We start from the raw sequence: 70028 nt of genomic DNA on the forward strand, positions 1-70028 counted from the left end.
TTTGCCAGCTGAGCTGCGAGATTCGTGCCTGATCAGCTCCTTGATCTTTGCCTGCTGAGCTGTGTGATTCCTGCCTGCTCAGCTCCATGAGTATTGCCTGCTGAGCTGCATGATTGGTGGCTGCTGAGCTGCATCATTGGTGTCTGCTGAGCTGCCCAAATTGTGTCTGCTCAGTCACGGGTGTAGAGCCTGCTGCGTCACGTGTTTAGAGTCTGCTTAACCACTTCATTACAGTTTGCTCAGCTCCTTGACGATTTCCTGCTCCTCTCCGTGATTAGTGCCCTCTTAGCCAAGTGATTATTGCCTGCTCAGCTCTTTGATTATTGCCTCCTGAAGCACGTGATCAGTGCATGATAGCCACGTGATCAGCGCCTCTCAGTCACGTGATCAGCGCCTCTCAGTCACGTGATCAGTGCCTCTCAGTCACGTGATCAGTGCATGCTCAGTCACGTGATTAGTGCCTCTCAGTCACGTGATCAGTGCCTCTCAGTCACCTGATCAGTGCATGCTCAGTCACCTGATCAGTGCATGCTCAGCCACGTGATCAGGGCCTGCTCTGTCACGTGATCAGGGTCTGCTGAATCAAGGGATTAGCGCTTGCTCAGCTGCATGCTTATTCCCTGTCAGCTGCCTGACTCGTGCCTGATCAGCTGTGTGATTAGTCCCTGCTCAGCTGCGTGATTAGTGCCTGCTCAAGACCGGGTTAGGAGCCGGCTGAGTGACGTGATTAGAATCTGCTTAGCCACTTCATTACAGTCTGCTCAGCTCCATGATTATTGCCTGCTAAGCTGCGTGATTCCTGCCTGCTCAGCTTCTTGATTATTGCCTGCTGAGCTGCGTGATTCCTGCTTGCTCAGCTCCATATTTATTGCCTGCTGAGCTGCGTGATTCCTGCCTGCTCAGCTTCTTGATTATTGCATGCTGAGCTGCGTGATTCCTGTTTGCTCAGCTCCATGATTATTGCCTGCTGAGCTGCGTGATTCCTGCTTGCTCAGCTCCATGATTTTTGCTTGCTGAGCTGCATAATAAGTGCCTGCTCAGTCCCCAGAGAGGAGCCGGCTGAATCACGTGATTAGAGTCTGCTTATCCAGTTCATTACAGCCTTCAGCTCCAATTATTGCCTGCTAAGTTGCGTGATTCCTGCCTGCTCAGGTCCGTGGGTATTGCCTGCTGAGTTGCGTGATTCCTGCCAGCTCAGCTCCATGATTGTTGCCTGCTGAGCTGCGCGATTCCTGACTGCTAGCTTCTTGCTTATTGGCTGCTGAGCTGCCTGATTCCTGCCTGCTCTGCTTCTTGATTATTGCCTGCTGAGCTGCGTGATTCCTGCTTGCTCAGCTCCAGGATTATTGCCTGCTGAGCTGCGTGATTCGTGCCTGTTCAGCTCCTTGATTACTGTCTGCTGAGCTGCGTGATTCCTGCCTGCTCAGCTCCAGGAGTATTGTCTGCTGGGCTGCAAGATTCGTGTCTGCTCAGTCACGGGTGTCAAGCCTGCTGAGTCACGTGTTTAGAGTCTGCTTAGCCACTTAATGGCAGTCTGCTCAGCTCCTTGATTTTTGCCAGCTGAGCTGCGAGATTCGTGCCTGCTCAGCTCCTTGATCTTTGCCTGCTGAGCTGTGTGATTCCTGCCTGCTCAGCTTCATGAGTATTGCCTGCTGAGCTGCATGATTGGTGGCTGCTGAGCTGCATCATTGGTGTCTGCTGAGCTGCCTAAATTGTGTCTGCTCAGTCACGGGTGTAGAGCCTGCTGCGTCACGTGTTTAGAGTCTGCTTAACCACTTCATTACAGTTTGCTCAGCTCCTTGACGATTTCCTGCTCCTCTCCGTGATTAGTGCCCTCTTAGCCAAGTGATTAGTGCCTGCTCAGCTCTTTGATTATTGCCTCCTGAAGCACGTGATCAGTGCATGATAGCCACCTGATCAGTACCTCTCAGACACGTGATCAGCGCCTCTCAGTCACGTGATCAGTGCCTCTCAGTCACGTGATCAGTGCATACTCAGTCACGTGATCAGTGCCTCTCAGTCACGTGATCAGTGCCTCTCAGTCACGTGATCAGTGCATGCTCAGTCACGTGATCAGTGCCTGCTCAGCCACGTGATCAGGGCCTGCTCAGTCACGTGATCAGGGTCTGCTGAATCAAGGGATTAGCGCTTGCTCAGCTGCATGCTTATTCCCTGCTCAGCTGCCTGACTCGTGCCTGATCAGCTGTGTGATTAGTCCCTGCTCAGCTGCGTGATTAGTGCCTGCTCAAGACCGGGTTAGGAGCCGGCTGAGTGACGTGATTAGAGTCTGCTTAGCCACTTCATTACAGTCTGCTCAGCTCCATGATTATTGCCTGCTAAGCTGCGTGATTCCTGCCTGCTCAGCTTCTTGATTATTGCCTGCTGAGCTGCGTGATTCCTGCTTGCTCAGCTCCATATTTATTGCCTGCTGAGCTGCGTGATTCCTGCCTGCTCAGCTTCTTGATAATTGCATGCTGAGCTGCGTGATTCCTGCTTGCTCAGCTCCATATTTATTGCCTGCTGAGCTGCGTGATTCCTGCCTGCTCAGCTTCTTGATTATTGCATGCTGAGCTGAGTGATTCCTGCTTGCTCAGCTCCAGGATTATTGCCTGCTGAGCTGCGTGATTCCTGCCTGCTCAGCTCCAGGAGTATTGTCTGCTGGGCTGCAAGATTCGTGTGTGCTCAGTCACGGGTGTCAAGCCTGCTGAGTCACGTGTTTAGAGTCTGCTTAGCCACTTAATGGCAGTCTGCTCAGCTCCTTGATTTTTGCCAGCTGAGCTGCGAGATTCGTGCCTGCTCAGCTCCTTGATCTTTGCCTGCTGAGCTGAGTGATTCCTGCCTGCTCAGCTCCATGAGTATTGCCTGCTGAGCTGCATGATTGGTGTCTGCTGAGCTGCACCATTTGTGTCTGCTGAGCTGCACCATTGGTGTCTGCTGAGCTGCCCAAATTGTGTCTGCTCAGTCACGTGTGTAGAGCCTGCTGCGTCACGTGTTTAGAGTCTGCTTAACCACTTCATTACAGTTTGCTCAGCTCCTTGACGATTTCCTGCTCCTCTCCGTGATTAGTGCCCTCTTAGCCAAGTGATTAGTGCCTGCTCAGCTCTTTGATTATTGCCTCCTGAAGCACGTGATCAGTGCATGATAGCCACGTGATCAGCGCCTCTCAGTCACGTGATCAGCGCCCCTCAGTCACGTGATCAGCGCCCCTCAGTCACGTGATCAGCGCCTCTCAGTCACGTGATCAGTGCCTCTCAGTCACGTGATCAGTGCATGCTCAGTCACGTGATCAGTGCCTCTCAGTCACGTGATCAGTGCCTCTCAGTCACGTGATCAGTGCATGCTCAGTCACGTGATCAGTGCATGCTCAGCCACGTGATCAGGGCCTGCTCAGTCACGTGATCAGGGTCTGCTGAATCAAGGGATTAGCGCTTGCTCAGCTGCATGCTTAATCCCTGCTCAGCTGCCTGACTCGTGCCTGATCAGCTGTGTGATTAGTCCCTGCTCAGCTGCGTGATTAGTGCCTGCTCAAGACCGGGTTAGGAGCCGGCTGAGTGACGTGATTAGAGTCTGCTTAGCAACTTCATTACAGTCTGCTCAGCTCCATGATTATTGCCTGCTAAGCTGCGTGATTCCTGCCTGCTCAGCTTCTTGATTATTGCCTGCTGAGCTGCGTGATTCCTGCTTGCTCAGCTCCATATTTATTGCCTGCTGAGCTGCGTGATTCCTGCCTGCTCAGCTTCTTGATTATTGCATGCTGAGCTGCGTGATTCCTGTTTGCTCAGCTCCATGATTATTGCCTGCTGAGCTGCGTGATTCCTGCTTGCTCAGCTCCATGATTTTTGCTTGCTGAGCTGCATAATAAGTGCCTGCTCAGTCCCCAGAGAGGAGCCGGCTGAATCACGTGATTAGAGTCTGCTTATCCAGTTCATTACAGCCTTCAGCTCCAATTATTATTGCCTGCTAAGTTGCGTGATTCCTGCCTGCTCAGGTCCGTGAGTATTGCCTGCTGAGTTGCGTGATTCCTGCCAGCTCAGCTCCATGATTATTGCCTGCTGAGCTGCGTGATTCCTGACTGCTAGCTTCTTGCTTATTGGCTGCTGAGCTGCCTGATTCCTGCCTGCTCTGCTTCTTGATTATTGCCTGCTGAGCTGCGTGATTCCTGCTTGCTCAGCTCCAGGATTATTGCCTGCTGAGCTGCGTGATTCGTGCCTGCTCAGCTCCTTGATTACTGTCTGCTGAGCTGCGTGATTCCTGCCTGCTCAGCTCCAGGAGTATTGTCTGCTGGGCTGCAAGATTCGTGTGTGCTCAGTCACGGGTGTCAAGCCTGCTGAGTCACGTGTTTAGAGTCTGCTTAGCCACTTAATGGCAGTCTGCTCAGCTCCTTGATTTTGCCAGCTGAGCTGCGAGATTCGTGCCTGCTCAGCTCCTTGATCTTTGCCTGCTGAGCTGAGTGATTCCTGCCTGCTCAGCTCCATGAGTATTGCCTGCTGAGCTGCATGATTGGTGTCTGCTGAGCTGCACCATTTTTGTCTGCTGAGCTGCACCATTGGTGTCTGCTGAGCTGCCCAAATTGTGTCTGCTCAGTCACGGGTGTAGAGCCTGCTGCGTCACGTGTTTAGAGTCTGCTTAACCACTTCATTACAGTTTGCTCAGCTCCTTGACGATTTCCTGCTCCTCTCCGTGATTAGTGCCCTCTTAGCCAAGTGATTAGTGCCTGCTCAGCTCTTTGATTATTGCCTCCTGAAGCACGTGATCAGTGCATGATAGCCACGTGATCAGCGCCTCTCAGTCACGTGATCAGCGCCCCTCAGTCACGTGATCAGCGCCTCTCAGTCACGTGGTCAGTGCCTCTCAGTCACGTGATCAGTGCATGCTCAGTCACGTGATCAGTGCCTCTCAGTCACGTGATCAGTGCCTCTCAGTCACGTGATCAGTGCATGCTCAGTCACGTGATCAGTGCATGCTCAGCCACGTGATCAGGGCCTGCTCAGTCACGTGATCAGGGTCTGCTGAATCAAGGGATTAGCGCTTGCTCAGCTGCATGCTTAATCCCTGCTCAGCTGCCTGACTCGTGCCTGATCAGCTGTGTGATTAGTCCCTGCTCAGCTGCGTGATTAGTGCCTGCTCAAGACCGGGTTAGGAGCCGGCTGAGTGACGTGATTAGAGTCTGCTTAGCCACTTCATTACAGTCTGCTCAGCTCCATGATTATTGCCTGCTAAGCTGCGTGATTCCTGCCTGCTCAGCTTCTTGATTATTGCCTGCTGAGCTGCGTGATTCCTGCTTGCTCAGCTCCATATTTATTGCCTGCTGAGCTGCGTGATTCCTGCCTGCTCAGCTACTTGATTATTGCCTGCTGAGCTGCGTGATTCCTGCTTGCTCAGCTCCATGATTATTGCCTGCTGAGCTGCGTGATTCCTGCTTGCTCAGCTCCATGATTTTTGCTTGCTGAGCTGCATAATAAGTGCCTGCTCAGTCCCCAGAGAGGAGCCGGCTGAATCACGTGATTAGAGTCTGCTTATCAAGTTCATTACAGCCTTCAGCTCCAATTATTATTGCCTGCTTAGTTGCGTGATTCCTGCCTGCTCAGGTCCGTGAGTATTGCCTGCTGAGTTGCGTGATTCCTGCCAGCTCAGCTCCATGATTATTGCCTGCTGAGCTGCGCGATTCCTGACTGCTAGCTTCTTGATTATTGGCTGCTGAGCTGCCTGATTCCTGCCTGCTCTGCTTCTTGATTATTTCCTGCTGAGCTGCGTGATTCCTGCTTGCTCAGCTCCAGGATTATTGCCTGCTGAGCTGCGTGATTCGTGCCTGTTCAGCTCCTTGATTACTGTCTGCTGAGCTGCGTGATTCCTGCCTGCTCAGCTCCAGGAGTATTGTCTGCTGGGCTGCAAGATTCGTGTCTGCTCAGTCACGGGTGTCAAGCCTGCTGAGTCACGTGTTTAGAGTCTGCTTAGCCACTTAATGGCAGTCTGCTCAGCTCCTTGATCTTTGCCTGCTGAGCTGTGTGATTCCTGCCTGCTCAGCTTCATGAGTATTGCCTGCTGAGCTGCATGATTGGTGGCTGCTGAGCTGCATCATTGGTGTCTGCTGAGCTGCCTAAATTGTGTCTGCTCAGTCACGGGTGTAGAGCCTGCTGTGTCACGTGTTTAGAGTCTGCTTAACCACTTCATTACAGTTTGCTCAGCTCCTTGACGATTTCCTGCTCCTCTCCGTGATTAGTGCCCTCTTAGCCAAGTGATTAGTGCCTGCTCAGCTCTTTGATTATTGCCTCCTGAAGCACGTGATCAGTGCATGATAGCCACCTGATCAGTACCTCTCAGACACGTGATCAGCGCCTCTCAGTCACGTGATCAGTGCCTCTCAGTCACGTGATCAGTGCATACTCAGTCACGTGATCAGTGCCTCTCAGTCACGTGATCAGTGCCTCTCAGTCACGTGATCAGTGCATGCTCAGTCACGTGATCAGTGCCTGCTCAGCCACGTGATCAGGGCCTGCTCAGTCACGTGATCAGGGTCTGCTGAATCAAGGGATTAGCGCTTGCTCAGCTGCATGCTTATTCCCTGCTCAGCTGCCTGACTCGTGCCTGATCAGCTGTGTGATTAGTCCCTGCTCAGCTGCGTGATTAGTGCCTGCTCAAGACCGGGTTAGGAGCCGGCTGAGTGACGTGATTAGAGTCTGCTTAGCCACTTCATTACAGTCTGCTCAGCTCCATGATTATTGCCTGCTAAGCTGCGTGATTCCTGCCTGCTCAGCTTCTTGATTATTGCCTGCTGAGCTGCGTGATTCCTGCTTGCTCAGCTCCATATTTATTGCCTGCTGAGCTGCGTGATTCCTGCCTGCTCAGCTTCTTGATTATTGCATGCTGAGCTGCGTGATTCCTGCTTGCTCAGCTCCATATTTATTGCCTGCTGAGCTGCGTGATTCCTGCCTGCTCAGCTTCTTGATTATTGCATGCTGAGCTGAGTGATTCCTGCTTGCTCAGCTCCAGGATTATTGCCTGCTGAGCTGCGTGATTCCTGCCTGCTCAGCTCCAGGAGTATTGTCTGCTGGGCTGCAAGATTCGTGTGTGCTCAGTCACGGGTGTCAAGCCTGCTGAGTCACGTGTTTAGAGTCTGCTTAGCCACTTAATGGCAGTCTGCTCAGCTCCTTGATTTTTGCCAGCTGAGCTGCGAGATTCGTGCCTGCTCAGCTCCTTGATCTTTGCCTGCTGAGCTGAGTGATTCCTGCCTGCTCAGCTCCATGAGTATTGCCTGCTGAGCTGCATGATTGGTGTCTGCTGAGCTGCACCATTTGTGTCTGCTGAGCTGCACCATTGGTGTCTGCTGAGCTGCCCAAATTGTGTCTGCTCAGTCACGTGTGTAGAGCCTGCTGCGTCACGTGTTTAGAGTCTGCTTAACCACTTCATTACAGTTTGCTCAGCTCCTTGACGATTTCCTGCTCCTCTCCGTGATTAGTGCCCTCTTAGCCAAGTGATTAGTGCCTGCTCAGCTCTTTGATTATTGCCTCCTGAAGCACGTGATCAGTGCATGATAGCCACGTGATCAGCGCCTCTCAGTCACGTGATCAGCGCCCCTCAGTCACGTGATCAGCGCCTCTCAGTCACGTGGTCAGTGCCTCTCAGTCACGTGATCAGTGCATGCTCAGTCACGTGATCAGTGCCTCTCAGTCACGTGATCAGTGCCTCTCAGTCACGTGATCAGTGCATGCTCAGTCACGTGATCAGTGCATGCTCAGCCACGTGATCAGGGCCTGCTCAGTCACGTGATCAGGGTCTGCTGAATCAAGGGATTAGCGCTTGCTCAGCTGCATGCTTAATCCCTGCTCAGCTGCCTGACTCGTGCCTGATCAGCTGTGTGATTAGTCCCTGCTCAGCTGCGTGATTAGTGCCTGCTCAAGACCGGGTTAGGAGCCGGCTGAGTGACGTGATTAGAGTCTGCTTAGCCACTTCATTACAGTCTGCTCAGCTCCATGATTATTGCCTGCTAAGCTGCGTGATTCCTGCCTGCTCAGCTTCTTGATTATTGCCTGCTGAGCTGCGTGATTCCTGCTTGCTCAGCTCCATATTTATTGCCTGCTGAGCTGCGTGATTCCTGCCTGCTCAGCTTCTTGATTATTGCATGCTGAGCTGCGTGATTCCTGTTTGCTCAGCTCCATGATTATTGCCTGCTGAGCTGCGTGATTCCTGCTTGCTCAGCTCCATGATTTTTGCTTGCTGAGCTGCATAATAAGTGCCTGCTCAGTCCCCAGAGAGGAGCCGGCTGAATCACGTGATTAGAGTCTGCTTATCCAGTTCATTACAGCCTTCAGCTCCAATTATTATTGCCTGCTAAGTTGCGTGATTCCTGCCTGCTCAGGTCCGTGAGTATTGCCTGCTGAGTTGCGTGATTCCTGCCAGCTCAGCTCCATGATTATTGCCTGCTGAGCTGCGCGATTCCTGACTGCTAGCTTCTTGCTTATTGGCTGCTGAGCTGCCTGATTCCTGCCTGCTCTGCTTCTTGATTATTGCCTGCTGAGCTGCGTGATTCCTGCTTGCTCAGCTCCAGGATTATTGCCTGCTGAGCTGCGTGATTCGTGCCTGCTCAGCTCCTTGATTACTGTCTGCTGAGCTGCGTGATTCCTGCCTGCTCAGCTCCAGGAGTATTGTCTGCTGGGCTGCAAGATTCGTGTGTGCTCAGTCACGGGTGTCAAGCCTGCTGAGTCACGTGTTTAGAGTCTGCTTAGCCACTTAATGGCAGTCTGCTCAGCTCCTTGATTTTTGCCAGCTGAGCTGCGAGATTCGTGCCTGCTCAGCTCCTTGATCTTTGCCTGCTGAGCTGAGTGATTCCTGCCTGCTCAGCTCCATGAGTATTGCCTGCTGAGCTGCATGATTGGTGTCTGCTGAGCTGCACCATTTTTGTCTGCTGAGCTGCACCATTGGTGTCTGCTGAGCTGCCCAAATTGTGTCTGCTCAGTCACGGGTGTAGAGCCTGCTGCGTCACGTGTTTAGAGTCTGCTTAACCACTTCATTACAGTTTGCTCAGCTCCTTGACGATTTCCTGCTCCTCTCCGTGATTAGTGCCCTCTTAGCCAAGTGATTAGTGCCTGCTCAGCTCTTTGATTATTGCCTCCTGAAGCACGTGATCAGTGCATGATAGCCACGTGATCAGCGCCTCTCAGTCACGTGATCAGCGCCCCTCAGTCACGTGATCAGCGCCTCTCAGTCACGTGGTCAGTGCCTCTCAGTCACGTGATCAGTGCATGCTCAGTCACGTGATCAGTGCCTCTCAGTCACGTGATCAGTGCCTCTCAGTCACGTGATCAGTGCATGCTCAGTCACGTGATCAGTGCATGCTCAGCCACGTGATCAGGGCCTGCTCAGTCACGTGATCAGGGTCTGCTGAATCAAGGGATTAGCGCTTGCTCAGCTGCATGCTTAATCCCTGCTCAGCTGCCTGACTCGTGCCTGATCAGCTGTGTGATTAGTCCCTGCTCAGCTGCGTGATTAGTGCCTGCTCAAGACCGGGTTAGGAGCCGGCTGAGTGACGTGATTAGAGTCTGCTTAGCCACTTCATTACAGTCTGCTCAGCTCCATGATTATTGCCTGCTAAGCTGCGTGATTCCTGCCTGCTCAGCTTCTTGATTATTGCCTGCTGAGCTGCGTGATTCCTGCTTGCTCAGCTCCATATTTATTGCCTGCTGAGCTGCGTGATTCCTGCCTGCTCAGCTTCTTGATTATTGCCTGCTGAGCTGCGTGATTCCTGCTTGCTCAGCTCCATGATTATTGCCTGCTGAGCTGCGTGATTCCTGCTTGCTCAGCTCCATGATTTTTGCTTGCTGAGCTGCATAATAAGTGCCTGCTCAGTCCCCAGAGAGGAGCCGGCTGAATCACGTGATTAGAGTCTGCTTATCAAGTTCATTACAGCCTTCAGCTCCAATTATTATTGCCTGCTAAGTTGCGTGATTCCTGCCTGCTCAGGTCCGTGAGTATTGCCTGCTGAGTTGCGTGATTCCTGCCAGCTCAGCTCCATGATTATTGCCTGCTGAGCTGCGCGATTCCTGACTGCTAGCTTCTTGATTATTGGCTGCTGAGCTGCCTGATTCCTGCCTGCTCTGCTTCTTGATTATTTCCTGCTGAGCTGCGTGATTCCTGCTTGCTCAGCTCCAGGATTATTGCCTGCTGAGCTGCGTGATTCGTGCCTGTTCAGCTCCTTGATTACTGTCTGCTGAGCTGCGTGATTCCTGCCTGCTCAGCTCCAGGAGTATTGTCTGCTGGGCTGCAAGATTCGTGTCTGCTCAGTCACGGGTGTCAAGCCTGCTGAGTCACGTGTTTAGAGTCTGCTTAGCCACTTAATGGCAGTCTGCTCAGCTCCTTGATTTTTGCCAGCTGAGCTGCGAGATTCGTGCCTGCTCAGCTCCTTGATCTTTGCCTGCTGAGCTGTGTGATTCCTGCCTGCTCAGCTTCATGAGTATTGCCTGCTGAGCTGCATGATTGGTGGCTGCTGAGCTGCATCATTGGTGTCTGCTGAGCTGCCTAAATTGTGTCTGCTCAGTCACGGGTGTAGAGCCTGCTGCGTCACGTGTTTAGAGTCTGCTTAACCACTTCATTACAGTTTGCTCAGCTCCTTGACGATTTCCTGCTCCTCTCCGTGATTAGTGCCCTCTTAGCCAAGTGATTAGTGCCTGCTCAGCTCTTTGATTATTGCCTCCTGAAGCACGTGATCAGTGCATGATAGCCACCTGATCAGTACCTCTCAGACACGTGATCAGCGCCTCTCAGTCACGTGATCAGTGCCTCTCAGTCACGTGATCAGTGCATACTCAGTCACGTGATCAGTGCCTCTCAGTCACGTGATCAGTGCCTCTCAGTCACGTGATCAGTGCATGCTCAGTCACGTGATCAGTGCCTGCTCAGCCACGTGATCAGGGCCTGCTCAGTCACGTGATCAGGGTCTGCTGAATCAAGGGATTAGCGCTTGCTCAGCTGCATGCTTATTCCCTGCTCAGCTGCCTGACTCGTGCCTGATCAGCTGTATGATTAGTCCCTGCTCAGCTGCGTGATTAGTGCCTGCTCAAGACCGGGTTAGGAGCCGGCTGAGTGACGTGATTAGAGTCTGCTTAGCCACTTCATTACAGTCTGCTCAGCTCCATGATTATTGCCTGCTAAGCTGCGTGATTCCTGCCTGCTCAGCTTCTTGATTATTGCCTGCTGAGCTGCGTGATTCCTGCTTGCTCAGCTCCATATTTATTGCCTGCTGAGCTGCGTGATTCCTGCCTGCTCAGCTTCTTGATTATTGCATGCTGAGCTGCGTGATTCCTGTTTGCTCAGCTCCATGATTATTGCCTGCTGAGCTGCGTGATTCCTGCTTGCTCAGCTCCATGATTTTTGCTTGCTGAGCTGCATAATAAGTGCCTGCTCAGTCCCCAGAGAGGAGCCGGCTGAATCACGTGATTAGAGTCTGCTTATCCAGTTCATTACAGCCTTCAGCTCCAATTATTATTGCCTGCTAAGTTGCGTGATTCCTGCCTGCTCAGGTCCGTGAGTATTGCCTGCTGAGTTGCGTGATTCCTGCCAGCTCAGCTCCATGATTATTGCCTGCTGAGCTGCGCGATTCCTGACTACTAGCTTCTTCCTTATTGGCTGCTGAGCTGCCTGATTCCTGCCTGCTCTGCTTCTTTATTATTGCCTGCTGAGCTGCGTGATTCCTGCTTGCTCAGCTCCAGGATTATTGCCTGCTGAGCTGCGTGATTCGTGCCTGCTCAGCTCCTTGATTACTGTCTGCTGAGCTGCGTGATTCCTGCCTGCTCAGCTCCAGGAGTATTGTCTGCTGGGCTGCAAGATTCGTGTGTGCTCAGTCACGGGTGTCAAGCCTGCTGAGTCACGTGTTTAGAGTCTGCTTAGCCACTTAATGGCAGTCTGCTCAGCTCCTTGATCTTTGCCTGCTGAGCTGTGTGATTCCTGCCTGCTCAGCTCCATGAGTATTGCCTGCTGAGCTGCATGATTGGTGTCTGCTGAGCTGCACCATTTGTGTCTGCTGAGCTGCACCATTGGTGTCTGCTGAGCTGCCCAAATTGTGTCTGCTCAGTCACGGGTGTAGAGCCTGCTGCGTCACGTGTTTAGAGTCTGTTTAACCACTTCATTACAGTTTGCTCAGCTCCTTGAGGATTTCATGCTCCTCTCCGTGATTAGTGCCCTCTTAGCCAAGTGATTAGTGCCTGCTCAGCTCTTTGATTATTGCCTCCTGAAGCACGTGATCAGTGCATGATAGCCACGTGATCAGCGCCTCTCAGTCACGTGATCAGCGCCCCTCAATCACGTGATCAGCGCCTCTCAGTCACGTGATCAGTGCCTCTCAGTCACGTGATCAGTGCATGCTCAGTCACGTGATCAGTGCCTCTCAGTCACGTGATCAGTGCCTCTCAGTCACGTGATCAGTGCATGCTCAGTCACGTGATCAGTGCATGCTCAGCCACGTGATCAGGGCCTGCTCAGTCACGTGATCAGGGTCTGCTGAATCAAGGGATTAGCGCTTGCTCAGCTGCATGCTTAATCCCTGCTCAGCTGCCTGACTCGTGCCTGATCAGCTGTGTGATTAGTCCCTGCTCAGCTGCGTGATTAGTGCCTGCTCAAGACCGGGTTAGGAGCCGGCTGAGTGACGTGATTAGAGTCTGCTTAGCCACTTCATTACAGTCTGCTCAGCTCCATGATTATTGCCTGCTAAGCTGCGTGATTCCTGCCTGCTCAGCTTCTTGATTATTGCCTGCTGAGCTGCGTGATTCCTGCTTGCTCAGCTCCATATTTATTGCCTGCTGAGCTGCGTGATTCCTGCCTGCTCAGCTTCTTGATTATTGCATGCTGAGCTGCGTGATTCCTGTTTGCTCAGCTCCATGATTATTGCCTGCTGAGCTGCGTGATTCCTGCTTGCTCAGCTCCATGATTTTTGCTTGCTGAGCTGCATAATAAGTGCCTGCTCAGTCCCCAGAGAGGAGCCGGCTGAATCACGTGATTAGAGTCTGCTTATCCAGTTCATTACAGCCTTCAGCTCCAATTATTATTGCCTGCTAAGTTGCGTGATTCCTGCCTGCTCAGGTCCGTGAGTATTGCCTGCTGAGTTGCGTGATTCCTGCCAGCTCAGCTCCATGATTATTGCCTGCTGAGCTGGGCGATTCCTGACTGCTAGCTTCTTCCTTATTGGCTGCTGAGCTGCCTGATTCCTGCCTGCTCTGCTTCTTTATTATTGCCTGCTGAGCTGCGTGATTCCTGCTTGCTCAGCTCCAGGATTATTGCCTGCTGAGCTGCGTGATTCGTGCCTGCTCAGCTCCTTGATTACTGTCTGCTGAGCTGCGTGATTCCTGCCTGCTCAGCTCCAGGAGTATTGTCTGCTGGGCTGCAAGATTCGTGTGTGCTCAGTCACGGGTGTCAAGCCTGCTGAGTCACGTGTTTAGAGTCTGCTTAGCCACTTAATGGCAGTCTGCTCAGCTCCTTGATCTTTGCCTGCTGAGCTGTGTGATTCCTGCCTGCTCAGCTCCATGAGTATTGCCTGCTGAGCTGCATGATTGGTGTCTGCTGAGCTGCACCATTTGTGTCTGCTGAACTGCACCATTGGTGTCTGCTGAGCTGCCCAAATTGTGTCTGCTCAGTCACGAGTGTAGAGCCTGCTGCGTCACGTGTTTAGAGTCTGTTTAACCACTTCATTACAGTTTGCTCAGCTCCTTGAGGATTTCATGCTCCTCTCCGTGATTAGTGCCCTCTTAGCCAAGTGATTAGTGCCTGCTAAGCTCTTTGATTATTGCCTCCTGAAGCACGTGATCAGGGCATGATAGCCACGTGATCAGGGCCTCTCAGTCACGTGATCAGCGCCCTCAGTCACGTGATCAGCGCCTCTCAGTCACGTGATCAGTGCCTCTCAGTCACGTGATCAGTGCATGCTCAGTCACGTGATCAGTGCCTCTCAGTCACGTGATCAGTGCCTCTCAGTCACGTGATCAGTGCATGCTCAGTCACTTGATCAGTGCATGCTCAGCCACGTGATCAGGGCCTGCTCAGTCACGTGATCAGGGTCTGCTGAATCAAGGGATTAGCGCTTGCTCAGCTGCATGCTTAATCCCTGCTCAGCTGCCTGACTCGTGCCTGATCAGCTGTGTGATTAGTCCCTGCTCAGCTGTGTGATTAGTGCCTGCTCAAGACCGGGTTAGGAGCCGGCTGAGTGACGTGATTAGAGTCTGCTTAGCCACTTCATTACAGTCTGCTCAGCTCCATGATTATTGCCTGCTAAGCTGCGTGATTCCTGCCTGCTCAGCTTCTTGATTATTGCCTGCTGAGCTGCGTGATTCCTGCTTGCTCAGCTCCATATTTATTGCCTGCTGAGCTGCGTGATTCCTGCCTGCTCAGCTTCTTGATTATTGCATGCTGAGCTGCGTGATTCCTGTTTGCTCAGCTCCATGATTATTGCCTGCTGAGCTGCGTGATTCCTGCTTGCTCAGCTCCATGATTTTTGCTTGCTGAGCTGCATAATAAGTGCCTGCTCAGTCCCCAGAGAGGAGCCGGCTGAATCACGTGATTAGAGTCTGCTTATCCAGTTCATTACAGCCTTCAGCTCCAATTATTATTGCCTGCTAAGTTGCGTGATTTCTGCCTGCTCAGGTCCGTGAGTATTGCCTGCTGAGTTGCGTGATTCCTGCCAGCTCAGCTCCATGATTATTGCCTGCTGAGCTGCGCGATTCCTGACTGCTAGCTTCTTGCTTATTGGCTGCTGAGCTGCCTGATTCCTGCCTGCTCTGCTTCTTTATTGCCTGCTGAGCTGCGTGATTCCTGCTTGCTCAGCTCCAGGATTATTGCCTGCTGAGCTGCGTGATTGGTGCCTGCTCAGCTCCTTGAGTACTGTCTGCTGAGCTGCGTGATTCCTGCCTGCTCAGCTCCAGGAGTATTGTCTGCTGGGCTGCAAGATTCGTGTCTGCTCAGTCACGGGTGTCAAGCCTGCTGAGTCACGTGTTTAGAGTCTGCTTAGCCACTTAATGGCAGTCTGCTCAGCTCCTTGATTTTGCCAGCTGAGCTGCGAGATTCGTGCCTGCTCAGCTCCTTGATCTTTGCCTGCTGAGCTGTGTGATTCCTGCCTGCTCAGCTTCATGAGTATTGCCTGCTGAGCTGCATGATTGGTGGCTGCTGAGCTGCATCATTGGTGTCTGCTGAGCTGCCTAAATTGTGTCTGCTCAGTCACGGGTGTAGAGCCTGCTGCGTCACGTGTTTAGAGTCTGCTTAACCACTTCATTACAGTTTGCTCAGCTCCTTGACGATTTCCTGCTCCTCTCCGTGATTAGTGCCCTCTTAGCCAAGTGATTAGTGCCTGCTCAGCTCTTTGATTATTGCCTCCTGAAGCACGTGATCAGTGCATGATAGCCACCTGATCAGTACCTCTCAGACACGTGATCAGCGCCTCTCAGTCACGTGATCAGTGCCTCTCAGTCACGTGATCAGTGCATACTCAGTCACGTGATCAGTGCCTCTCAGTCACGTGATCAGTGCCTCTCAGTCACGTGATCAGTGCATGGTCAGTCACGTGATCAGTGCCTGCTCAGCCACGTGATCAGGGCCGGCTCAGTCACGTGATCAGGGTCTGCTGAATCAAGGGATTAGCGCTTGCTCAGCTGCATGCTTATTCCCTGCTCAGCTGCCTGACTCTTGCCTGATCAGCTGTGTGATTAGTCCCTGCTCAGCTGCGTGATTAGTGCCTGCTCAAGACCGGGTTAGGAGCCGGCTGAGTGACGTGATTAGAGTCTGCTTAGCCACTTCATTACAGTCTGCTCAGCTCCATGATTATTGCCTGCTAAGCTGCGTGATTCCTGCCTGCTCAGCTTCTTGATTATTGCCTGCTGAGCTGCGTGATTCCTGCTTGCTCAGCTCCATATTTATTGCCTGCTGAGCTGCGTGATTCCTGCCTGCTCAGCTTCTTGATTATTGCATGCTGAGCTGCGTGATTCCTGTTTGCTCAGCTCCATGATTATTGCCTGCTGAGCTGCGTGATTCCTGCTTGCTCAGCTCCATGATTTTTGCTTGCTGAGCTGCATAATAAGTGCCTGCTCAGTCCCCAGAGAGGAGCCGGCTGAATCACGTGATTAGAGTCTGCTTATCCAGTTCATTACAGCCTTCAGCTCCAATTATTATTGCCTGCTAAGTTGCGTGATTCCTGCCTGCTCAGGTCCGTGAGTATTGCCTGCTGAGTTGCGTGATTCCTGCCAGCTCAGCTCCATGATTATTGCCTGCTGAGCTGCGCGATTCCTGACTACTAGCTTCTTCCTTATTGGCTGCTGAGCTGCCTGATTCCTGCCTGCTCTGCTTCTTTATTATTGCCTGCTGAGCTGCGTGATTCCTGCTTGCTCAGCTCCAGGATTATTGCCTGCTGAGCTGCGTGATTCGTGCCTGCTCAGCTCCTTGATTACTGTCTGCTGAGCTGCGTGATTCCTGCCTGCTCAGCTCCAGGAGTATTGTCTGCTGGGCTGCAAGATTCGTGTGTGCTCAGTCACGGGTGTCAAGCCTGCTGAGTCACGTGTTTAGAGTCTGCTTAGCCACTTAATGGCAGTCTGCTCAGCTCCTTGATTTTTGCCAGCTGAGCTGCGAGATTCGTGCCTGCTCAGCTCCTTGATCTTTGCCTGCTGAGCTGTGTGATTCCTGCCTGCTCAGCTCCATGAGTATTGCCTGCTGAGCTGCATGATTGGTGTCTGCTGAGCTGCACCATTTGTGTCTGCTGAGCTGCACCATTGGTGTCTGCTGAGCTGCCCAAATTGTGTCTGCTCAGTCACGGGTGTAGAGCCTGCTGCGTCACGTGTTTAGAGTCTGTTTAACCACTTCATTACAGTTTGCTCAGCTCCTTGAGGATTTCATGCTCCTCTCCGTGATTAGTGCCCTCTTAGCCAAGTGATTAGTGCCTGCTCAGCTCTTTGATTATTGCCTCCTGAAGCACGTGATCAGTGCATGATAGCCACGTGATCAGCGCCTCTCAGTCACGTGATCAGCGCCCCTCAATCACGTGATCAGCGCCTCTCAGTCACGTGATCAGTGCCTCTCAGTCACGTGATCAGTGCATGCTCAGTCACGTGATCAGTGCCTCTCAGTCACGTGATCAGTGCCTCTCAGTCACGTGATCAGTGCATGCTCAGTCACGTGATCAGTGCATGCTCAGCCACGTGATCAGGGCCTGCTCAGTCACGTGATCAGGGTCTGCTGAATCAAGGGATTAGCGCTTGCTCAGCTGCATGCTTAATCCCTGCTCAGCTGCCTGACTCGTGCCTGATCAGCTGTGTGATTAGTCCCTGCTCAGCTGCGTGATTAGTGCCTGCTCAAGACCGGGTTAGGAGCCGGCTGAGTGACGTGATTAGAGTCTGCTTAGCCACTTCATTACAGTCTGCTCAGCTCCATGATTATTGCCTGCTAAGCTGCGTGATTCCTGCCTGCTCAGCTTCTTGATTATTGCCTGCTGAGCTGCGTGATTCCTGCTTGCTCAGCTCCATATTTATTGCCTGCTGAGCTGCGTGATTCCTGCCTGCTCAGCTTCTTGATTATTGCATGCTGAGCTGCGTGATTCCTGTTTGCTCAGCTCCATGATTATTGCCTGCTGAGCTGCGTGATTCCTGCTTGCTCAGCTCCATGATTTTTGCTTGCTGAGCTGCATAATAAGTGCCTGCTCAGTCCCCAGAGAGGAGCCGGCTGAATCACGTGATTAGAGTCTGCTTATCCAGTTCATTACAGCCTTCAGCTCCAATTATTATTGCCTGCTAAGTTGCGTGATTCCTGCCTGCTCAGGTCCGTGAGTATTGCCTGCTGAGTTGCGTGATTCCTGCCAGCTCAGCTCCATGATTATTGCCTGCTGAGCTGGGCGATTCCTGACTGCTAGCTTCTTCCTTATTGGCTGCTGAGCTGCCTGATTCCTGCCTGCTCTGCTTCTTTATTATTGCCTGCTGAGCTGCGTGATTCCTGCTTGCTCAGCTCCAGGATTATTGCCTGCTGAGCTGCGTGATTCGTGCCTGCTCAGCTCCTTGATTACTGTCTGCTGAGCTGCGTGATTCCTGCCTGCTCAGCTCCAGGAGTATTGTCTGCTGGGCTGCAAGATTCGTGTGTGCTCAGTCACGGGTGTCAAGCCTGCTGAGTCACGTGTTTAGAGTCTGCTTAGCCACTTAATGGCAGTCTGCTCAGCTCCTTGATCTTTGCCTGCTGAGCTGTGTGATTCCTGCCTGCTCAGCTCCATGAGTATTGCCTGCTGAGCTGCATGATTGGTGTCTGCTGAGCTGCACCATTTGTGTCTGCTGAACTGCACCATTGGTGTCTGCTGAGCTGCCCAAATTGTGTCTGCTCAGTCACGAGTGTAGAGCCTGCTGCGTCACGTGTTTAGAGTCTGTTTAACCACTTCATTACAGTTTGCTCAGCTCCTTGAGGATTTCATGCTCCTCTCCGTGATTAGTGCCCTCTTAGCCAAGTGATTAGTGCCTGCTAAGCTCTTTGATTATTGCCTCCTGAAGCACGTGATCAGGGCATGATAGCCACGTGATCAGGGCCTCTCAGTCACGTGATCAGCGCCCCTCAGTCACGTGATCAGCGCCTCTCAGTCACGTGATCAGTGCCTCTCAGTCACGTGATCAGTGCATGCTCAGTCACGTGATCAGTGCCTCTCAGTCACGTGATCAGTGCCTCTCAGTCACGTGATCAGTGCATGCTCAGTCACTTGATCAGTGCATGCTCAGCCACGTGATCAGGGCCTGCTCAGTCACGTGATCAGGGTCTGCTGAATCAAGGGATTAGCGCTTGCTCAGCTGCATGCTTAATCCCTGCTCAGCTGCCTGACTCGTGCCTGATCAGCTGTGTGATTAGTCCCTGCTCAGCTGTGTGATTAGTGCCTGCTCAAGACCGGGTTAGGAGCCGGCTGAGTGACGTGATTAGAGTCTGCTTAGCCACTTCATTACAGTCTGCTCAGCTCCATGATTATTGCCTGCTAAGCTGCGTGATTCCTGCCTGCTCAGCTTCTTGATTATTGCCTGCTGAGCTGCGTGATTCCTGCTTGCTCAGCTCCATATTTATTGCCTGCTGAGCTGCGTGATTCCTGCCTGCTCAGCTTCTTGATTATTGCATGCTGAGCTGCGTGATTCCTGTTTGCTCAGCTCCATGATTATTGCCTGCTGAGCTGCGTGATTCCTGCTTGCTCAGCTCCATGATTTTTGCTTGCTGAGCTGCATAATAAGTGCCTGCTCAGTCCCCAGAGAGGAGCCGGCTGAATCACGTGATTAGAGTCTGCTTATCCAGTTCATTACAGCCTTCAGCTCCAATTATTATTGCCTGCTAAGTTGCGTGATTTCTGCCTGCTCAGGTCCGTGAGTATTGCCTGCTGAGTTGCGTGATTCCTGCCAGCTCAGCTCCATGATTATTGCCTGCTGAGCTGCGCGATTCCTGACTGCTAGCTTCTTGCTTATTGGCTGCTGAGCTGCCTGATTCCTGCCTGCTCTGCTTCTTTATTGCCTGCTGAGCTGCGTGATTCCTGCTTGCTCAGCTCCAGGATTATTGCCTGCTGAGCTGCGTGATTGGTGCCTGCTCAGCTCCTTGAGTACTGTCTGCTGAGCTGCGTGATTCCTGCCTGCTCAGCTCCAGGAGTATTGTCTGCTGGGCTGCAAGATTCGTGTCTGCTCAGTCACGGGTGTCAAGCCTGCTGAGTCACGTGTTTAGAGTCTGCTTAGCCACTTAATGGCAGTCTGCTCAGCTCCTTGATTTTGCCAGCTGAGCTTCGAGATTCGTGCCTGCTCAGCTCCTTGATCTTTGCCTGCTGAGCTGTGTGATTCCTGCCTGCTCAGCTCCATGAGTATTGGCTGTTGAGCTCCATGAGTATTGCCTGCTGAGCTGCATGATTGGTGTCTGCTGAGCTGCACCATTGGTGTCTGCTGAGCTGCCCAAATTGTGTCTGCTCAGTCACGGGTGTAGAGCCTGCTGCGTCACGTGTTTAGAGTCTGCTTAACCACTTCATTACAGTTTGCTCAGCTCCTTGACGATTTCCTGCTCCTCTCCGTGATTAGTGCCCTCTTAGCCAAGTGATTAGTGCCTGCTCAGCTCTTTGATTATTGCCTCCTGAAGCACGTGATCAGTGCATGATAGCCACGTGATCAGCGCCTCTCAGTCACGTGATCAGCGCCCCTCAGTCACGTGATCAGCGCCTCTCAGTCACGTGGTCAGTGCCTCTCAGTCACGTGATCAGTGCATGCTCAGTCACGTGATCAGTGCCTCTCAGTCACGTGATCAGTGCCTCTCAGTCACGTGATCAGTGCATGCTCAGTCACGTGATCAGTGCATGCTCAGCCACGTGATCAGGGCCTGCTCAGTCACGTGATCAGGGTCTGCTGAATCAAGGGATTAGCGCTTGCTCAGCTGCATGCTTAATCCCTGCTCAGCTGCCTGACTCGTGCCTGATCAGCTGTGTGATTAGTCCCTGCTCAGCTGCGTGATTAGTGCCTGCTCAAGACCGGGTTAGGAGCCGGCTGAGTGACGTGATTAGAGTCTGCTTAGCCACTTCATTACAGTCTGCTCAGCTCCATGATTATTGCCTGCTAAGCTGCGTGATTCCTGCCTGCTCAGCTTCTTGATTATTGCCTGCTGAGCTGCGTGATTCCTGCTTGCTCAGCTCCATATTTATTGCCTGCTGAGCTGCGTGATTCCTGCCTGCTCAGCTTCTTGATTATTGCATGCTGAGCTGCGTGATTCCTGTTTGCTCAGCTCCATGATTATTGCCTGCTGAGCTGCGTGATTCCTGCTTGCTCAGCTCCATGATTTTTGCTTGCTGAGCTGCATAATAAGTGCCTGCTCAGTCCCCAGAGAGGAGCCGGCTGAATCACGTGATTAGAGTCTGCTTATCCAGTTCATTACAGCCTTCAGCTCCAATTATTATTGCCTGCTAAGTTGCGTGATTCCTGCCTGCTCAGGTCCGTGAGTATTGCCTGCTGAGTTGCGTGATTCCTGCCAGCTCAGCTCCATGATTATTGCCTGCTGAGCTGCGCGATTCCTGACTGCTAGCTTCTTCCTTATTGGCTGCTGAGCTGCCTGATTCCTGCCTGCTCTGCTTCTTGATTATTGCCTGCTGAGCTGCGTGATTCCTGCTTGCTCAGCTCCAGGATTATTGCCTGCTGAGCTGCGTGATTCGTGCCTGCTCAGCTCCTTGATTACTGTCTGCTGAGCTGCGTGATTCCTGCCTGCTCAGCTCCAGGAGTATTGTCTGCTGGGCTGCAAGATTCGTGTGTGCTCAGTCACGGGTGTCAAGCCTGCTGAGTCACGTGTTTAGAGTCTGCTTAGCCACTTAATGGCAGTCTGCTCAGCTCCTTGATCTTTGCCTGCTGAGCTGTGTGATTCCTGCCTGCTCAGCTCCATGAGTATTGCCTGCTGAGCTGCATGATTGGTGTCTGCTGAGCTGCACCATTTGTGTCTGCTGAGCTGCACCATTGGTGTCTGCTGAGCTGCCCAAATTGTGTCTGCTCAGTCACGGGTGTAGAGCCTGCTGCGTCACGTGTTTAGAGTCTGTTTAACCACTTCATTACAGTTTGCTCAGCTCCTTGAGGATTTCATGCTCCTCTCCGTGATTAGTGCCCTCTTAGCCAAGTGATTAGTGCCTGCTCAGCTCTTTGATTATTGCCTCCTGAAGCACGTGATCAGTGCATGATAGCCACGTGATCAGCGCCTCTCAGTCACGTGATCAGCGCCCTCAGTCACGTGATCAGCGCCTCAGTCACGTGATCAGTGCCTTCAGTCACGTGATCAGTGCATGCTCAGTCACGTGATCAGTGCCTCTCAGTCACGTGATCAGTGCCTCTCAGTCACGTGATCAGTGCATGCTCAGTCACGTGATCAGTGCCTCTCAGTCACGTGATCAGTGCCTCTCAGTCACGTGATCAGTGCATGCTCAGTCACGTGATCAGTGCATGCTCAGCCACGTGATCAGGGCCTGCTCAGTCACGTGATCAGGGTCTGCTGAATCAAGGGATTAGCGCTTGCTCAGCTGCATGCTTAATCCCTGCTCAGCTGCCTGACTCGTGCCTGATCAGCTGTGTGATTAGTCCCTGCTCAGCTGCGTGATTAGTGCCTGCTCAAGACCGGGTTAGGAGCCGGCTGAGTGACGTGATTAGAGTCTGCTTAGCCACTTCATTACAGTCTGCTCAGCTCCATGATTATTGCCTGCTAAGCTGCGTGATTCCTGCCTGCTCAGCTTCTTGATTATTGCCTGCTGAGCTGCGTGATTCCTGCTTGCTCAGCTCCATATTTATTGCCTGCTGAGCTGCGTGATTCCTGCCTGCTCAGCTTCTTGATTATTGCATGCTGAGCTGCGTGATTCCTGTTTGCTCAGCTCCATGATTATTGCCTGCTGAGCTGCGTGATTCCTGCTTGCTCAGCTCCATGATTTTTGCTTGCTGAGCTGCATAATAAGTGCCTGCTCAGTCCCCAGAGAGGAGCCGGCTGAATCACGTGATTAGAGTCTGCTTATCCAGTTCATTACAGCCTTCAGCTCCAATTATTATTGCCTGCTAAGTTGCGTGATTCCTGCCTGCTCAGGTCCGTGAGTATTGCCTGCTGAGTTGCGTGATTCCTGCCAGCTCAGCTCCATGATTATTGCCTGCTGAGCTGCGCGATTCCTGACTGCTAGCTTCTTCCTTATTGGCTGCTGAGCTGCCTGATTCCTGCCTGCTCTGCTTCTTTATTATTGCCTGCTGAGCTGCGTGATTCCTGCTTGCTCAGCTCCAGGATTATTGCCTGCTGAGCTGCGTGATTCGTGCCTGCTCAGCTCCTTGATTACTGTCTGCTGAGCTGCGTGATTCCTGCCTGCTCAGCTCCAGGAGTATTGTCTGCTGGGCTGCAAGATTCGTGTGTGCTCAGTCACGGGTGTCAAGCCTGCTGAGTCACGTGTTTAGAGTCTGCTTAGCCACTTAATGGCAGTCTGCTCAGCTCCTTGATCTTTGCCTGCTGAGCTGTGTGATTCCTGCCTGCTCAGCTCCATGAGTATTGCCTGCTGAGCTGCATGATTGGTGTCTGCTGAGCTGCACCATTTGTGTCTGCTGAGCTGCACCATTGGTGTCTGCTGAGCTGCCCAAATTGTGTCTGCTCAGTCACGGGTGTAGAGCCTGCTGCGTCACGTGTTTAGAGTCTGTTTAACCACTTCATTACAGTTTGCTCAGCTCCTTGAGGATTTCATGCTCCTCTCCGTGATTAGTGCCCTCTTAGCCAAGTGATTAGTGCCTGCTCAGCTCTTTGATTATTGCCTCCTGAAGCACGTGATCAGTGCATGATAGCCACGTGATCAGCGCCTCTCAGTCACGTGATCAGCGCCCCTCAGTCACGTGATCAGCGCCTCTCAGTCACGTGGTCAGTGCCTCTCAGTCACGTGATCAGTGCATGCTCAGTCACGTGATCAGTGCCTCTCAGTCACGTGATCAGTGCCTCTCAGTCACGTGATCAGTGCATGCTCAGTCACGTGATCAGTGCATGCTCAGCCACGTGATCAGGGCCTGCTCAGTCACGTGATCAGGGTCTGCTGAATCAAGGGATTAGCGCTTGCTCAGCTGCATGCTTAATCCCTGCTCAGCTGCCTGACTCGTGCCTGATCAGCTGTGTGATTAGTCCCTGCTCAGCTGCGTGATTAGTGCCTGCTCAAGACCGGGTTAGGAGCCGGCTGAGTGACGTGATTAGAGTCTGCTTAGCCACTTCATTACAGTCTGCTCAGCTCCATGATTATTGCCTGCTAAGCTGCGTGATTCCTGCCTGCTCAGCTTCTTGATTATTGCCTGCTGAGCTGCGTGATTCCTGCTTGCTCAGCTCCATATTCATTGCCTGCTGAGCTGCGTGATTCCTGCCTGCTCAGCTTGTTGATTATTGCCTGCTGAGCTGCGTGATTCCTGCTTGCTCAGCTCCATATTTATTGCCTGCTGAGCTGCGTGATTCCTGCCTGCTCAGCTGCTTGATTATTGCCTGCTGAGCTGCGTGATTCCTGCTTGCTCAGCTCCATATTTATTGCCTGCTGAGCTGCGTGATTCCTGCCTGCTCAGCTTCTTGATTATTGCATGCTGAGCTGCGTGATTCCTGTTTGCTCAGCTCCATGATTATTGCCTGCTGAGCTGCGTGATTCCTGCTTGCTCAGCTCCATGATTTTTGCTTGCTGAGCTGCATAATAAGTGCCTGCTCAGTCCCCAGAGAGGAGCCGGCTGAATCACGTGATTAGAGTCTGCTTATCCAGTTCATTACAGCCTTCAGCTCCAATTATTATTGCCTGCTAAGTTGCGTGATTCCTGCCTGCTCAGGTCCGTGAGTATTGCCTGCTGAGTTGCGTGATTCCTGCCAGCTCAGCTCCATGATTATTGCCTGCTGAGCTGCGCGATTCCTGACTGCTAGCTTCTTGCTTATTGGCTGCTGAGCTGCCTGATTCCTGCCTGCTCTGCTTCTTTATTGCCTGCTGAGCTGCGTGATTCCTGCTTGCTCAGCTCCAGGATTATTGCCTGCTGAGCTGCGTGATTGGTGCCTGCTCAGCTCCTTGAGTACTGTCTGCTGAGCTGCGTGATTCCTGCCTGCTCAGCTCCAGGAGTATTGTCTGCTGCGCTGCAAGATTCGTGTCTGCTCAGTCACAGGTGTCAAGCCTGCTGAGTCACGTGTTTAAAGTCTGCTTAGCCACTTAATGGCAGTCTGCTCAGCTCCTTGATTTTTGCCAGCTGAGCTTCGAGATTCGTGCCTGCTCAGCTCCTTGATCTTTGCCTGCTGAGCTGTGTGATTCCTGCCTGCTCAGCTCCATGAGTATTGCCTGTTGAGCTCCATGAGTATTGCCTGCTGAGCTGCATGATTGGTGTCTGCTGAGCTGCACCATTGGTGTCTGCTGAGCTGCCCAAATTGTGTCTGCTCAGTCACGGGTGTAGAGCCTGCTGCGTCACGTGTTTAGAGTCTGCTTAACCACTTCATTACAGTTTGCTCAGCTCCTTGACGATTTCCTGCTCCTCTCCGTGATTAGTGCCCTCTTAGCCAAGTGATTAGTGCCTGCTCAGCTCTTTGATTATTGCCTCCTGAAGCACGTGATCAGTGCATGATAGCCACGTGATCAGCGCCTCTCAGTCACGTGATCAGCGCCCCTCAGTCACGTGATCAGCGCCTCTCAGTCACGTGGTCAGTGCCTCTCAGTCACGTGATCAGTGCATGCTCAGTCACGTGATCAGTGCCTCTCAGTCACGTGATCAGTGCCTCTCAGTCACGTGATCAGTGCATGCTCAGTCACGTGATCAGTGCATGCTCAGCCACGTGATCAGGGCCTGCTCAGTCACGTGATCAGGGTCTGCTGAATCAAGGGATTAGCGCTTGCTCAGCTGCATGCTTAATCCCTGCTCAGCTGCCTGACTCGTGCCTGATCAGCTGTGTGATTAGTCCCTGCTCAGCTGCGTGATTAGTGCCTGCTCAAGACCGGGTTAGGAGCCGGCTGAGTGACGTGATTAGAGTCTGCTTAGCCACTTCATTACAGTCTGCTCAGCTCCATGATTATTGCCTGCTAAGCTGCGTGATTCCTGCCTGCTCAGCTTCTTGATTATTGCCTGCTGAGCTGCGTGATTCCTGCTTGCTCAGCTCCATATTTATTGCCTGCTGAGCTGCGTGATTCCTGCCTGCTCAGCTTCTTGATTATTGCATGCTGAGCTGCGTGATTCCTGTTTGCTCAGCTCCATGATTATTGCCTGCTGAGCTGCGTGATTCCTGCTTGCTCAGCTCCATGATTTTTGCTTGCTGAGCTGCATAATAAGTGCCTGCTCAGTCCCCAGAGAGGAGCCGGCTGAATCACGTGATTAGAGTCTGCTTATCCAGTTCATTACAGCCTTCAGCTCCAATTATTATTGCCTGCTAAGTTGCGTGATTCCTGCCTGCTCAGGTCCGTGAGTATTGCCTGCTGAGTTGCGTGATTCCTGCCAGCTCAGCTCCATGATTATTGCCTGCTGAGCTGCGCGATTCCTGACTGCTAGCTTCTTCCTTATTGGCTGCTGAGCTGCCTGATTCCTGCCTGCTCTGCTTCTTTATTATTGCCTGCTGAGCTGCGTGATTCCTGCTTGCTCAGCTCCAGGATTATTGCCTGCTGAGCTGCGTGATTCGTGCCTGCTCAGCTCCTTGATTACTGTCTGCTGAGCTGCGTGATTCCTGCCTGCTCAGCTCCAGGAGTATTGTCTGCTGGGCTGCAAGATTCGTGTGTGCTCAGTCACGGGTGTCAAGCCTGCTGAGTCACGTGTTTAGAGTCTGCTTAGCCACTTAATGGCAGTCTGCTCAGCTCCTTGATCTTTGCCTGCTGAGCTGTGTGATTCCTGCCTGCTCAGCTCCATGAGTATTGCCTGCTGAGCTGCATGATTGGTGTCTGCTGAGCTGCACCATTTGTGTCTGCTGAGCTGCACCATTGGTGTCTGCTGAGCTGCCCAAATTGTGTCTGCTCAGTCACGGGTGTAGAGCCTGCTGCGTCACGTGTTTAGAGTCTGTTTAACCACTTCATTACAGTCTGCTCAGCTCCTTGAGGATTTCATGCTCCTCTCCGTGATTAGTGCCCTCTTAGCCAAGTGATTAGTGCCTGCTCAGCTCTTTGATTATTGCCTCCTGAAGCACGTGATCAGTGCATGATAGCCACGTGATCAGCGCCTCTCAGTCAGGTGATCAGCGCCCCTCAGTCACGTGATCAGCGCCTCTCAATCACGTGATCAGTGCCTCTCAGTCACGTGATCAGTGCATGCTCAGTCACGTGATCAGCGCCTCTCAGTCACGTGATCAGTACATGCTCAGTCACGTGATCAGTGCATGCTCAGTCACGTGATCAGTGCATGCTCAGCCACGTGATTAGGGCCTGCTCAGTCACGTGATCAGGGTCTGCTGAATCAAGGGATTAGCGCTTGCTCAGCTGCATGCTTAATCCCTGCTCAGCTGCCTGACTCGTGCCTGATCAGCTGTGTGATTAGTCCCTGCTCAGCTGGGTGATTAGTGCCTGCTCAAGACCGGGTTAGGAGCCGGCTGAGTGACGTGATTAGAGTCTGCTTAGCCACTTCATTACAGTCTGCTCAGCTCCATGATTATTGCCTGCTAAGCTGCGTGATTCCTGCCTGCTCAGCTTCTTGATTATTGCCTGCTGAGCTGCGTGATTCCTGCTTGCTCAGCTCCATATTCATTGCCTGCTGAGCTGCGTGATTCCTGCCTGCTCAGCTTGTTGATTATTGCCTGCTGAGCTGCGTGATTCCTGCTTGCTCAGCTCCATATTTATTGCCTGCTGAGCTGCGTGATTCCTGCCTGCTCAGCTTCTTGATTATTGCCTGCTGAGCTGCGTGATTCCTGCTTGCTCAGCTCCATATTTATTGCCTGCTGAGCTGCGTGATTCCTGCCTGCTCAGCTTCTTGATTATTGCATGCTGAGCTGCGTGATTCCTGTTTGCTCAGCTCCATGATTATTGCCTGCTGAGCTGCGTGATTCCTGCTTGCTCAGCTCCATGATTTTTGCTTGCTGAGCTGCATAATAAGTGCCTGCTCAGTCCCCAGAGAGGAGCCGGCTGAATCACGTGATTAGAGTCTGCTTATCCAGTTCATTACAGCCTTCAGCTCCAATTATTATTTCCTGCTGAGTTGCGTGATTCCTGCCTGCTCAGGTCCGTGAGTATTGCCTGCTGAGTTGCGTGATTCCTGCCAGCTCAGCTCCATGATTATTGCCTGCTGAGCTGCGCGATTCCTGACTGCTAGCTTCTTGATTTTTGGCTGCTGAGCTGCCTGATTCCTGCCTGCTCTGCTTCTTGATTATTGCCTGCTGAGCTGCGTGATTCCTGCTAGCTCAGCTCTAGGATTATTGCCTGCTGAGCTGCGTGATTCGTGCCTGCTCAGCTCCAGGAGTATTGTCTGCTGGGCTGCAAGATTCGTGTCTGCTCAGTCACGGGTGTCAAGCCTGCTGAGTCACGTGTTTAGAGTCTGCTTAGCCACTTAATGGCAGTCTGCTCAGCTCCTTGATTTTTGCCAGCTGAGCTGCGAGATTCGTGCCTGATCAGCTCCTTGATCTTTGCCTGCTGAGCTGTGTGATTCCTGCCTGCTCAGCTCCATGAGTATTGCCTGCTGAGCTGCATGATTGGTGGCTGCTGAGCTGCATCATTGGTGTCTGCTGAGCTGCCCAAATTGTGTCTGCTCAGTCACGGGTGTAGAGCCTGCTGCGTCACGTGTTTAGAGTCTGCTTAACCACTTCATTACAGTTTGCTCAGCTCCTTGACGATTTCCTGCTCCTCTCCGTGATTAGTGCCCTCTTAGCCAAGTGATTATTGCCTGCTCAGCTCTTTGATTATTGCCTCCTGAAGCACGTGATCAGTGCATGATAGCCACGTGATCAGCGCCTCTCAGTCACGTGATCAGCGCCTCTCAGTCACGTGATCAGTGCCTCTCAGTCACGTGATCAGTGCATGCTCAGTCACGTGATCAGTGCCTCTCAGTCACGTGATCAGCGCCTCTCAGTCACCTGATCAGTGCATGCTCAGTCACCTGATCAGTGCATGCTCAGCCACGTGATCAGGGCCTGCTCTGTCACGTGATCAGGGTCTGCTGAATCAAGGGATTAGCGCTTGCTCAGCTGCATGCTTAATCCCTGCTCAGCTGCCTGACTCGTGCCTGATCAGCTGTGTGATTAGTCCCTGCTCAGCTGCGTGATTAGTGCCTGCTCAAGACCGGGTTAGGAGCCGGCTGAGTGACGTGATTAGAGTCTGCTTAGCCACTTCATTACAGTCTGCTCAGCTCCATGATTATTGCCTGCTAAGCTGCGTGATTCCTGCCTGCTCAGCTTCTTGATTATTGCCTGCTGAGCTGCGTGATTCCTGCTTGCTCAGCTCCATATTTATTGCCTGCTGAGCTGCGTGATTCCTGCCTGCTCAGCTTCTTGATTATTGCATGCTGAGCTGCGTGATTCCTGTTTGCTCAGCTCCATGATTATTGCCTGCTGAGCTGCGTGATTCGTGCCTGCTCTGCTTCTTCATTATTGCCTGCTGAGCTGCGTGATTCCTGCTTGCTCAGCTCCAGGATTATTGCCTGCTGAGCTGCGTGATTCCTGCCTGCTCAGCTTCTTGATTATTGCATGCTGAGCTGCGTGATTCCTGTTTGCTCAGCTCCATGATTATTGCCTGCTGAGCTGCGTGATTCCTGCTTGCTCAGCTCCATGATTTTTGCTTGCTGAGCTGCATATAAGTTCTGCTCAGTCCCAGAGAGGAGCCGGCTGAATCACGTGATTAGAGTCTGCTTATCAGTTCATTACAGCCTTCAGCTCCAATTATTATTGCCTGCTAAGTTGCGTGATTCCTGCCTGCTCAGGTCCGTGAGTATTGCCTGCTGAGTTGCGTGATTCCTGCCAGCTCAGCTCCATGATTATTGCCTGCTGAGCTGGGTGATTCCTGACTGCTAGCTTCTTGCTTATTGGCTGCTGAGCTGCGTGATTCCTGCCTGCTCAGCTTCTTGATTATTGCCTGCTGAGCTGCGTGATTCCTGCTTGCTCAGCTCCATATTTATTGCCTGCTGAGCTGCGTGATTCCTGCCTGCTCAGCTTCTTGATTATTGCATGCTGAGCTGCGTGATTCCTGTTTGCTCAGCTCCATGATTATTGCCTGCTGAGCTGCGTGATTCCTGCTTGCTCAGCTCCATGATTTTTGCTTGCTGAGCTGCATAATAAGTGCCTGCTCAGTCCCCAGAGAGGAGCCGGCTGAATCACGTGATTAGAGTCTGCTTATCCAGTTCATTACAGCCTTCAGCTCCAATTATTATTGCCTGCTAAGTTGCGTGATTCCTGCCTGCTCAGGTCCGTGAGTATTGCCTGCTGAGTTGCGTGATTCCTGCCAGCTCAGCTCCATGATTATTGCCTGCTGAGCTGCGCGATTCCTGACTGCTAGCTTCTTCCTTATTGGCTGCTGAGCTGCCTGATTCCTGCCTGCTCTGCTTCTTTATTATTGCCTGCTGAGCTGCGTGATTCCTGCTTGCTCAGCTCCAGGATTATTGCCTGCTGAGCTGCGTGATTCGTGCCTGCTCAGCTCCTTGATTACTGTCTGCTGAGCTGCGTGATTCCTGCCTGCTCAGCTCCAGGAGTATTGTCTGCTGGGCTGCAAGATTCGTGTGTGCTCAGTCACGGGTGTCAAGCCTGCTGAGTCACGTGTTTAGAGTCTGCTTAGCCACTTAATGGCAGTCTGCTCAGCTCCTTGATCTTTGCCTGCTGAGCTGTGTGATTCCTGCCTGCTCAGCTCCATGAGTATTGCCTGCTGAGCTGCATGATTGGTGTCTGCTGAGCTGCACCATTTGTGTCTGCTGAGCTGCACCATTGGTGTCTGCTGAGCTGCCCAAATTGTGTCTGCTCAGTCACGGGTGTAGAGCCTGCTGCGTCACGTGTTTAGAGTCTGTTTAACCACTTCATTACAGTCTGCTCAGCTCCTTGAGGATTTCATGCTCCTCTCCGTGATTAGTGCCCTCTTAGCCAAGTGATTAGTGCCTGCTCAGCTCTTTGATTATTGCCTCCTGAAGCACGTGATCAGTGCATGATAGCCACGTGATCAGCGCCTCTCAGTCAGGTGATCAGCGCCCCTCAGTCACGTGATCAGCGCCTCTCAATCACGTGATCAGTGCCTCTCAGTCACGTGATCAGTGCATGCTCAGTCACGTGATCAGCGCCTCTCAGTCACGTGATCAGTACATGCTCAGTCACGTGATCAGTGCATGCTCAGTCACGTGATCAGTGCATGCTCAGCCACGTGATTAGGGCCTGCTCAGTCACGTGATCAGGGTCTGCTGAATCAAGGGATTAGCGCTTGCTCAGCTGCATGCTTAATCCCTGCTCAGCTGCCTGACTCGTGCCTGATCAGCTGTGTGATTAGTCCCTGCTCAGCTGGGTGATTAGTGCCTGCTCAAGACCGGGTTAGGAGCCGGCTGAGTGACGTGATTAGAGTCTGCTTAGCCACTTCATTACAGTCTGCTCAGCTCCATGATTATTGCCTGCTAAGCTGCGTGATTCCTGCCTGCTCAGCTTCTTGATTATTGCCTGCTGAGCTGCGTGATTCCTGCTTGCTCAGCTCCATATTCATTGCCTGCTGAGCTGCGTGATTCCTGCCTGCTCAGCTTGTTGATTATTGCCTGCTGAGCTGCGTGATTCCTGCTTGCTCAGCTCCATATTTATTGCCTGCTGAGCTGCGTGATTCCTGCCTGCTCAGCTTCTTGATTATTGCCTGCTGAGCTGCGTGATTCCTGCTTGCTCAGCTCCATATTTATTGCCTGCTGAGCTGCGTGATTCCTGCCTGCTCAGCTTCTTGATTATTGCATGCTGAGCTGCGTGATTCCTGTTTGCTCAGCTCCATGATTATTGCCTGCTGAGCTGCGTGATTCCTGCTTGCTCAGCTCCATGATTTTTGCTTGCTGAGCTGCATAATAAGTGCCTGCTCAGTCCCCAGAGAGGAGCCGGCTGAATCACGTGATTAGAGTCTGCTTATCCAGTTCATTACAGCCTTCAGCTCCAATTATTATTTCCTGCTGAGTTGCGTGATTCCTGCCTGCTCAGGTCCGTGAGTATTGCCTGCTGAGTTGCGTGATTCCTGCCAGCTCAGCTCCATGATTATTGCCTGCTGAGCTGCGCGATTCCTGACTGCTAGCTTCTTGATTTTTGGCTGCTGAGCTGCCTGATTCCTGCCTGCTCTGCTTCTTGATTATTGCCTGCTGAGCTGCGTGATTCCTGCTAGCTCAGCTCTAGGATTATTGCCTGCTGAGCTGCGTGATTCGTGCCTGCTCAGCTCCAGGAGTATTGTCTGCTGGGCTGCAAGATTCGTGTCTGCTCAGTCACGGGTGTCAAGCCTGCTGAGTCACGTGTTTAGAGTCTGCTTAGCCACTTAATGGCAGTCTGCTCAGCTCCTTGATTTTTGCCAGCTGAGCTGCGAGATTCGTGCCTGATCAGCTCCTTGATCTTTGCCTGCTGAGCTGTGTGATTCCTGCCTGCTCAGCTCCATGAGTATTGCCTGCTGAGCTGCATGATTGGTGGCTGCTGAGCTGCATCATTGGTGTCTGCTGAGCTGCCCAAATTGTGTCTGCTCAGTCACGGGTGTAGAGCCTGCTGCGTCACGTGTTTAGAGTCTGCTTAACCACTTCATTACAGTTTGCTCAGCTCCTTGACGATTTCCTGCTCCTCTCCGTGATTAGTGCCCTCTTAGCCAAGTGATTATTGCCTGCTCAGCTCTTTGATTATTGCCTCCTGAAGCACGTGATCAGTGCATGATAGCCACGTGATCAGCGCCTCTCAGTCACGTGATCAGCGCCTCTCAGTCACGTGATCAGTGCCTCTCAGTCACGTGATCAGTGCATGCTCAGTCACGTGATCAGTGCCTCTCAGTCACGTGATCAGCGCCTCTCAGTCACCTGATCAGTGCATGCTCAGTCACCTGATCAGTGCATGCTCAGCCACGTGATCAGGGCCTGCTCTGTCACGTGATCAGGGTCTGCTGAATCAAGGGATTAGCGCTTGCTCAGCTGCATGCTTAATCCCTGCTCAGCTGCCTGACTCGTGCCTGATCAGCTGTGTGATTAGTCCCTGCTCAGCTGCGTGATTAGTGCCTGCTCAAGACCGGGTTAGGAGCCGGCTGAGTGACGTGATTAGAGTCTGCTTAGCCACTTCATTACAGTCTGCTCAGCTCCATGATTATTGCCTGCTAAGCTGCGTGATTCCTGCCTGCTCAGCTTCTTGATTATTGCCTGCTGAGCTGCGTGATTCCTGCTTGCTCAGCTCCATATTTATTGCCTGCTGAGCTGCGTGATTCCTGCCTGCTCAGCTTCTTGATTATTGCATGCTGAGCTGCGTGATTCCTGTTTGCTCAGCTCCATGATTATTGCCTGCTGAGCTGCGTGATTCGTGCCTGCTCTGCTTCTTCATTATTGCCTGCTGAGCTGCGTGATTCTGCTTGCTCAGCTCCAGGATTATTGCCTGCTGAGCTGCGTGATTCCTGCCTGCTCAGCTTCTTGATTATTGCATGCTGAGCTGCGTGATTCCTGTTTGCTCAGCTCCATGATTATTGCCTGCTGAGCTGCGTGATTCCTGCTTGCTCAGCTCCATGATTTTTGCTTGCTGAGCTGCATAATAAGTTCCTGCTCAGTCCCCAGAGAGGAGCCGGCTGAATCACGTGATTAGAGTCTGCTTATCCAGTTCATTACAGCCTTCAGCTCCAATTATTATTGCCTGCTAAGTTGCGTGATTCCTGCCTGCTCAGGTCCGTGAGTATTGCCTGCTGAGTTGCGTGATTCCTGCCAGCTCAGCTCCATGATTATTGCCTGCTGAGCTGGGTGATTCCTGACTGCTAGCTTCTTGCTTATTGGCTGCTGAGCTGCCTGATTCCTGCCTGCTCTGCTTCTTTATTGCCTGCTGAGCTGCGTGATTCCTGCTTGCTCAGCTCCAGGATTATTGCCTGCTGAGCTGCGTGATTGGTGCCTGCTCAGCTCCTTGATTACTGTCTGCTGAGCTGCGTGATTCCTCCCTGCTCAGCTCCAGGAATATTGTCTGCTGGGCTGCAAGATTCGTGTGTGCTCAGTCACGGGTGTCAAGCCTGCTGAGTCACGTGTTTAGAGTCTGCTTAGCCACTTAATGGCAGTCTGCTCAGCTCCTTGATTTTTGCCAGCTGAGCTGCGAGATTCGTGCCTGCTCAGCTCCTTGATCTTTGCCTGCTGAGCTGTGTGATTCCTGCCTGCTCAGCTCCATGAGTATTGGCTGTTGAGCTCCATGAGTATTGCCTGCTGAGCTGCATGATTGGTGTCTGCTGAGCTGCACCATTGGTGTCTGCTGAGCTGCCCAAATTGTGTCTGCTCAGTCACGGGTGTAGAGCCTGCTGCGTCACGTGTTTAGAGTCTGCTTAACCACTTCATTACAGTTTGCTCAGCTCCTTGACGATTTCCTGCTCCTCTCCGTGATTAGTGCCCTCTTAGCCAAGTGATTAGTGCCTGCTCAGCTCTTTGATTATTGCCTCCTGAAGCACGTGATCAGTGCATGATAGCCACGTGATCAGCGCCTCTCAGTCACGTGATCAGCGCCCCTCAGTCACGTGATCAGAGCCTCTCAGTCACGTGGTCAGTGCCTCTCAGTCACGTGATCAGTGCATGCTCAGTCACGTGATCAGTGCCTCTCAGTCACGTGATCAGTGCCTCTCAGTCACGTGATCAGTGCATGCTCAGTCACGTGATCAGTGCATGCTCAGCCACGTGATCAGGGCCTGCTCAGTCACGTGATCAGGGTCTGCTGAATCAAGGGATTAGCGCTTGCTCAGCTGCATGCTTAATCCCTGCTCAGCTGCCTGACTCGTGCCTGATCAGCTGTGTGATTAGTCCCTGCTCAGCTGCGTGATTAGTGCCTGCTCAAGACCGGGTTAGGAGCCGGCTGAGTGACGTGATTAGAGTCTGCTTAGCCACTTCATTACAGTCTGCTCAGCTCCATGATTATTGCCTGCTAAGCTGCGTGATTCCTGCCTGCTCAGCTTCTTGATTATTGCCTGCTGAGCTGCGTGATTCCTGCTTGCTCAGCTCCATATTTATTGCCTGCTGAGCTGCGTGATTCCTGCCTGCTCAGCTTCTTGATTATTGCCTGCTGAGCTGCGTGATTCCTGCTTGCTCAGCTCCATATTTATTGCCTGCTGAGCTGCGTGATTCCTGCCTGCTCAGCTTCTTGATTATTGCATGCTGAGCTGCGTGATTCCTGTTTGCTCAGCTCCATGATTATTGCCTGCTGAGCTGCGTGATTCCTGCTTGCTCAGCTCCATGATTTTTGCTTGCTGAGCTGCATAATAAGTGCCTGCTCAGTCCCCAGAGAGGAGCCGGCTGAATCACGTGATTAGAGTCTGCTTATCCAGTTCTTTACAGCCTTCAGCTCCAATTATTATTTCCTGCTGAGTTGCGTGATTCCTGCCTGCTCAGGTCCGTGAGTATTGCCTGCTGAGTTGCGTGATTCCTGCCAGCTCAGCTCCATGATTATTGCCTGCTGAGCTGCGCGATTCCTGACTGCTAGCGTCTTGATTTTTGGCTGCTGAGCTGCCTGATTCCTGCCTGCTCTGCTTCTTGATTATTGCCTGCTGAGCTGCGTGATTCCTGCTTGCTCAGCTCTAGGATTATTGCCTGCTGAGCTGCGTGATTCGTGCCTGCTCAGCTCCTTGATTACTGTCTGCTGAGCTGCGTGATTCCTGCCTGCTCAGCTCCAGGAGTATTGTCTGCTGGGCTGCAAGATTCGTGTCTGCTCAGTCACGGGTGTCAAGCCTGCTGAGTCACGTGTTTAGAGTCTGCTTAGCCACTTAATGGCAGTCTGCTCAGCTCCTTGATTTTTGCCAGCTGAGCTCCGAGATTCGTGCCTGATCAGCTCCTTGATCTTTGCCTGCTGAGCTGTGTGATTCCTGCCTGCTCAGCTCCATGAGTATTGCCTGCTGAGCTGCATGATTGGTGGCTGCTGAGCTGCATCATTGGTGTCTGCTGAGCTGCCCAAATTGTGTCTGCTCAGTCACGGGTGTAGAGCCTGCTGCGTCACGTGTTTAGAGTCTGCTTAACCACTTCATTACAGTTTGCTCAGCTCCTTGACGATTTCCTGCTCCTCTCCGTGATTAGTGCCCTCTTAGCCAAGTGATTATTGCCTGCTCAGCTCTTTGATTATTGCCTCCTGAAGCACGTGATCAGTGCATGATAGCCACGTGATCAGCGCCTCTCAGTCACGTGATCAGCGCCTCTCAGTCACGTGATCAGTGCCTCTCAGTCACGTGATCAGTGCATGCTCAGTCACGTGATCATTGCCTCTCAGTCACGTGATCAGCGCCTCTCAGTCACCTGATCAGTGCATGCTCAGTCACCTGATCAGTGCATGCTCAGCCACGTGATCAGGGCCTGCTCTGTCACGTGATCAGGGTCTGCTGAATCAAGGGATTAGCGCTTGCTCAGCTGCATGCTTATTCCCTGCTCAGCTGCCTGACTCGTGCCTGATCAGCTGTGTGATTAGTCCCTGCTCAGCTGCGTGATTAGTGCCTGCTCAAGACCGGGTTAGGAGCCGGCTGAGTGACGTGATTAGAGTCTGCTTAGCCACTTCATTACAGTCTGCTCAGCTCCATGATTATTGCCTGCTAAGCTGCGTGATTCCTGCCTGCTCAGCTTCTTGATTATTGCCTGCTGAGCTGCGTGATTCCTGCTTGCTCAGCTCCATATTTATTGCCTGCTGAGCTGCGTGATTCCTGCCTGCTCAGCTTCTTGATTATTGCATGCTGAGCTGCGTGATTCCTGTTTGCTCAGCTCCATGATTATTGCCTGCTGAGCTGCGTGATTCCTGCTTGCTCAGCTCCATGATTTTTGCTTGCTGAGCTGCATAATAAGTGCCTGCTCAGTCCCCAGAGAGGAGCCGGCTGAATCACGTGATTAGAGTCTGCTTATCCAGTTCATTACAGCCTTCAGCTCCAATTATTATTGCCTGCTAAGTTGCGTGATTCCTGCCTGCTCAGGTCCGTGAGTATTGCCTGCTGAGTTGCGTGATTCCTGCCAGCTCAGCTCCATGATTATTGCCTGCTGAGCTGCGCGATTCCTGACTGCTAGCTTCTTCCTTATTGGCTGCTGAGCTGCCTGATTCCTGCCTGCTCTGCTTCTTTATTATTGCCTGCTGAGCTGAGTGATTCCTGCTTGCTCAGCTCCAGGATTATTGCCTGCTGAGCTGCGTGATTCGTGCCTGCTCAGCTCCTTGATTACTGTCTGCTGAGCTGCGTGATTCCTGCCTGCTCAGCTCCAGGAGTATTGTCTGCTGGGCTGCAAGATTCGTGTGTGCTCAGTCACGGGTGTCAAGCCTGCTGAGTCACGTGTTTAGAGTCTGCTTAGCCACTTAATGGCAGTCTGCTCAGCTCCTTGATCTTTGCCTGCTGAGCTGTGTGATTCCTGCCTGCTCAGCTCCATGAGTATTGCCTGCTGAGCTGCATGATTGGTGTCTGCTGAGCTGCACCATTTGTGTCTGCTGAGCTGCACCATTGGTGTCTGCTGAGCTGCCCAAATTGTGTCTGCTCAGTCACGGGTGTAGAGCCTGCTGCGTCACGTGTTTAGAGTCTGTTTAACCACTTCATTACAGTTTGCTCAGCTCCTTGAGGATTTCATGCTCCTCTCCGTGATTAGTGCCCTCTTAGCCAAGTGATTAGTGCCTGCTCAGCTCTTTGATTATTGCCTCCTGAAGCACGTGATCAGTGCATGATAGCCACGTGATCAGCGCCTCTCAGTCACGTGATCAGCGCCCCTCAGTCACGTGATCAGCGCCTCTCAGTCACGTGGTCAGTGCCTCTCAGTCACGTGATCAGTGCATGCTCAGTCACGTGATCAGTGCCTCTCAGTCACGTGATCAGTGCCTCTCAGTCACGTGATCAGTGCATGCTCAGTCACGTGATCAGTGCATGCTCAGCCACGTGATCAGGGCCTGCTCAGTCACGTGATCAGGGTCTGCTGAATCAAGGGATTAGCGCTTGCTCAGCTGCATGCTTAATCCCTGCTCAGCTGCCTGACTCGTGCCTGATCAGCTGTGTGATTAGTCCCTGCTCAGCTGCGTGATTAGTGCCTGCTCAAGACCGGGTTAGGAGCCGGCTGAGTGACGTGATTAGAGTCTGCTTAGCCACTTCATTACAGTCTGCTCAGCTCCATGATTATTGCCTGCTAAGCTGCGTGATTCCTGCCTGCTCAGCTTCTTGATTATTGCCTGCTGAGCTGCGTGATTCCTGCTTGCTCAGCTCCATATTCATTGCCTGCTGAGCTGCGTGATTCCTGCCTGCTCAGCTTGTTGATTATTGCCTGCTGAGCTGCGTGATTCCTGCTTGCTCAGCTCCATATTTATTGCCTGCTGAGCTGCGTGATTCCTGCCTGCTCAGCTTCTTGATTATTGCCTGCTGAGCTGCGTGATTCCTGCTTGCTCAGCTCCATATTTATTGCCTGCTGAGCTGCGTGATTCCTGCCTGCTCAGCTTCTTGATTATTGCATGCTGAGCTGCGTGATTCCTGTTTGCTCAGCTCCATGATTATTGCCTGCTGAGCTGCGTGATTCCTGCTTGCTCAGCTCCATGATTTTTGCTTGCTGAGCTGCATAATAAGTGCCTGCTCAGTCCCCAGAGAGGAGCCGGCTGAATCACGTGATTAGAGTCTGCTTATCCAGTTCATTACAGCCTTCAGCTCCAATTATTATTGCCTGCTAAGTTGCGTGATTCCTGCCTGCTCAGGTCCGTGAGTATTGCCTGCTGAGTTGCGTGATTCCTGCCAGCTCAGCTCCATGATTATTGCCTGCTGAGCTGCGCGATTCCTGACTGCTAGCTTCTTGCTTATTGGCTGCTGAGCTGCCTGATTCCTGCCTGCTCTGCTTCTTTATTGCCTGCTGAGCTGCGTGATTCCTGCTTGCTCAGCTCCAGGATTATTGCCTGCTGAGCTGCGTGATTGGTGCCTGCTCAGCTCCTTGAGTACTGTCTGCTGAGCTGCGTGATTCCTGCCTGCTCAGCTCCAGGAGTATTGTCTGCTGGGCTGCAAGATTCGTGTCTGCTCAGTCACAGGTGTCAAGCCTGCTGAGTCACGTGTTTAAAGTCTGCTTAGCCACTTAATGGCAGTCTGCTCAGCTCCTTGATTTTTGCCAGCTGAGCTTCGAGATTCGTGCCTGCTCAGCTCCTTGATCTTTGCCTGCTGAGCTGTGTGATTCCTGCCTGCTCAGCTCCATGAGTATTGCCTGTTGAGCTCCATGAGTATTGCCTGCTGAGCTGCATGATTGGTGTCTGCTGAGCTGCACCATTGGTGTCTGCTGAGCTGCCCAAATTGTGTCTGCTCAGTCACGGGTGTAGAGCCTGCTGCGTCACGTGTTTAGAGTCTGCTTAACCACTTCATTACAGTTTGCTCAGCTCCTTGACGATTTCCTGCTCCTCTCCGTGATTAGTGCCCTCTTAGCCAAGTGATTAGTGCCTGCTCAGCTCTTTGATTATTGCCTCCTGAAGCACGTGATCAGTGCATGATAGCCACGTGATCAGCGCCTCTCAGTCACGTGATCAGCGCCCCTCAGTCACGTGATCAGCGCCTCTCAGTCACGTGGTCAGTGCCTCTCAGTCACGTGATCAGTGCATGCTCAGTCACGTGATCAGTGCCTCTCAGTCACGTGATCAGTGCCTCTCAGTCACGTGATCAGTGCATGCTCAGTCACGTGATCAGTGCATGCTCAGCCACGTGATCAGGGCCTGCTCAGTCACGTGATCAGGGTCTGCTGAATCAAGGGATTAGCGCTTGCTCAGCTGCATGCTTAATCCCTGCTCAGCTGCCTGACTCGTGCCTGATCAGCTGTGTGATTAGTCCCTGCTCAGCTGCGTGATTAGTGCCTGCTCAAGACCGGGTTAGGAGCCGGCTGAGTGACGTGATTAGAGTCTGCTTAGCCACTTCATTACAGTCTGCTCAGCTCCATGATTATTGCCTGCTAAGCTGCGTGATTCCTGCCTGCTCAGCTTCTTGATTATTGCCTGCTGAGCTGCGTGATTCCTGCTTGCTCAGCTCCATATTTATTGCCTGCTGAGCTGCGTGATTCCTGCCTGCTCAGCTTCTTGATTATTGCATGCTGAGCTGCGTGATTCCTGTTTGCTCAGCTCCATGATTATTGCCTGCTGAGCTGCGTGATTCCTGCTTGCTCAGCTCCATGATTTTTGCTTGCTGAGCTGCATAATAAGTGCCTGCTCAGTCCCCAGAGAGGAGCCGGCTGAATCACGTGATTAGAGTCTGCTTATCCAGTTCATTACAGCCTTCAGCTCCAATTATTATTGCCTGCTAAGTTGCGTGATTCCTGCCTGCTCAGGTCCGTGAGTATTGCCTGCTGAGTTGCGTGATTCCTGCCAGCTCAGCTCCATGATTATTGCCTGCTGAGCGCGCGATTCCTGACTGCTAGCTTCTTCCTTATTGGCTGCTGAGCTGCCTGATTCCTGCCTGCTCTGCTTCTTTATTATTGCCTGCTGAGCTGCGTGATTCCTGCTTGCTCAGCTCCAGGATTATTGCCTGCTGAGCTGCGTGATTCGTGCCTGCTCAGCTCCTTGATTACTGTCTGCTGAGCTGCGTGATTCCTGCCTGCTCAGCTCCAGGAGTATTGTCTGCTGGGCTGCAAGATTCGTGTGTGCTCAGTCACGGGTGTCAAGCCTGCTGAGTCACGTGTTTAGAGTCTGCTTAGCCACTTAATGGCAGTCTGCTCAGCTCCTTGATCTTTGCCTGCTGAGCTGTGTGATTCCTGCCTGCTCAGCTCCATGAGTATTGCCTGCTGAGCTGCATGATTGGTGTCTGCTGAGCTGCACCATTTGTGTGTGCTGAGCTGCACCATTGGTGTCTGCTGAGCTGCCCAAATTGTGTCTGCTCAGTCACGGGTGTAGAGCCTGCTGCGTCACGTGTTTAGAGTCTGTTTAACCACTTCATTACAGTCTGCTCAGCTCCTTGAGGATTTCATGCTCCTCTCCGTGATTAGTGCCCTCTTAGCCAAGTGATTAGTGCCTGCTCAGCTCTTTGATTATTGCCTCCTGAAGCACGTGATCAGTGCATGATAGCCACGTGATCAGCGCCTCTCAGTCAGGTGATCAGCGCCCCTCAGTCACGTGATCAGCGCCTCTCAATCACGTGATCAGTGCCTCTCAGTCACGTGATCAGTGCATGCTCAGTCACGTGATCAGTGCCTCTCAGTCACGTGATCAGTGCCTCTCAGTCACGTGATCAGTGCATGCTCAGTCACGTTGTCAGTGCATGCTCAGCCACGTGATCAGGGCCTGCTCAGTCACGTGATCAGGGTCTGCTGAATCAAGGGATTAGCGCTTGCTCAGCTGCATGCTTAATCCCTGCTCAGCTGCCTGACTCGTGCCTGATCAGCTGTGTGATTAGTCCCTGCTCAGCTGGGTGATTAGTGCCTGCTCAAGACCGGGTTAGGAGCCGGCTGAGTGACGTGATTAGAGTCTGCTTAGCCACTTCATTACAGTCTGCTCAGCTCCATGATTATTGCCTGCTAAGCTGCGTGATTCCTGCCTGCTCAGCTTCTTGATTATTGCCTGCTGAGCTGCCTGATTCCTGCTTGCTCAGCTCCATATTCATTGCCTGCTGAGCTGCGTGATTCCTGCCTGCTCAGCTTGTTGATTATTGCCTGCTGAGCTGCGTGATTCCTGCTTGCTCAGCTCCATATTTATTGCCTGCTGAGCTGCGTGATTCCTGCCTGCTCAGCTTCTTGATTATTGCCTGCTGAGCTGCGTGATTCCTGCTTGCTCAGCTCCATATTTATTGCCTGCTGAGCTGCGTGATTCCTGCCTGCTCAGCTTCTTGATTATTGCATGCTGAGCTGCGTGATTCCTGTTTGCTCAGCTCCATGATTATTGCCTGCTGAGCTGCGTGATTCCTGCTTGCTCAGCTCCATGATTTTTGCTTGCTGAGCTGCATAATAAGTGCCTGCTCAGTCCCCAGAGAGGAGCCGGCTAAATCACGTGATTAGAGTCTGCTTATCCAGTTCATTACAGCCTTCAGCTCCAATTATTATTTCCTGCTGAGTTGCGTGATTCCTGCCTGCTCAGGTCCGTGAGTATTGCCTGCTGAGTTGCGTGATTCCTGCCAGCTCAGCTCCATGATTATTGCCTGCTGAGCTGCGCGATTCCTGACTGCTAGCTTCTTGATTTTTGGCTGCTGAGCTGCCTGATTCCTGCCTGCTCTGCTTCTTGATTATTGCCTGCTGAGCTGCGTGATTCCTGCTAGCTCAGCTCTAGGATTATTGCCTGCTGAGCTGCGTGATTCGTGCCTGCTCAGCTCCAGGAGTATTGTCTGCTGGGCTGCAAGATTCGTGTCTGCTCAGTCACGGGTGTCAAGCCTGCTGAGTCACGTGTTTAGAGTCTGCTTAGCCACTTAATGGCAGTCGGCTCAGCTCCTTGATTTTTGCCAGCTGAGCTGCGAGATTCGTGCCTGATCAGCTCCTTGATCTTTGCCTGCTGAGCTGTGTGATTCCTGCCTGCTCAGCTCCATGAGTATTGCCTGCTGAGCTGCATGATTGGTGGCTGCTGAGCTGCATCATTGGTGTCTGCTGAGCTGCCCAAATTGTGTCTGCTCAGTCACGGGTGTAGAGCCTGCTGCGTCACGTGTTTAGAGTCTGCTTAACCACTTCATTACAGTTTGCTCAGCTCCTTGACGATTTCCTGCTCCTCTCCGTGATTAGTGCCCTCTTAGCCAAGTGATTATTGCCTGCTCAGCTCTTTGATTATTGCCTCCTGAAGCACGTGATCAGTGCATGATAGCCACGTGATCAGCGCCTCTCAGTCACGTGATCAGCGCCTCTCAGTCACGTGATCAGTGCCTCTCAGTCACGTGATCAGTGCATGCTCAGTCACGTGATCAGTGCCTCTCAGTCACGTGATCAGCGCCTCTCAGTCACCTGATCAGTGCATGCTCAGTCACCTGATCAGTGCATGCTCAGCCACGTGATCAGGGCCTGCTCTGTCACGTGATCAGGGTCTGCTGAATCAAGGGATTAGCGCTTGCTCAGCTGCATGCTTAATCCCTGCTCAGCTGCCTGACTCGTGCCTGATCAGCTGTGTGATTAGTCCCTGCTCAGCTGCGTGATTAGTGCCTGCTCAAGACCGGGTTAGGAGCCGGCTGAGTGACGTGATTAGAGTCTGCTTAGCCACTTCATTACAGTCTGCTCAGCTCCATGATTATTGCCTGCTAAGCTGCGTGATTCCTGCCTGCTCAGCTTCTTGATTATTGCCTGCTGAGCTGCGTGATTCCTGCTTGCTCAGCTCCATATTTATTGCCTGCTGAGCTGCGTGATTCCTGCCTGCTCAGCTTCTTGATTATTGCATGCTGAGCTGCGTGATTCCTGTTTGCTCAGCTCCATGATTATTGCCTGCTGAGCTGCGTGATTCGTGCCTGCTCTGCTTCTTCATTATTGCCTGCTGAGCTGCGTGATTCCTGCTTGCTCAGCTCCAGGATTATTGCCTGCTGAGCTGCGTGATTGGTGCCTGCTCAGCTCCTTGATTACTGTCTGCTGAGCTGCGTGATTCCTCCCTGCTCAGCTCCAGGAATATTGTCTGCTGGGCTGCAAGATTCGTGTGTGCTCAGTCACGGGTGTCAAGCCTGCTGAGTCACGTGTTTAGAGTCTGCTTAGCCACTTAATGGCAGTCTGCTCAGCTCCTTGATTTTGCCAGCTGAGCTGCGAGATTCGTGCCTGCTCAGCTCCTTGATCTTTGCCTGCTGAGCTGTGTGATTCCTGCCTGCTCAGCTCCATGAGTATTGGCTGTTGAGCTCCATGAGTATTGCCTGCTGAGCTGCATGATTGGTGTCTGCTGAGCTGCACCATTGGTGTCTGCTGAGCTGCCCAAATTGTGTCTGCTCAGTCACGGGTGTAGAGCCTGCTGCGTCACGTGTTTAGAGTCTGCTTAACCACTTCATTACAGTTTGCTCAGCTCCTTGACGATTTCCTGCTCCTCTCCGTGATTAGTGCCCTCTTAGCCAAGTGATTAGTGCCTTCTCAGCTCTTTGATTATTGCCTCCTGAAGCACGTGATCAGTGCATGATAGCCACGTGATCAGCGCCTCTCAGTCACGTGATCAGCGCCCCTCAGTCACGTGATCAGCGCCCCTCAGTCACCTGGTCAGTGCCTCTCAGTCACGTGATCAGTGCATGCTCAGTCACGTGATCAGTGCCTCTCAGTCACGTGATCAGTGCCTCTCAGTCACGTGATCAGTGCATGCTCAGTCACTTGATCAGTGCATGCTCAGCCACGTGATCAGGGCCTGCTCAGTCACGTGATCAGGGTCTGCTGAATCAAGGGATTAGCGCTTGCTCAGCTGCATGCTTAATCCCTGCTCAGCTGCCTGACTCGTGCCTGATCAGCTGTGTGATTAGTCCCTGCTCAGCTGCGTGATTAGTGCCTGCTCAAGACCGGGTTAGGAGCCGGCTGAGTGACGTGATTAGAGTCTGCTTAGCCACTTCATTACAGTCTGCTCAGCTCCATGATTATTGCCTGCTAAGCTGCGTGATTCCTGCCTGCTCAGCTTCTTGATTATTGCCTGCTGAGCTGCGTGATTCCTGCTTGCTCAGCTCCATATTTATTGCCTGCTGAGCTGCGTGATTCCTGCCTGCTCAGCTTCTTGATTATTGCCTGCTGAGCTGCGTGATTCCTGCTTGCTCAGCTCCATATTTATTGCCTGCTGAGCTGCGTGATTCCTGCCTGCTCAGCTTCTTGATTATTGCATGCTGAGCTGCGTGATTCCTGTTTGCTCAGCTCCATGATTATTGCCTGCTGAGCTGCGTGATTCCTGCTGGCTCAGCTCCATGATTTTTGCTTGCTGAGCTGCATAATAAGTGCCTGCTCAGTCCCCAGAGAGGAGCCGGCTGAATCACGTGATTAGAGTCTGCTTATCCAGTTCTTTACAGCCTTCAGCTCCAATTATTATTTCCTGCTGAGTTGCGTGATTCCTGCCTGCTCAGGTCCGTGAGTATTGCCTGCTGAGTTGCGTGATTCCTGCCAGCTCAGCTCCATGATTATTGCCTGCTGAGCTGCGCGATTCCTGACTGCTAGCGTCTTGATTTTTGGCTGCTGAGCTGCCTGATTCCTGCCTGCTCTGCTTCTTGATTATTGCCTGCTGAGCTGCGTGATTCCTGCTTGCTCAGCTCTAGGATTATTGCCTGCTGAGCTGCGTGATTCGTGCCTGCTCAGCTCCTTGATTACTGTCTGCTGAGCTGCGTGATTCCTGCCTGCTCAGCTCCAGGAATATTGTCTGCTGGGCTGCAAGATTCGTGTGTGCTCAGTCACGGGTGTCAAGCCTGCTGAGTCACGTGTTTAGAGTCTGCTTAGCCACTTAATGGCAGTCTGCTCAGCTCCTTGATTTTTGCCAGCTGAGCTCCGAGATTCGTGCCTGATCAGCTCCTTGATCTTTGCCTGCTGAGCTGTGTGATTCCTGCCTGCTCAGCTCCATGAGTATTGCCTGCTGAGCTGCATGATTGGTGGCTGCTGAGCTGCATCATTGGTGTCTGCTGAGCTGCCCAAATTGTGTCTGCTCAGTCACGGGTGTAGAGCCTGCTGCGTCACGTGTTTAGAGTCTGCTTAACCACTTCATTACAGTTTGCTCAGCTCCTTGACGATTTCCTGCTCCTCTCCGTGATTAGTGCCCTCTTAGCCAAGTGATTAGTGCCTGCTCAGCTCTTTGATTATTGCCTCCTGAAGCACGTGATCAGTGCATGATAGCCACGTGATCAGCGCCTCTCAGTCACGTGATCAGCGCCTCTCAGTCACGTGATCAGTGCCTCTCAGTCACGTGATCAGTGCATGCTCAGTCACGTGATCATTGCCTCTCAGTCACGTGATCAGCGCCTCTCAGTCACCTGATCAGTGCATGCTCAGTCACCTGATCAGTGCATGCTCAGCCACGTGATCAGGGCCTGCTCTGTCACGTGATCAAGGTCTGCTGAATCAAGGGATTAGCGCTTGCTCAGCTGCATGCTTATTCCCTGCTCAGCTGCCTGACTCGTGCCTGATCAGCTGTGTGATTAGTCCCTGCTCAGCTGCGTGATTAGTGCCTGCTCAAGACCGGGTTAGGAGCCGGCTGAGTGACGTGATTAGTGTCTGCTTAGCCACTTCATTACAGTCTGCTCAGCTCCATGATTATTGCCTGCTAAGCTGCGTGATTCCTGCCTGCTCAGCTTCTTGATTATTGCCTGCTGAGCTGCGTGATTCCTGCTTGCTCAGCTCCATATTTATTGCCTGCTGAGCTGCGTGACTCCTGCCTGCTCAGCTTCTTGATTATTGCATGCTGAGCTGCGTGATTCCTGTTTGCTCAGCTCCATGATTATTGCCTGCTGAGCTGCGTGATTCCTGCTTGCTCAGCTCCATGATTTTTGCTTGCAGAGCTGCATAATAAGTGCCTGCTCAGTCCCCAGAGAGGAGCCGGCTGAATCACGTGATTAGAGTCTGCTTATCCGGTTCATTACAGCCTTCAGCCCCAATTATTATTGCCTGCTAAGTTGCGTGATTCCTGCCTGCTCAGGTCCGTGGGTATTGCCTGCTGAGTTGCGTGATTCCTGCCAGCTCAGCTCCATGATTATTGCCTGCTGAGCTGGGCGATTCCTGACTGCTAGCTTCTTGCTTATTGGCTGCTGAGCTGCCTGATTCCTGCCTGCTCTGCTTCTTGATTATTGCCTGCTGAGCTGAGTGATTCCTGCTTGCTCAGCTCCAGGATTATTGCCTGCTGAGCTGCGTGATTCCTGCCTGCTCAGCTCCAGGAGTATTGTCTGCTGGGCTGCAAGATTCGTGTGTGCTCAGTCACGGGTGTCAAGCCTGCTGAGTCACGTGTTTAGAGTCTGCTTAGCCACTTAATGGCAGTCTGCTCAGCTCCTTGATTTTTGCCAGCTGAGCTGCGAGATTCGTGCCTGCTCAGCTCCTTGATCTTTGCCTGCTGAGCTGAGTGATTCCTGCCTGCTCAGCTCCATGAGTATTGCCTGCTGAGCTGCATGATTGGTGTCTGCTGAGCTGCACCATTTGTGTCTGCTGAGCTGCACCATTGGTGTCTGCTGAGCTGCCCAAATTGTGTCTGCTCAGTCACGGGTGTAGAGCCTGCTGCGTCACGTGCTTAGAGTCTGCTTAACCACTTCATTACAGTTTGCTCAGCTCCTTGATGATTTCCTGCTCCTCTCCGTGATTAGTGCCCTCTTAGCCAAGTGATTAGTGCCTGCTCAGCTCTTTGATTATTGCCTCCTGAAGCACGTGATCAGTGCATGATAGCCACGTGATCAGCGCCTCTCAGTCACGTGATCAGCGCCCCTCAGTCACGTGATCAGCGCCTCTCAGTCACGTGGTCAGTGCCTCTCAGTCACGTGATCAGTGCCTCTCAGTCACGTGATCAGTGCCTCTCAGTCACGTGATCAGTGCATGCTCAGTCACGTGATCAGTGCCCCTCAGCCACGTGATCAGCGCCTCTCAGTCACGTGATCAGTGCCTCTCAGTCACGTGATCAGTGCATGCTCAGTCACGTGATCAGTGCCTCTCAGTCACATGATCAGTGCCTCTCGGTCACGTGATCAGTGCATGCTCAGTCACGTGATCAGTGCATGCTCAGCCACGTGATCAGGGCCTGCTCAGTCACGTGATCAGGGTCTGCTGAATCAAGGGATTAGCGCTTGCTCAGCTGCATGCTTAATCCCTGCTCAGCTGCCTGACTCATGCCTGATCAGCTGTGTGATTAGTCCCTGCTCAGCTGCGTGATTAGTGCCTGCTCAAGACCGGGTTAGGAGCCGGCTGAGTGACGTGATTAGAGTCTGCTTAGCCACTTCATTACAGTCTGCTCAGCTCCATGATTATTGCCTGCTAAGCTGCGTGATTCCTGCCTGCTCAGCTTCTTGATTATTGCCTGCTGAGCTGCGTGATTCCTGCTTGCTCAGCTCCATATTTATTGCCTGCTGAGCTGCGTGATTCCTGCCTGCTCAGCTTCTTGATTATTGCATGCTGAGCTGCGTGATTCCTGTTTGCTCAGCTCCATGATTATTGCCTGCTGAGCTGCGTGATTCCTGCTTGCTCAGCTCCATGATTTTTGCTTGCTGAGCTGCATAATAAGTGCCTGCTCAGTCCCCAGAGAGGAGCCGGCTGAATCACGTGATTAGAGTCTGCTTATCCAGTTCATTACAGCCTTCAGCTCCAATTATTATTGCCTGCTAAGTTGCGTGATTCCTGCCTGCTCAGGTCCGTGAGTATTGCCTGCTGAGTTGCGTGATTCCTGCCAGCTCAGCTCCATGATTATTGCCTGCTGAGCTGCGCGATTCCTGACTGCTAGCTTCTTGCTTATTGGCTGCTGAGCTGCCTGATTCCTGCCTGCTCTGCTTCTTGATTATTGCCTGCTGAGCTGCGTGATTCCTGCTTGCTCAGCTCCAGGATTATTGCCTGCTGAGCTGCGTGATTCGTGCCTGCTCAGCTCCTTGATTACTGTCTGCTGAGCTGCGTGATTCCTGCCTGCTCAGCTCCAGGAGTATTGTCTGCTGGGCTGCAAGATTCGTGTGTGCTCAGTCACGGGTGTCAAGCCTGCTGAGTCACGTGTTTAGAGTCTGCTTAGCCACTTAATGGCAGTCTGCTCAGCTCCTTGATTTTTGCCAGCTGAGCTGCGAGATTCGTGCCTGCTCAGCTCCTTGATCTTTGCCTGCTGAGCTGAGTGATTCCTGCCTGCTCAGCTCCATGAGTATTGCCTGCTGAGCTGCATGATTGGTGTCTGCTGAGCTGCACCATTTGTGTCTGCTGAGCTGCACCATTGGTGTCTGCTGAGCTGCCCAAATTGTGTCTGCTCAGTCACGGGTGTAGAGCCTGCTGCGTCACGTGTTTAGAGTCTGCTTAACCACTTCATTACAGTTTGCTCAGCTCCTTGACGATTTCCTGCTCCTCTCCGTGATTAGTGCCCTCTTAGCCAAGTGATTAGTGCCTGCTCAGCTCTTTGATTATTGCCTCCTGAAGCACGTGATCAGTGCATGATAGCCACGTGATCAGCGCCTCTCAGTCACGTGATCAGCGCCCCTCAGTCACGTGATCAGCGCCTCTCAGTCACGTGATCAGTGCCTCTCAGTCACGTGATCAGTGCATGCTCAGTCACGTGATCAGTGCATGCTCAGCCACGTGATCAGGGCCTGCTCAGTCACGTGATCAGGGTCTGCTGAATCAAGGGATTAGCGCTTGCTCAGCTGCATGCTTAATCCCTGCTCAGCTGCCTGACTCGTGCCTGATCAGCTGTGTGATTAGTCCCTGCTCAGCTGCGTGATTAGTGCCTGCTCAAGACCGGGTTAGGAGCCGGCTGAGTGACGTGATTAGAGTCTGCTTAGCCACTTCATTACAGTCTGCTCAGCTCCATGATTATTGCCTGCTAAGCTGCGTGATTCCTGCCTGCTCAGCTTCTTGATTATTGCCTGCTGAGCTGCGTGATTCCTGCTTGCTCAGCTCCATATTTATTGCCTGCTGAGCTGCGTGATTCCTGCCTGCTCAGCTTCTTGATTATTGCATGCTGAGCTGCGTGATTCCTGTTTGCTCAGCTCCATGATTATTGCCTGCTGAGCTGCGTGATTCCTGCTTGCTCAGCTCCATGATTTTGCTTGCTGAGCTGCATAATAAGTGCCTGCTCAGTCCCCAGAGAGGAGCCGGCTGAATCACGTGATTAGAGTCTGCTTATCCAGTTCATTACAGCCTTCAGCTCCAATTATTATTGCCTGCTAAGTTGCGTGATTCCTGCCTGCTCAGGTCCGTGAGTATTGCCTGCTGAGTTGCGTGATTCCTGCCAGCTCAGCTCCATGATTATTGCCTGCTGAGCTGCGCGATTCCTGACTGCTAGCTTCTTGCTTATTGGCTGCTGAGCTGCCTGATTCCTGCCTGCTCTGCTTCTTGATTATTGCCTGCTGAGCTGCGTGATTCCTGCTTGCTCAGCTCCAGGATTATTGCCTGCTGAGCTGCGTGATTCGTGCCTGCTCAGCTCCTTGATTACTGTCTGCTGAGCTGCGTGATTCCTGCCTGCTCAGCTCCATGATTATTGCCTGCTGAGCTGCGTGATTCCTGCTTGCTCAGCTCCATGATTTTTGCCTGCTGAGCTGCATGATAAGTGCCTGCTCAGTCCCCAGAGAGGAGCCTGCTGAATCACGTGATTAGAGTCTGCTTATCCAGTTCATTACAGCCTTCAGCTCCAATATTGCCTGCTAAGCTGCGTGATTCCTGCCTGCTCAGCTCCGTGAGTATTGCCTGCTGAGCTGCGTGATTCCTGCCTGCTCAGCTCCATGATTATTGCCTGCTGAGCTGCGCGATTCCTGACTGCTCAGCTTCTTGCTTATTGGCTGCTGAGCTGCCTGATTCCTGCCTGCTCAGCTTCTTGATTATTGCCTGCTGAGCTGCGTGATTCCTGCTTGCTCAGCTCCAGGATTATTGCCTGCTGAGCTGCGTGATTCGTGCCTGCTCAGCTCCTTGATTATTGCCTGCTCAGCTGCGTGATTCCTGCCTGCTCAGCTCCTTGATTATTGCCTGCTGAGCTGCGTGATTCCTGCTTGCTCAGCTCCATATTTATTGCCTGCTGAGCTGCGTGATTCCTGCCTGCTCAGCTTCTTGATTATTGCCTGCTGAGCTGCGTGATTCCTGCTTGCTCAGCTCCATAATTATTGCCTGCTGAGCTGCGTGATTCCTGCCTGCTCAGCTTCTTGATTATTGCCTGCTGAGCTGCGTGATTCCTGCCTGCTCAGCTCCAGGAGTATTGTCTGCTGAGCTGCAAGATTCGTGTGTGCTCAGTCACGGGTGTCAAGCCTGCTGAGTCACGTGTTTAGAGTCTGCTTAGCCACTTAATGGCAGTCTGCTCAGCTCCTTGATTTTTGCCTGCTGAGCTGCGAGATTCGTGCCTGCTCAGCTCCTTGATCTTTGCCTGCTGAGCTGCGTGATTCCTGCCTGCTCAGCTCCATGAGTATTGCCTGCTGAGCTGCATGATTGGTGTCTGCTGAGCTGCACCATTTGTGTCTGCTGAGCTGCACCATTGGTGTCTGCTGAGCTGCCCAAATTGTGTCTGCTCAGTCACGGGTGTAGAGCCTGCTGCGTCACGTGTTTAGAGTCTGCTTAACCACTTCATTACAGTTTGCTCAGCTCCTTGACGATTTCCTGCTCCTCTCCGTGATTAGTGCCCTCTTAGCCAAGTGATTAGTGCCTGCTCAGCTCTTTGATTATTGCCTCCTGAAGCACGTGATCAGTGCATGATAGCCACGTGATCAGCGCCTCTCAGTCACGTGATCAGCGCCTCTCAGTCACGTGATCAGTGCCTCTCAGTCACGTGATCAGTGCCTGCTCAGTCACGTGATCAGTGCCTCTCAGTCACGTGATCAGTGCCTCTCAGTCACGTGATCAGTGCATGCTCAGTCACGTGATCAGTGCATGCTCAGCCACGTGATCAGGGCCTGCTCAGTCACGTGATCAGGGTCTGCTGAATCAAGGGATTAGCGCTTGCTCAGCTGCATGCTTAATCCCTGCTCAGCTGCCTGACTCGTGCCTGATCAGCTGTGTGATTAGTCCCTGCTCAGCTGCGTGATTAGTGCCTGCTCAAGACCGGGTTAGGAGCCGGCTGAGTGACGTGATTAGAGTCTGCTTAGCCACTTCATTACAGTCTGCTCAGCTCCATGATTATTGCCTGCTCAGCTGCGTGATTCCTGCCTGCTCAGCTTCTTGATTATTGCCTGCTCAGCTGCGTGATTCCTGCTTGCTCAGCTCCATATTAGTGCCTGCTGAGCTGCGTGATTCCTGCCTGCTCAGCTTCTTGATTATTGAATGCTGAGCTGCGTGATTCCAGTTTGCTCAGCTCCATGATTATTGCCTGCTGAGCTGCGTGATTCCTGCCTGCTCAGCTTCTTGATTATTGCCTGCTGAGCTGCGTGATTCCTGCTTGCTCAGCTCCATATTATTGCCTGCTGAGCTGCGTGATTCCTGCCTGCTCAGCTTCTTGATTATTGCATGCTGAGCTGCGTGATTCCTGTTTGCTCAGCTCCATGATTATTGCCTGCTGAGCTGCGTGATTCCTGCTTGCTCAGCTCCATGATTTTTGCTTGCTGAGCTGCATAATAAGTTCCTGCTCAGTCCCCAGAGAGGAGCCGGCTGAATCACGTGATTAGAGTCTGCTTATCCAGTTCATTACAGCCTTCAGCTCCAATTATTATTGCCTGCTAAGTTGCGTGATTCCTGCCTGCTCAGGTCCGTGAGTATTGCCTGCTGAGTTGCGTGATTCCTGCCAGCTCAGCTCCATGATTATTGCCTGCTGAGCTGCGCGATTCCTGACTGCTAGCTTCTTGCTTATTGGCTGCTGAGCTGCCTGATTCCTGCCTGCTCTGCTTCTTTATTGCCTGCTGAGCTGCGTGATTCCTGCTTGCTCAGCTCCAGGATTATTGCCTGCTGAGCTGCGTGATTCGTGCCTGCTCAGCTCCTTGATTACTGTCTGCTGAGCTGCGTGATTCCTGCCTGCTCAGCTCCAGGAGTATTGTCTGCTGGGCTGCAAGATTCGTGTGTGCTCAGTCACGGGTGTCAAGCCTGCTGAGTCACGTGTTTAGAGTCTGCTTAGCCACTTAATGGCAGTCTGCTCAGCTCCTTGATTTTTGCCAGCTGAGCTGCGAGATTCGTGCCTGCTCAGCTCCTTGATCTTTGCCTGCTGAGCTGAGTGATTCCTGCCTGCTCAGCTCCATGAGTATTGGCTGCTGAGCTGCATGATTGGTGTCTGCTGAGCTGCACCATTTGTGTCTGCTGAGCTGCACCATTGGTGTCTGCTGAGCTGCCCAAATTGTGTCTGCTCAGTCACGGGTGTAGAGCCTGCTGCGTCACGTGTTTAGAGTCTGCTTAACCACTTCATTACAGTTTGCTCAGCTCCTTGACGATTTCCTGCTCCTCTCCGTGATTAGTGCCCTCTTAGCCAAGTGATTAGTGCCTGCTCAGCTCTTTGATTATTGCCTCCTGAAGCACGTGATCAGTGCATGATAGCCACGTGATCAGCGCCTCTCAGTCACGTGATCAGCGCCCCTCAGTCACGTGATCAGCGCCTCTCAGTCACGTGATCAGTGCCTCTCAGTCACGTGATCAGTGCATGCTCAGTCACGTGATCAGTGCCTCTCAGTCACGTGATCAGTGCCTCTCAGTCACGTGATCAGTGCATGCTCAGTCACGTGATCAGTGCATGCTCAGCCACGTGATCAGGGCCTGCTCAGTCACGTGATCAGGGTCTGCTGAATCAAGGGATTAGCGCTTGCTCAGCTGCATGCTTAATCCCTGCTCAGCTGCCTGACTCGTGCCTGATCAGCTGTGTGATTAGTCCCTGCTCAGCTGCGTGATTAGTGCCTGCTCAAGACCGGGTTAGGAGCCGGCTGAGTGACGTGATTAGAGTCTGCTTAGCCACTTCATTACAGTCTGCTCAGCTCCATGATTATTGCCTGCTAAGCTGCGTGATTCCTGCCTGCTCAGCTTCTTGATTATTGCCTGCTGAGCTGCGTGATTCCTGCTTGCTCAGCTCCATATTTATTGCCTGCTGAGCTGCGTGATTCCTGCCTGCTCAGCTTGTTGATTATTGCCTGCTGAGCTGCGTGATTCCTGCTTGCTCAGCTCCATATTTATTGCCTGCTGAGCTGCGTGATTCCTGCCTGCTCAGCTTCTTGATTATTGCATGCTGAGCTGCGTGATTCCTGTTTGCTCAGCTCCATGATTATTGCCTGCTGAGCTGCGTGATTCCTGCTTGCTCAGCTCCATGATTTTTGCTTGCTGAGCTGCATAATAAGTGCCTGCTCAGTCCCCAGAGAGGAGCCGGCTGAATCACGTGATTAGAGTCTGCTTATCCAGTTCATTACAGCCTTCAGCTCCAATTATTATTGCCTGCTAAGTTGCGTGATTCCTGCCTGCTCAGGTCCGTGAGTATTGCCTGCTGAGTTGCGTGATTCCTGCCAGCTCAGCTCCATGATTATTGCCTGCTGAGCTGCGCGATTCCTGACTGCTAGCGTCTTGCTTATTGGCTGCTGAGCTGCCTGATTCCTGCCTGCTCTGCTTCTTGATTATTGCCTGCTGAGCTGCGTGATTCCTGCTTGCTCAGCTCCAGGATTATTGCCTGCTGAGCTGCGTGATTCGTGCCTGCTCAGCTCCTTGATTACTGTCTGCTGAGCTGCGTGATTCCTGCCTGCTCAGCTCCAGGAGTATTGTCTGCTGGGCTGCAAGATTCGTGTGTGCTCAGTCACGGGTGTCAAGCCTGCTGAGTCACGTGTTTAGAGTCTGCTTAGCCACTTAATGGCAGTCTGCTCAGCTCCTTGATTTTTGCCAGCTGAGCTGCGAGATTCGTGCCTGCTCAGCTCCTTGATCTTTGCCTGCTGAGCTGAGTGATTCCTGCCTGCTCAGCTCCATGAGTATTGCCTGCTGAGCTGCATGATTGGTGTCTGCTGAGCTGCACCATTGGTGTCTGCTGAGCTGCCCAAATTGTGTCTGCTCAGTCACGGGTGTAGAGCCTGCTGCGTCACGTGTTTAGAGTCTGCTTAACCACTTCATTACAGTTTGCTCAGCTCCTTGACGATTTCCTGCTCCTCTCCGTGATTAGTGCCCTCTTAGCCAAGTGATTAGTGCCTGCTCAGCTCTTTGATTATTGCCTCCTGAAGCACGTGATCAGTGCATGATAGCCACGTGATCAGCGCCTCTCAGTCACGTGATCAGCGCCTCTCAGTCACGTGATCAGTGCCTCTCAGTCACGTGATCAGTGCATGCTCAGTCACGTGATCAGTGCCTCTCAGTCACGTGATCAGTGCCTCTCAGTCACGTGATCAGTGCATGCTCAGTCACGTGATCAGTGCATGCTCAGCCACGTGATCAGGGCCTGCTCAGTCACGTGATCAGGGTCTGCTGAATCAAGGGATTAGCGCTTGCTCAGCTGCATGCTTAATCCCTGCTCAGCTGCCTGACTCGTGCCTGATCAGCTGTGTGATTAGTCCCTGCTCAGCTGCGTGATTAGTGCCTGCTCAAGACCGGGTTAGGAGCCGGCTGAGTGACGTGATTAGTGTCTGCTTAGCCACTTCATTACAGTCTGCTCAGCTCCATGATTATTGCCTGCTAAGCTGCGTGATTCCTGCCTGCTCAGCTTCTTGATTATTGCCTGCTGAGCTGCGTGATTCCTGCTTGCTCAGCTCCATATTTATTGCCTGCTGAGCTGCGTGATTCCTGCCTGCTCAGCTTCTTGATTATTGCATGCTGAGCTGCGTGATTCCTGTTTGCTCAGCTCCATGATTATTGCCTGCTGAGCTGCGTGATTCCTGCTTGCTCAGCTCCATGATTTTTGCTTGCAGAGCTGCATTATAAGTGCCTGCTCAGTCCCCAGAGAGGAGCCGGCTGAATCACGTGATTAGAGTCTGCTTATCCAGTTCATTACAGCCTTCAGCTCCAATTATTATTGCCTGCTAAGTTGCGTGATTCCTGCCTGCTCAGGTCCGTGAGTATTGCCTGCTGAGTTGCGTGATTCCTGCCAGCTCAGCTCCATGATTATTGCCTGCTGAGCTGCGCGATTCCTGACTGCTAGCTTCTTGCTTATTGGCTGCTGAGCTGCCTGATTCCTGCCTGCTCTGCTTCTTGATTATTTCCTGCTGAGCTGAGTGATTCCTGCTTGCTCAGCTCCAGGATTATTGCCTGCTGAGCTGCGTGATTCCTGCCTGCTCAGCTCCAGGAGTATTGTCTGCTGGGCTGCAAGATTCGTGTGTGCTCAGTCACGGGTGTCAAGCCTGCTGAGTCACGTGTTTAGAGTCTGCTTAGCCACTTAATGGCAGTCTGCTCAGCTCCTTGATTTTTGCCAGCTGAGCTGCGAGATTCGTGCCTGCTCAGCTCCTTGATCTTTGCCTGCTGAGCTGAGTGATTCCTGCCTGCTCAGCTCCATGAGTATTGCCTGCTGAGCTGCATGATTGGTGTCTGCTGAGCTGCACCATTTGTGTCTGCTGAGCTGCACCATTGGTGTCTGCTGAGCTGCCCAAATTGTGTCTGCTCAGTCACGGGTGTAGAGCCTGCTGCGTCACGTGTTTAGAGTCTGCTTAACCACTTCATTACAGTTTGCTCAGCTCCTTGACGATTTCCTGCTCCTCTCCGTGATTAGTGCCCTCTTAGCCAAGTGATTAGTGCCTGCTCAGCTCTTTGATTATTGCCTCCTGAAGCACGTGATCAGTGCATGATAGCCACGTGATCAGCGCCTCTCAGTCACGTGATCAGCGCCCCTCAGTCACGTGATCAGCGCCTCTCAGTCACGTGATCAGTGCCTCTCAGTCACGTGATCAGTGCCTCTCAGTCACGTGATCAGTGCCTCTCAGTCACGTGATCAGTGCATGCTCAGTCACGTGATCAGTGCATGCTCAGCCACGTGATCAGGGCCTGCTCAGTCACGTGATCAGGGTCTGCTGAATCAAGGGATTAGCGCTTGCTCAGCTGCATGCTTAATCCCTGCTCAGCTGCCTGACTCGTGCCTGATCAGCTGTGTGATTAGTCCCTGCTCAGCTGCGTGATTAGTGCCTGCTCAAGACCGGGTTAGGAGCCGGCTGAGTGACGTGATTAGAGTCTGCTTAGCCACTTCATTACAGTCTGCTCAGCTCCATGATTATTGCCTGCTAAGCTGCGTGATTCCTGCCTGCTCAGCTTCTTGATTATTGCCTGCTGAGCTGCGTGATTCCTGCTTGCTCAGCTCCATATTTATTGCCTGCTGAGCTGCGTGATTCCTGCCTGCTCAGCTTCTTGATTATTGCATGCTGAGCTGCGTGATTCCTGTTTGCTCAGCTCCATGATTATTGCCTGCTGAGCTGCGTGATTCCTGCTTGCTCAGCTCCATGATTTTTGCTTGCTGAGCTGCATAATAAGTGCCTGCTCAGTCCCCAGAGAGGAGCCGGCTGAATCACGTGATTAGAGTCTGCTTATCCAGTTCATTACAGCCTTCAGCTCCAATTATTATTGCCTGCTAAGTTGCGTGATTCCTGCCTGCTCAGGTCCGTGAGTATTGCCTGCTGAGTTGCGTGATTCCTGCCAGCTCAGCTCCATGATTATTGCCTGCTGAGCTGCGCGATTCCTGACTGCTAGCTTCTTGCTTATTGGCTGCTGAGCTGCCTGATTCCTGCCTGCTCTGCTTCTTGATTATTGCCTGCTGAGCTGCGTGATTCCTGCTTGCTCAGCTCCAGGATTATTGCCTGCTGAGCTGCGTGATTCGTGCCTGCTCAGCTCCTTGATTACTGTCTGCTGAGCTGCGTGATTCCTGCCTGCTCAGCTCCAGGAGTATTGTCTGCTGGGCTGCAAGATTCGTGTGTGCTCAGTCACGGGTGTCAAGCCTGCTGAGTCACGTGTTTAGAGTCTGCTTAGCCACTTAATGGCAGTCTGCTCAGCTCCTTGATTTTTGCCAGCTGAGCTGCGAGATTCGTGCCTGCTCAGCTCCTTGATCTTTGCCTGCTGAGCTGAGTGATTCCTGCCTGCTCAGCTCCATGAGTATTGCCTGCTGAGCTGCATGATTGGTGTCTGCTGAGCTGCACCATTTGTGTCTGCTGAGCTGCACCATTGGTGTCTGCTGAGCTGCCCAAATTGTGTCTGCTCAGTCACGGGTGTAGAGCCTGCTGCGTCACGTGTTTAGAGTCTGCTTAACCACTTCATTACAGTTTGCTCAGCTCCTTGACGATTTCCTGCTCCTCTCCGTGATTAGTGCCCTCTTAGCCAAGTGATTAGTGCCTGCTCAGCTCTTTGATTATTGCCTCCTGAAGCACGTGATCAGTGCATGATAGCCACGTGATCAGCGCCTCTCAGTCACGTGATCAGCGCCCCTCAGTCACGTGATCAGCGCCTCTCAGTCACGTGATCAGTGCCTCTCAGTCACGTGATCAGTGCATGCTCAGTCACGTGATCAGTGCATGCTCAGCCACGTGATCAGGGCCTGCTCAGTCACGTGATCAGGGTCTGCTGAATCAAGGGATTAGCGCTTGCTCAGCTGCATGCTTAATCCCTGCTCAGCTGCCTGACTCGTGCCTGATCAGCTGTGTGATTAGTCCCTGCTCAGCTGCGTGATTAGTGCCTGCTCAAGACCGGGTTAGGAGCCGGCTGAGTGACGTGATTAGAGTCTGCTTAGCCACTTCATTACAGTCTGCTCAGCTCCATGATTATTGCCTGCTAAGCTGCGTGATTCCTGCCTGCTCAGCTTCTTGATTATTGCCTGCTGAGCTGCGTGATTCCTGCTTGCTCAGCTCCATATTTATTGCCTGCTGAGCTGCGTGATTCCTGCCTGCTCAGCTTCTTGATTATTGCATGCTGAGCTGCGTGATTCCTGTTTGCTCAGCTCCATGATTATTGCCTGCTGAGCTGCGTGATTCCTGCTTGCTCAGCTCCATGATTTTTGCTTGCTGAGCTGCATAATAAGTGCCTGCTCAGTCCCCAGAGAGGAGCCGGCTGAATCACGTGATTAGAGTCTGCTTATCCAGTTCATTACAGCCTTCAGCTCCAATTATTATTGCCTGCTAAGTTGCGTGATTCCTGCCTGCTCAGGTCCGTGAGTATTGCCTGCTGAGTTGCGTGATTCCTGCCAGCTCAGCTCCATGATTATTGCCTGCTGAGCTGCGCGATTCCTGACTGCTAGCTTCTTGCTTATTGGCTGCTGAGCTGCCTGATTCCTGCCTGCTCTGCTTCTTGATTATTGCCTGCTGAGCTGCGTGATTCCTGCTTGCTCAGCTCCAGGATTATTGCCTGCTGAGCTGCGTGATTCGTGCCTGCTCAGCTCCTTGATTACTGTCTGCTGAGCTGCGTGATTCCTGTTTGCTCAGCTCCATGATTATTGCCTGCTGAGCTGCGTGATTCCTGCTTGCTCAGCTCCATGATTTTTGCTTGCTGAGCTGCATAATAAGTGCCTGCTCAGTCCCTAGAGAGGAGCCGGCTGAATCACGTGATTAGAGTCTGCTTATCCAGTTCATTACAGCCTTCAGCTCCAATTATTATTGCCTGCTAAGTTGCGTGATTCCTGCCTGCTCAGGTCCGTGAGTATTGCCTGCTGAGTTGCGTGATTCCTGCCAGCTCAGCTCCATGATTATTGCCTGCTGAGCTGGGCGATTCCTGACTGCTAGCTTCTTGCTTATTGGCTGCTGAGCTGCCTGATTCCTGCCTGCTCTGCTTCTTGATTATTGCCTGCTGAGCTGCGTGATTCCTGCTTGCTCAGCTCCAGGATTATTGCCTGCTGAGCTGCGTGATTCGTGCCTGCTCAGCTCCTTGATTACTGTCTGCTAAGCTGCGTGATTCCTGCCTGCTCAGCTTCTTGATTATTGCCTGCTGAGCTGCGTGATTCCTGCTTGCTCAGCTCCATATTTATTGCCTGCTGAGCTGCGTGATTCCTGCCTGCTCAGCTTCTTGATTATTGCCTGCTGAGCTGCGTGATTCCTGCTTGCTCAGCTCCATATTTATTGCCTGCTGAGCTGCGTGATTCCTTCCTGCTCAGTTTCTTGATTATTGCCTGCTGAGCTGCGTGATTCCTGCCTGCTCAGCTCCAGGAGTATTGTCTGCTGGGCTGCAAGATTCGTGTGTGCTCAGTCACGGGTGTCAAGCCTGCTGAGTCACGTGTTTAGAGTCTGCTTAGCCACTTAATGGCAGTCTGCTCAGCTCCTTGATTTTTGCCAGCTGAGCTGCGAGATTCGTGCCTGCTCAGCTCCTTGATCTTTGCCTGCTGAGCTGAGTGATTCCTGCCTGCTCAGCTCCATGAGTATTGCCTGCTGAGCTGCATGATTGGTGTCTGCTGAGCTGCACCATTTGTGTCTGCTGAGCTGCACCATTGGTGTCTGCTGAGCTGCCCAAATTGTGTCTGCTCAGTCACGGGTGTAGAGCCTGCTGCGTCACGTGCTTAGAGTCTGCTTAACCACTTCATTACAGTTTGCTCAGCTCCTTGACGATTTCCTGCTCCTCTCCGTGATTAGTGCCCTCTTGGCCAAGTGATTAGTGCCTGCTCAGCTCTTTGATTATTGCCTCCTGAAGCACGTGATCAGTGCATGATAGCCACGTGATCAGCGCCTCTCAGTCACGTGATCAGCGCCCTCAGTCACGTGATCAGCGCCTCTTAGTCACGTGATCAGTGCATGCTCAGTCACGTGATCAGTGCCTCTCAGTCACGTGATCAGTGCCTCTCAGTCACGTGATCAGTGCATGCTCAGTCACGTGATCAGTGCCTCTCAGTCACGTGATCAGTGCCTCTCAGTCACGTGATCAGTGCATGCTCAGTCACGTGATCAGTGCATGCTCAGCCACGTGATCAGGGCCTGCTCAGTCACGTGATCAGGGTCTGCTGAATCAAGGGATTAGCGCTTGCTCAGCTGCATGCTTAATCCCTGCTCAGCTGCCTGACTCGTGCCTGATCATCTGTGTGATTAGTCCCTGCTCAGCTGCGTGATTAGTGCCTGCTCAAGACCGGTTAGGAGCCGGCTGAGTGACGTGATTAGAGTCTGCTTAGCCACTTCATTACAGTCTGCTCAGCTCCATGATTATTGCCTGCTAAGCTGCGTGATTCCTGCCTGCTCAGCTTCTTGATTATTGCCTGCTGAGCTGCGTGATTCCTGCTTGCTCAGCTCCATATTTATTGCCTGCTGAGCTGCGTGATTCCTGCCTGCTCAGCTTCTTGATTATTGCATGCTGAGCTGCGTGATTCCTGTTTGCTCAGCTCCATGATTATTGCCTGCTGAGCTGCGTGATTCCTGCTTGCTCAGCTCCATGATTTTTGCTTGCTGAGCTGCATAATAAGTGCCTGCTCAGTCCCCAGAGAGGAGCCGGCTGAATCACGTGATTAGAGTCTGCTTATCCAGTTCATTACAGCCTTCAGCTCCAATTATTATTGCCTGCTAAGTTGCGTGATTCCTGCCTGCTCAGGTCCGTGAGTATTGCCTGCTGAGTTGCGTGATTCCTGCCAGCTCAGCTCCATGATTATTGCCTGCTGAGCTGGGCGATTCCTGACTGCTAGCTTCTTGCTTATTGGCTGCTGAGCTGCCTGATTCCTGCCTGCTCTGCTTCTTGATTATTGCCTGCTGAGCTGCGTGATTCCTGCTTGCTCAGCTCCAGGATTATTGCCTGCTGAGCTGCGTGATTCGTGCCTGCTCAGCTCCTTGATTACTGTCTGCTGAGCTGCGTGATTCCTGCCTGCTCAGCTCCAGGAGTATTGTCTGCTGGGCTGCAAGATTCGTGTGTGCTCAGTCACGGGTGTCAAGCCTGCTGAGTCACGTGTTTAGAGTCTGCTTAGCCACTTAATGGCAGTCTGCTCAGCTCCCTGATTTTTGCCAGCTGAGCTGCGAGATTCGTGCCTGCTCAGCTCCTTGATCTTTGCCTGCTGAGCTGAGTGATTCCTGCCTGCTCAGCTCCATGAGTATTGCCTGCTGAGCTGCATGATTGGTGTCTGCTGAGCTGCACCATTTGTGTCTGCTGAGCTGCACCATTGGTGTCTGCTGAGCTGCCCAAATTGTGTCTGCTCAGTCACGGGTGTAGAGCCTGCTGCGTCACGTGCTTAGAGTCTGCTTAACCACTTCATTACAGTTTGCTCAGCTCCTTGACGATTTCCTGCTCCTCTCCGTGATTAGTGCCCTCTTAGCCAAGTGATTAGTGCCTGCTCAGCTCTTTGATTATTGCCTCCTGAAGCACGTGATCAGTGCATGATAGCCACGTGATCAGCGCCTCTCAGTCACGTGATCAGCGCCCCTCAGTCACGTGATCAGCGCCTCTCAGTCACGTGGTCAGTGCCTCTCAGTCACGTGATCAGTGCATGCTCAGTCACGTGATCAGTGCCTCTCAGTCACGTGATCAGTGCCTCTCAGTCACGTGATCAGTGCATGCTCAGTCACGTGATCAGTGCATGCTCAGCCACGTGATCAGGGCCTGCTCAGTCACGTGATCAGGGTCTGCTGAATCAAGGGATTAGCGCTTGCTCAGCTGCATGCTTAATCCCTGCTCAGCTGCCTGACTCGTGCCTGATCAGCTGTGTGATTAGTCCCTGCTCAGCTGCGTGATTAGTGCCTGCTCAAGACCGGGTTAGGAGCCGGCTGAGTGACGTGATTAGAGTCTGCTTAGCCACTTCATTACAGTCTGCTCAGCTCCAGGATTATTGCCTGCTGAGCTGCGTGATTCGTGCCTGCTCAGCTCCTTGATTACTGTCTGCTGAGCTGCGTGATTCCTGCCTGCTCAGCTCCAGGAGTATTGTCTGCTGGGCTGCAAGATTCGTGTGTGCTCAGTCACGGGTGTCAAGCCTGCTGAGTCACGTGTTTAGAGTCTGCTTAGCCACTTAATGGCAGTCTGCTCAGCTCCTTGATCTTTGCCTGCTGAGCTGTGTGATTCCTGCCTGCTCAGCTCCATGAGTATTGCCTGCTGAGCTGCATGATTGGTGTCTGCTGAGCTGCACCATTTGTGTCTGCTGAGCTGCACCATTGGTGTCTGCTGAGCTGCCCAAATTGTGTCTGCTCAGTCACGGGTGTAGAGCCTGCTGCGTCACGTGTTTAGAGTCTGTTTAACCACTTCATTACAGTTTGCTCAGCTCCTTGAGGATTTCATGCTCCTCTCCGTGATTAGTGCCCTCTTAGCCAAGTGATTAGTGCCTGCTCAGCTCTTTGATTATTGCCTCCTGAAGCACGTGATCAGGGCATGATAGCCACGTGATCAGCGCCTCTCAGTCACGTGATCAGCGCCCCTCAGTCACGTGATCAGCGCCTCTCAGTCACGTGGTCAGTGCCTCTCAGTCACGTGATCAGTGCATGCTCAGTCACGTGATCAGTGCCTCTCAGTCACGTGATCAGTGCCTCTCAGTCACGTGATCAGTGCATGCTCAGTCACGTGATCAGTGCATGCTCAGCCACGTGATCAGGGCCTGCTCAGTCACGTGATCAGGGTCTGCTGAATCAAGGGATTAGCGCTTGCTCAGCTGCATGCTTAATCCCTGCTCAGCTGCCTGACTCGTGCCTGATCAGCTGTGTGATTAGTCCCTGCTCAGCTGCGTGATTAGTGCCTGCTCAAGACCGGGTTAGGAGCCGGCTGAGTGACGTGATTAGAGTCTGCTTAGCCACTTCATTACAGTCTGCTCAGCTCCATGATTATTGCCTGCTAAGCTGCGTGATTCCTGCCTGCTCAGCTTCTTGATTATTGCCTGCTGAGCTGCGTGATTCCTGCTTGCTCAGCTCCATATTTATTGCCTGCTGAGCTGCGTGATTCCTGCCTGCTCAGCTTCTTGATTATTGCATGCTGAGCTGCGTGATTCCTGTTTGCTCAGCTCCATGATTATTGCCTGCTGAGCTGCGTGATTCCTGCTTGCTCAGCTCCATGATTTTTGCTTGCTGAGCTGCATAAGAAGTGCCTGCTCAGTCCCCAGAGAGGAGCCGGCTGAATCACGTGATTAGAGTCTGCTTATCCAGTTCATTACAGCCTTCAGCTCCAATTATTATTGCCTGCTAAGTTGCGTGATTCCTGCCTGCTCAGGTCCGTGAGTATTGCCTGCTGAGTTGCGTGATTCCTGCCAGCTCAGCTCCATGATTATTGCCTGCTGAGCTGCGCGATTCCTGACTGCTAGCTTCTTGCTTATTGGCTGCTGAGCTGCCTGATTCCTGCCTGCTCTGCTTCTTTATTGCCTGCTGAGCTGCGTGATTCCTGCTTGCTCAGCTCCAGGATTATTGCCTGCTGAGCTGCGTGATTGGTGCCTGCTCAGCTCCTTGATTACTGTCTGCTGAGCTGCGTGATTCCTGCCTGCTCAGCTCCAGGAGTATTGTCTGCTGGGCTGCAAGATTCGTGTGTGCTCAGTCACGGGTGTCAAGCCTGCTGAGTCACGTGTTTAGAGTCTGCTTAGCCACTTAATGGCAGTCTGCTCAGCTCCTTGATTTTTGCCAGCTGAGCTGCGAGATTCGTGCCTGCTCAGCTCCAGCCATGAGTATTGCCTGCTGAGCTGCATGATTGGTGTCTGCCTGCACCATTGGTGTCTGCTGAGCTGCCCAAATTGTGTCTGCTCAGTCACGGGTGTAGAGCCTGCTGCGTCACGTGTTTAGAGTCTGCTTAACCACTTCATTACAGTTTGCTCAGCTCCTTGACGATTTCCTGCTCCTCTCCGTGATTAGTGCCCTCTTAGCCAAGTGATTAGTGCCTGCTCAGCTCTTTGATTATTGCCTCCTGAAGCACGTGATCAGTGCATGATAGCCACGTGATCAGCGCCTCTCAGTCACGTGATCAGCGCCCCTCAGTCACGGGATCAGCGCCTCTCAGTCACGTGGTCAGTGCCTCTCAGTCACGTGATCAGTGCATGCTCAGTCACGTGATCAGTGCCTCTCAGTCACGTGATCAGTGCCTCTCAGTCACGTGATCAGTGCATGCTCAGTCACGTGATCAGTGCATGCTCAGCCACGTGATCAGGGCCTGCTCAGTCACGTGATCAGGGTCTGCTGAATCAAGGGATTAGCGCTTGCTCAGCTGCATGCTTAATCCCTGCTCAGCTGCCTGACTCGTGCCTGATCAGCTGTGTGATTAGTCCCTGCTCAGCTGCGTGATTAGTGCCTGCTCAAGACCGGGTTAGGAGCCGGCTGAGTGACGTGATTAGAGTCTGCTTAGCCACTTCATTACAGTCTGCTCAGCTCCATGATTATTGCCTGCTAAGCTGCGTGATTCCTGCCTGCTCAGCTTCTTGATTATTGCCCGCTGAGCTGCGTGATTCCTGCTTGCTCAGCTCCATATTTATTGCCTGCTGAGCTGCGTGATTCCTGCCTGCTCAGCTTCTTGATTATTGCCTGCTGAGCTGCGTGATTCCTGCTTGCTCAGCTCCATATTTATTGCCTGCTGAGCTGCGTGATTCCTGCCTGCTCAGCTTCTTGATTATTGCATGCTGAGCTGCGTGATTCCTGTTTGCTCAGCTCCATGATTATTGCCTGCTGAGCTGCGTGATTCCTGCTTGCTCAGCTCCATGATTTTTGCTTGCTGAGCTGCATAATAAGTGCCTGCTCAGTCCCCAGAGAGGAGCCGGCTGAATCACGTGATTAGAGTCTGCTTATCCAGTTCATTACAGCCTTCAGCTCCAATTATTATTTCCTGCTGAGTTGCGTGATTCCTGCCTGCTCAGGTCCGTGAGTATTGCCTGCTGAGTTGCGTGATTCCTGCCAGCTCAGCTCCATGATTATTGCCTGCTGAGCTGGGCGATTCCTGACTGCTAGCTTCTTGATTTTTGGCTGCTGAGCTGCCTGATTCCTGCCTGCTCTGCTTCTTGATTATTGCCTGCTGAGCTGCGTGATTCCTGCTTGCTCAGCTCTAGGATTATTGCCTGCTGAGCTGCGTGATTCGTGCCTGCTCAGCTCCTTGATTACTGTCTGCTGAGCTGCGTGATTCCTGCCTGCTCAGCTCCAGGAGTATTGTCTGCTGGGCTGCAAGATTCGTGTCTGCTCAGTCACGGGTGTCAAGCCTGCTGAGTCACGTGTTTAGAGTCTGCTTAGCCACTTAATGGCAGTCTGCTCAGCTCCTTGATTTTTGCCAGCTGAGCTGCGAGATTCGTGCCTGATCAGCTCCTTGATCTTTGCCTGCTGAGCTGTGTGATTCCTGCCTGCTCAGCTCCATGAGTATTGCCTGCTGAGCTGCATGATTGGTGGCTGCTGAGCTGCATCATTGGTGTCTGCTGAGCTGCCCAAATTGTGTCTGCTCAGTCACGGGTGTAGAGCCTGCTGCGTCACGTGTTTAGAGTCTGCTTAACCACTTCATTACAGTTTGCTCAGCTCCTTGACGATTTCCTGCTCCTCTCCGTGATTAGTGCCCTCTTAGCCAAGTGATTAGTGCCTGCTCAGCTCTTTGATTATTGCCTCCTGAAGCACGTGATCAGTGCATGATAGCCACGTGATCAGCGCCTCTCAGTCACGTGATCAGCGCCTCTCAGTCACGTGATCAGTGCCTCTCAGTCACGTTCAGTGCATGCTCAGTCACGTGATCAGTGCATGCTCAGCCACGTGATCAGTGCATGCTCAGTCACGTGATCAGTGCCTCTCAGTCACGTGATCAGCGCCCCTCAGTCACGTGATCAGCGCCTCTCAGTCACGTGATCAGTGCCTCTCAGTCACGTGATCAGTGCATGCTCAGTCACGTGATCAGTGCCTCTCAGTCACGTGATCAGCGCCTCTCAGTCACGTGATCAGTGCCTCTCAGTCACGTGATCAGTGCATGCTCAGTCACGTGATCAGTGCCTCTCAGTCACGTGATCAGTGCCTCTCGGTCACGTGATCAGTGCATGCTCAGTCACGTGATCAGTGCATGCTCAGCCACGTGATCAGGGCCTGCTCAGTCACGTGATCAGGGTCTGCTGAATCAAGGGATTAGCGCTTGCTCAGCTGCATGCTTAATCCCTGCTCAGCTGCCTGACTCGTGCCTGATCAGCTGTGTGATTAGTCCCTGCTCAGCTGCGTGATTAGTGCCTGCTCAAGACCGGGTTAGGAGCCGGCTGAGTGACGTGATTAGAGTCTGCTTAGCCACTTCATTACAGTCTGCTCAGCTCCATGATTATTGCCTGCTAAGCTGCGTGATTCCTGCCTGCTCAGCTTCTTGATTATTGCCTGCTGAGCTGCGTGATTCCTGCTTGCTCAGCTCCATATTTATTGCCTGCTGAGCTGCGTGATTCCTGCCTGCTCAGCTTCTTGATTATTGCATGCTGAGCTGCGTGATTCCTGCTTGCTCAGCTCCATGATTTTTGCTTGCTGAGCTGCATAATAAGTGCCTGCTCAGTCCCCAGAGAGGAGCCGGCTGAATCACGTGATTAGAGTCTGCTTATCCAGTTCATTACAGCCTTCAGCTCCAATTATTATTGCCTGCTAAGTTGCGTGATTCCTGCCTGCTCAGGTCCGTGAGTATTGCCTGCTGAGTTGCGTGATTCCTGCCAGCTCAGCTCCATGATTATTGCCTGCTGAGCTGCGCGATTCCTGACTGCTAGCTTCTTGATTATTGGCTGCTGAGCTGCCTGATTCCTGCCTGCTCTGCTTCTTGATTATTGCCTGCTGAGCTGCGTGATTCCTGCCTGCTCAGCTTCTTGATTATTGCATGCTGAGCTGCATGATTCCTGTTTGCTCAGCTCCATGATTATTGCCTGCTGAGCTGCGTGATTCCTGCTTGCTCAGCTCCATGATTTTTGCTTGCTGAGCTGCATAATAAGTGCCTGCTCAGTCCCCAGAGAGGAGCCGGCTGAATCACGTGATTAGAGTCTGCTTATCCAGTTCATTACAGCCTTCAGCTCCAATTATTATTGCCTGCTAAGTTGCGTGATTCCTGCCTGCTCAGGTCCGTGAGTATTGCCTGCTGAGTTGCGTGATTCCTGCCAGCTCAGCTCCATGATTATTTCCTGCTGAGCTGCGCGATTCCTGACTGCTAGCTTCTTGCTTATTGGCTGCTGAGCTGCCTGATTCCTGCCTGCTCTGCTTCTTGATTATTGCCTGCTGAGCTGCGTGATTCCTGTTTGCTCAGCTCCAGGATTATTGCCTGCTGAGCTGCGTGATTCGTGCCTGCTCAGCTCCAGGAGTATTGTCTGCTGGGCTGCAAGATTCGTGTGTGCTCAGTCACGGGTGTCAAGCCTGCTGAGTCTCGTGTTTAGAGTCTGCTTAGCCACTTAATGGCAGTCTGCTCAGCTCCTTGATTTTTGCCAGCTGAGCTGCGAGATTCCTGCCTGCTCAGCTCCATGAGTATTGCCTGCTGAGCTGCACCATTGGTGTCTGCTGAGCTGCCCAAATTGTGTCTGCTCAGTCACGGGTGTAGAGCCTGCTGCGTCACGTGTTTAGAGTCTGCTTAACCACTTCATTACAGTTTGCTCAGCTCCTTGACGATTTCCTGCTCCTCTCCGTGATTAGTGCCCTCTTAGCCAAGTGATTAGTGCCTGCTCAGCTCTTTGATTATTGCCTCCTGAAGCACGTGGTCAGTGCATGATAGCCACGTGATCAGCGCCTCTCAGTCACGTGATCAGCGCCCCTCAGTCACGTGATCAGCGCCTCTCAGTCACGTGATAAGTGCCTCTCAGTCACGTGATCAGTGCATGCTCAGTCACGTGATCAGTGCCTCTCAGTCACGTGATCAGTGCCTCTCAGTCACGTGATCAGTGCCTCTCAGTCACGTTCAGTGCATGCTCAGTCACGTGATCAGTGCATGCTCAGCCACGTGATCAGTGCATGCTCAGTCACGTGATCAGTGCCTCTCAGTCACGTGATCAGCGCCCCTCAGTCACGTGATCAGCGCCTCTCAGTCACGTGATAAGTGCCTCTCAGTCACGTGATCAGTGCATGCTCAGTCACGTGATCAGTGCCTCTCAGTCACGTGATCAGCGCCTCTCAGTCACGTGATCAGTGCCTCTCAGTCACGTGATCAGTGCATGCTCAGTCACGTGATCAGTGCCTCTCAGTCACGTGATCAGTGCCTCTCGGTCACGTGATCAGTGCATGCTCAGTCACGTGATCAGTGCATGCTCAGCCACGTGATCAGGGCCTGCTCAGTCACGTGATCAGGGTCTGCTGAATCAAGGGATTAGCGCTTGCTCAGCTGCATGCTTAATCCCTGCTCAGCTGCCTGACTCGTGCCTGATCAGCTGTGTGATTAGTCCCTGCTCAGCTGCGTGATTAGTGCCTGCTCAAGACCGGGTTAGGAGCCGGCTGAGTGACGTGATTAGAGTCTGCTTAGCCACTTCATTACAGTCTGCTCAGCTCCATGATTATTGCCTGCTAAGCTGCGTGATTCCTGCCTGCTCAGCTTCTTGATTATTGCCTGCTGAGCTGCGTGATTCCTGCTTGCTCAGCTCCATATTTATTGCCTGCTGAGCTGCGTGATTCCTGCCTGCTCAGCTTCTTGATTATTGCATGCTGAGCTGCGTGATTCCTGCTTGCTCAGCTCCATGATTTTTGCTTGCTGAGCTGCATAATAAGTGCCTGCTCAGTCCCCAGAGAGGAGCCGGCTGAATCACGTGATTAGAGTCTGCTTATCCAGTTCATTACAGCCTTCAGCTCCAATTATTATTGCCTGCTAAGTTGCGTGATTCCTGCCTGCTCAGGTCCGTGAGTATTGCCTGCTGAGTTGCGTGATTCCTGCCAGCTCAGCTCCATGATTATTGCCTGCTGAGCTGCGCGATTCCTGACTGCTAGCTTCTTGCTTATTGGCTGCTGAGCTGCCTGATTCCTGCCTGCTCTGCTTCTTGATTATTGCCTGCTGAGCTGCGTGATTCCTGCTTGCTCAGCTCCAGGATTATTGCCTGCTGAGCTGCGTGATTCGTGCCTGCTCAGCTCCAGGATTATTGTCTGCTGGGCTGCAAGATTCGTGTCTGCTCAGTCACGGGTGTCAAGCCTGCTGAGTCACGTGTTTAGAGTCTGCTTAGCCACTTAATGGCAGTCTGCTCAGCTCCTTGATTTTTGCCAGCTGAGCTGCGAGATTCGTGCCTGCTCAGCTCCTTGATCTTTGCCTGCTGAGCTGAGTGATTCCTGCCTGCTCAGCTCCATGAGTATTGCCTGCTGAGCTGCATGATTGGTGTATGCTGAGCTGCACCATTTGTGTCTGCTGAGCTGCACCATTGGTGTCTGCTGAGCTGCCCAAATTGTGTCTGCTCAGTCACGGGTGTAGAGCCTGCTGCGTCACGTGTTTAGAGTCTGCTTAACCACTTCATTACAGTTTGCTCAGCTCCTTGACGATTTCCTGCTCCTCTCCGTGATTAGTGCCCTCTTAGCCAAGTGATTAGTGCCTGCTCAGCTCTTTGATTATTGCCTCCTGAAGCACGTGATCAGTGCATGATAGCCACGTGATCAGCGCCTCTCAGTCACGTGATCAGCGCCCCTCAGTCACGTGATCAGCGCCTCTCAGTCACGTGCTCAGTGCCTCTCAGTCACGTGATCAGTGCATGCTCAGTCACGTGATCAGTGCCTCTCAGTCACGTGATCAGTGCCTCTCAGTCACGTGATCAGTGCCTCTCAGTCACGTTCAGTGCATGCTCAGTCACGTGATCAGTGCATGCTCAGCCACGTGATCAGTGCATGCTCAGTCACGTGATCAGTGCCTCTCAGTCACGTGATCAGTGCATGCTCAGTCACGTGATCAGCGCCTCTCAGTCACGTGATCAGCGCCCCTCAGTCACGTGATCAGCGCCCTCAGTCACGTGATCAGCGCCTCTCAGTCACGTGATCAGTGCCTCTCAGTCACGTGATCAGTGCCTCTCAGTCACGTGATCAGTGCATGCTCATTCACGTGATCAGTGCCTCTCAGTCACGTGATCAGTGCCTCTCGGTCACGTGATCAGTGCATGCTCAGTCACGTGATCAGTGCATGCTCAGCCACGTGATCAGTGCCTCTCAGTCACGTGATCAGTGCCTCTCGGTCACGTGATCAGTGCATGCTCAGTCACGTGATCAGTGCATGCTCAGCCACGTGATCAGTGCCTCTCAGTCACGTGATCAGTGCCTCTCAGTCACGTGATCAGTGCATGCTCAGTCACGTGATCAGTGCCTCTCAGTCACGTGATCAGCGCCTCTCAGTCACGTGATCAGTGCCTCTCAGTCACGTGATCAGTGCATGCTCAGTCACGTG

The sequence above is a fragment of the Bos javanicus genome, unplaced genomic scaffold, assembly GCF_032452875.1.
Source record: "Bos javanicus breed banteng unplaced genomic scaffold, ARS-OSU_banteng_1.0 tig00002343_1, whole genome shotgun sequence".
NCBI lineage: Eukaryota > Metazoa > Chordata > Mammalia > Artiodactyla > Bovidae > Bos > Bos javanicus.